Below are 61,642 nucleotides of genomic sequence, written 5' to 3'. Positions count from 1 at the left end.
TATTATTAGCTATTTAGAAAAATATACAAATTTGTTCTCTGGATTAGTTAATATAGTAATCCGATTAATAATATCCTCCGGGATATTTATAGACCTTTTATTAGTTTATAAAAGTCTAGTCTATAGATTAAAAACTAATAGCTTATAAGATAGTTTATATTTTATAACTATATATAGGCTTTATATACTATCTGCCTCCTTATATATATAAATCTAATTAGTATTTTACGGCTTTAGATTCGAGCCTAAGTTATATTTTTTACTTAAGATATAGAGATCTTATAGATTTTACTAGACCTTTTTATTACTATTACTAAGGATATTAGTATAGTTCTCGAAAATAATACCTTTGCCCAGATTAAATATATAATAAGCCTTATCTATTTATTAAAAATAAGAGATAATATGAATTATTAATTACTTAATAGCTAGGTACTAATATATTTCCAAATCCTTTTTATTTACTAATAGTTAGTTATAGATATCCTGCCCAAGCTTTATAAAGTATTAGATAAAGCTAAAAAGTTCTATATTTTATAGGATATATTAGTAAATTCTTTTAAAGAGCTACTATTATAGTACTAGAAAATTTATTTAAGATTTTAATAAAATCGGGTAAGGCTTATTCTTGGGACTAGTAATAGAATCCTATATATTAAAACTCTTATTTATTTAGATAAAAAGTGGTTTTAAAAGAAGTATATAGTAGATATATATATATTCTTTAAATAATATAGGTTTTATCTTTTATTACTTATTCTTTATATATCTTTTTTCCCGTTTTATATATTTATTAGTTTCTTTTATTTGCTTATATGTTTTTTAAAGTAGTTATTTAAGATATTTAAAGTCTAATTTCCTCTTTAAGAATATTCTAGTAGGAATAAGTTATTATTATTATATATTATTATTATACTTGAATAATAACCTTAAAGGCTATTAATTCGGTAAGGCGGATTATTATTAAGATAATAGCTTATATCGAGATAATAGAATACTAAGTTATATATATATTTATTATATTTATACTTAGTATATTAAAGCCCAAATATATTAGGGGCTAATTAGTTAGTATTAAATTATTAGGGTAACTCATATAGTACCTTAAGCCCTATTACTTATAAAAGTTCTTATTCTAAATAACCTTAATTTTTCAAATTATAAATAAGAGAAATTAGACTTCTATTTAAGGTTATTTCTTAAGTAATAATAATAATAACTCAGTTATTTTTTCTAATTAGTTCTATTTAGCTTTACTAATAAACTTTATTTTATTTATATTAAAGAATAGCCTAATATACCCTATTTTCCGTTATATTACCTTATAATTTATTTTACTAAAATTCATTTCTTTTTTTACTATTATATTATTATCTTATTTTTTTCTTTTATTATATTTAGTATATTCTATTAAAGATATAAAAGAAGTATTTATAATAGCAGGAATAAAGTAATAGAATAATACTTAAAGATTAATGATTTCTAATATCTTATAGAATCTAAAGCTAAGGAGAAAAAGAGTAAAATATAATAATAGATAAATAAATATAACTAAAACTATTAAAATACCGAGCTTTAAAAACAAGCTTAGTTTAAACTATAGCTTGGAACCTTAGCTAAAACTAATTCCTTTAGCTAAAACTAATTCCTTTAGCTAAAACTAATTCCTTTAGCTAAAACTATATTTATATTAACTATATAATACTAGCTATTATAGTATCTCTAATTCTAAAGAGTTAATATTATTATTAGCCTCTTATATATAATTACCGTTTTGCTTTTAATCTAGTACTATTTTATATATAGTATTAATTATATTTATATTTATAAATATAAGAAAGTTAATTCTTAAAAATAAGTTCTTTTCTATAAATAACTTAGTAATAAAAGAATATATCTTATAGATATAATAAAGGAACTTTCTTTTTATATTAAAATATGGCTTGGAATTTTATAAGCTTAATTTCCTTAATAATATAATTAATAAAGGGGAAAGATATTTCTATAATTACTAATAATTATAATATATCCGATCTATATTTGAGTTCTTTTTCCTAAGGCCTAGTCTTGGATTTTATCTAAAATATAATAATAATTCAGACTATATTTTTTCTTTTAGAAAGAGTAATATAAAGGCTAGTTTATATATTCTAATTATTTAGTTATAGAGTATTAGATTATAAGCTAGATACTAAGGCAATTCGTATTTACTCTTATTATTTATTATAAAGGTAATAAATGGCTTATAAGAAGTTCTTTCTATTATCTTAAAATATACTAGCTATAAAAAAATAAAGATTAAGTTTAAATATAATAGCCTATAAGCTACTATTTATATTTTAGTTATATTCTCTTAATAAATCTTATAGAGCTATTCTTAATACTAGATTTGCTTTTAAAATTAAGAATGAATTTATAATTATATTTATATTTATAATAGAAAATAAAGTTAAGATATAGGCTAAAATACTTCTTCTAAAATTACTAGAGTTAGTAATAAAGGTTACTAAAATAGAGAATATATATATAATAAACTTCGGATTTAAGAACCTAGAACTAAAATAGAAATTTATAATTATTTATAATATTCTTTTATTTTATTATATAAATATTTAAATATATAGCCTTCTTATATTCCTTAGAGTATTATACTATATTTACTAACTTCTAGATCAGAAAATAGATCTATAATACTTATTTAAATTTCTTTACTAAATTACTATATTATATAGTTTAAAGAATATATAATAGCCCAGAATATTAGAGTATTATATTTATCTAATATTTAGATTAGAACTAATACTTCTATAGAATTAGAATATAGTACTAATACTAATACTAGCTATAGAGAAGCTTTATTAGATAAGAGAGAATTAATATTAGTAAAACTAGAGAAATATAATAGTAATAAGCTTATAACTATATTATTAATATCTAGCTTTTCCTTAATCCTATAAGTATCTAGTATTTTTACTAGCTCTTTTATTTTTTTCTTAGTCTCGACTTTTAATTAATATTTATTAAGCTTCTTACTAGTAATTTCCCTTAGTAAATTATATATCTAATATATAAATAAATTCTTTATAATATCTATATTTTTATAGGTATTAGTATATATAATATATTAGTTTACTATTTTAAAAACCTTAAAATAATATATATATATTTCTTTATATTAAATATTTATAGTTAAGGTATTATTAGTAATCTATATATCTAATAATTAATAGTAATTTATATAATATAAAGTATTATATAAGTCTTATTTATTTAAGAAATAGTTTATTTCGGTTATATTTTTTATATAAGTAGTAAAGCTAGTTAGTAGGTTTATTATTTCTTCTTAAAAATATAGAATTATAGATATTACTATTTATATAGCTATTATTATAATTATAGATATTATAGAATATATTATATTTATTATTAAATAGGCTTAAATAAGTATAATATTACTCGAGTTTTATAGATAGAAGATATTTCTAAGACTAGATAAACGAATTAGAACTAGAATTAGAGGGCTATAAAGTACTAATTTGGTATTTATTAAGATAGTTATATAACTTATTATTTATTAGAAAATAGACTAAATAAGTTTAGTATTATTATTACTAATTAATCTCATCTAATATATTACTAAATTAAGGTAATTATTAAGAAAATATAGGCAAGAATAAGCTAAAGAACGGGAGGAATTAGTTATTATATAAGGCCTAGCAAGTATAGGTAATTACTTTTAAATCTAGAATACTATTTTATTACTATTATAAATAATTAAAGCTATCCTGAAATTGTATTTACCTTTCTACTTTTTTTTTATAAACCTTTATAAGCCCTTATACTTCTAGATATTATTCTATTAGTATATAGTATAATTAGTATTTATTTACTTAGTTCTCTATTTTATTTCTTTATTTCCTTTAACCTATATAAAATAATCTAATTAAAGTACTATTATCCTATTATATATATTTTTTTTCTATTATTTTTTTATTCTCTTATTATAAAAGAAATAATAGATAATAATATATAAAATAGTAATCTATTAGATTATTATTAAAAATTAAGATAGAAATACAGGTTCTAGATATATTTATTCAAGTTTATTAAATAGTATTTAGCTTACTAATTATATATATTTCTATATATTATTTCTCTATTTTATTACTACTATAAATAGGCAAATAATTTCTTTTATAATACTTTTACTATTATAAGTTAAATATTTAGTTATATTTTGTTTTAAAAGAGATTTTAATAAAGTAAAAAGTAGTTAGAAAATTAATTAACTTTAGAAAGGTCAGGTTATTCTTAATAATTACTAAAGAAACTTTCGGGTATTTAGTTCAAATACTTATATAATTTGGTTAGTAATCTAATACTAACCGAGAAGACCCTAGTTAGTTAGGCTCTAATTCCTTTTTAGGCTATATCTAAGCTTTAGTAGGTAGTTATATTTCTCTGACTTAGTATTATTACGGGACTAGTATATTTACTTATTTATAAGAAAAGTAGCTATAAAAGCCATATATCTAGTTATATAAGATAGGATTTAAAAGCTATTTCTTTTTCCTTATTAATATTAGTAATAGAGGAAAAAGGTTTTCTTTTTTATAAATAAATAATAAAGGAAGTTTCGTATTTAATACTACCTGCTATATATATATCTAGTCTTATATATCTAAATATAGCCAAAATATAAATAAAGAAATAATACTTAGTTTTTTACTTAATATATATATATAAAACTAACCCTGACTATATAGCTCAAAATCTCTATTTATTAGTATATAATTATTTACTAACTTAGTATATTAAAGACTAGAGTTAGCTATATTAGTTAATTTATTTTTATTATCTTTACTTATAGTTAATAGATAGACTTTGGAGCCTTATATATTCTATTTGAGATTAGAGTTAGTATTATCTATTTCTATTATTTCAAAATTATAAGTTATTAGGGAAATTAAAAGTATATTAGATATAAAGGAAACGAAAGTTTGCCCCTAGATATATTAGTAGTATTTAATAAAAAGTAATTATAATACTTATTAAGAGAACTTCCGTAATTCCTGGAAATAGTAGGGTTACTATTAAGGCAGGTAATATAGCTAGATTTAAGCTAAAAAGAAAAATTAAAATATTAGATATAAGGGCTATTTTTTTATAAAACTAATAAAGCGAGAAGCAAGCGAGAAAGTAATAAGTAATAATAGCTATAATAGCTATAAAGATAAGACTTCTTTTCTCATCCTTATTATATAAGATAAAGGCAAAGGCTAACTAGAATAAGGCTAATATAGCGAAATTTATAAAAAAGAATACTTATAGGAAATATCTCCGAGAGTTTAAGAAGGGTTTAAGACTAAGCTATAGCCTCGAAAATATTATAGCCTATATCTATAATTAGTATACGAGAGTTTACTTCTAGGAAAATACATATATTAATTATAAGGCTTAGTAAAAGAGATAGGGCTTATAAACTATATAGTATTACTAGCTTAATCTCCTTTTCGTTATAAATAACAAGTATAACCTCTTCTATAAAGATATATATAATAAGAATTCCTTGGATATAGAAGTATTTCTAAGGCTCTTTTCGAGAATTATACTATTAGATAATAGTATTTATAGTATAAATAATAAGTATGAGAAATACGAATGAGTATACTATAATAGTAAATAGAGCAGCTATAAGTATAAGGCAATAATTGGTAAGAAGGTAAGCTAGTATAAGTAGGGAACGAGGAGGGCATATATAGATTGCCTCGTTCTATAAGTTCTTCTTATATATTGAATTGGATCCCCACATTTATTCGCTATTATGGCTTGATATTATTACCATAGGATGCCTAGCCAAATGGGATCAGAAGCCTCAATTTCTGCAGGGACCATGGCTTCGTGGTCCCTACTCCGTACCTTATTCTTTCTAGGATCATGAGTCTATAGTCCCTGGCGATTCCCTTTACCTTCCGGGACTAGCGGGACCATGAGTCCATGGTCCCTGCGATTCCAGTCTCGCTTTATTTTCAGACTCCATAGTACCCTCCCGATTTGCCATCGTCGTGGCCTATTTTCACAATTCAGCCTCGTGGCAGGCATGGCATTATCGTCCAATATGTCTACGTGGGATACCTTGATTGTCCCCCAATGGCCAGTGGAACATGCGGAACTGGTGTATGCTGATCTGGCAAATACTCTAGTTCAAAGCATCGTCTCCCCCAATCCATCTATGATTGCTCATGGGCCACACTGAATCGTATATCTCCAGCTTCTTTGGGGATAAGAATCCTGTATAACTTAACTGCAGAATGTGTTTGCCTCCCCCACATCGCTGCGTCGACGAAGCCGTCTTGATTAATCCTCTATACCATATCTCTGGCATTGCCTCAACTGAATTGGGTTCTCGAAAAAGTAAGGTCCTACCGGGTGGTTGAAATTGCATACTGCGGTACTAATACTCCACTTCAAACTGTCCATCCCTCCCTACCTGTCCGCATGAAAAGTCAGGGGCCAATGCACCGTGTCTCAATTGTGTGCCTCCAGCTGCTTTGGCGATGAGGATCTTGCATACAAGCCCCAGTGCCTCCCCCGTATTGCAGCATGATGAGTTGACGAAGCCATCTTGATTATTCAAGACGCCAGTATACCGTGCTACAAGCATGAGCTGCAGGTTCGATGAGCCACATCGATTGGTGAAGATACCAATTGCTGTAATCATGGCAGATGAGGAGATCGGCGTTATGGTCCTCTTATGAACTAAGAATTTCCCCCCAAATTTGATCATCTCCTTCCGAATCAAAACTCTTCGAGCAATTTGTAGAGCCTTTCACTTCTGTATACCTTGTCTGTTACTTATATAAAGCCTATTACCCATCTAAATCCTGCTGCCACCTCACAGAACAAGACAATGGCAGGACACTTTGAGAATGGTTCTCTACTAGTTCAACCCCTCTCAGACGCTCAAGCCTCGATCCTGGACTTCTTATTCCCAGGCTTCACCCGCATGTCTACCGCTGTCCAATGGTATCTCACTATTGACTTGAGCGTCTATGCTCCTCTGCTCTGTTTCTTTGGGTTGTTTGTGTTCGCTTGCGGACGTATTTGCAAGTACTTGTTAGGATTGCTTGAGACTTATTATAGTAACTCCCTCTATCCGAATAATAGAACGCACTTTCTAATAATTAGTAGCTTTAACTATTCATCTTCAATATCGTAAAGATACATATGATATGCTTATATTGTGGATATCTTCTCAGAGCTTCGCCCAGAATGCTCGCTCCTCCCTTGTTACTACCGACTTGGCCTCGTTATTGAACTACTCAAGAAATAATCCTTTAAACGGCGGAGATACAAATAAAAAGACTCTATATTATATACCCTGGAATAGACGCTTTTTCATGCGATATAAGGGCCGTCTGCTTGTATTCCGGCGTTAATATAAAGCTGGAGAGTTTAGTAGCCGAGAAGAGGCCTCCATTTCCTGCTTTGGCAGATCTTTGCAAATTCTTAGAGTACTGCTCTCTGAGTACCGTACCGAGTATGCAAACCTTATTCGGGACAAAACCTGTCTCTATAAGAACCAAGATAGCAAGTAGATAAGATCTGCTGTATCTAAAACAAGACGCACCTCGACCGTTATTCTTGATCAGGAGAAGAAAAAAGAGCTACTGGAAGATATTAGGGAGTTCCTTTACCCAGTATCCTAATAGTGGTATACCGATCGTAATATCCCCTACCGACGGGGTTACTTGTTATACGGACCTCCTGGAACTAGAAAATCGAGTTTGAGCTCGTCTATCGCTAGTAAATTTCGTTTGAATATCTATATCCTCAACCTTCCTACTATTAACGAAGCCTACCTGAAGAGCTTATTTAATAGGCTTCCAAGTCGCTGTATTATTCTTTTAGAAGATATTAATACGGTTAGTTCGAACCGAGACGTTAAAACCGAGGACTCTCGCCAAATCGTAACTGGCTCCCCCTCCCGAATAAGTAAATCTGTTAGTAGAAAGGTATCTTTATTCTCTCTCTTGAATATTATCGATGGTATAGGGTCACAAGAAGGTCGGATCTTGATAATGACTACTAATTATATTATATGCCTTGACAAAGCACTCATATGACCTAGCCATATAAACAAGAAGATCGAGCTCGGGCTTGCTAATAATAAAATAACGGCTGACCTCTTCTGTCTCGTCTTTAAGCCCGTAGAAGGCGACGTCGCTTTTCTAAAGAACGTTTAATCAGGAGAGAATAGAAAAGTCTATAAAGCTATAGTGAGTCAGAAGGAAAAGACTAGGAGAGTTGAGCGGTTGGCAAAAAGGTTTACTGGCAAGATACCGGAGTTAAAATTTAGTCTAGCTGAAATTTTCTCGTTTCTTCTGGAATACAGGAAATTACCAGAGCAAGCTATTAATAATGTAAAGCAACTTATCTCGAAGCCCATTGGAGCAAAGTCGAAGCCACCGAGGATATCCGAGGCCGCCAAGCCTAAAGATACTTAGTTAGTATATATCTAACGAAGTATAAACAAAACTTTGCTAACTATCTATTTAGGTAGGATAAGGAATCTTTAATAACGAAAGTCTTAACCGAGCCTTGTTTGCTAGCTCCAAGTCATATATTTCCGGTAAACCAAATATTAGTATAGATTATAACTAGTAAGTATATTTAATAGTTCTTGGAAATTCTCAAGTCCTTTAGTACCTAGCAGGGGCCTCTACCAAAATCGCCAGGTGCGAAACCTGGTACTCCAGAAGGTATCTAGCCTGAGATAGCTCCAGCTTCTAAGCTAGAGTTCAAGATAGTAAATAAAGTATATATCCCTAATAGTAATTAAACTCTGGCTAATAATCTATCCAGATAGGACAAGGAAAATTCTGAATATAAAATCCAGGAACCTTTAATAGCAAAAGTAAATACGCTAGATGGCTATGTATTTGTTATATGCATACGGATTAGTAAGTGGAATTACCTTTAAAGACGCTTCTATATTAATAAGCTTTTAGATAGGAATATAAAAGACCTAACCTTTTATGTTAATATTAAATCGGAAAACCTCCGAGATATTTTGAGGGAGGTATTAAAGGACGTTTATGGGATAAGTTTATTAGAAGAAAAGCCCAGGGTGAGTCCGATCTCGAATTAGAGGGATAGATAGCCACTAATCGGGTATAGGTTAAGTAATATCTCCTGTACTATTACCTTCCCGAACTCGAATTGCATTAAAGTACCCTTTAGGCGGATATAACGCCCAATAAGCATCTCGATTTATTAATCGACTATATAAAGAAGATCTATGCTCCCATGACCGAGCATCTCCGCCCGCTCTTCTAGTATGGCGAGATTACGTGGGATCTACTTTGGGCCCTCTTTAAGCCAAATACCTCGGTTTATATTACTTGTTTCGGTACCAAAAAGCTGCAATATATTATATATAATTCTTTTAAAGAGAAGATTAATAAGGCGAAAAAGAAGTATTTTAGTATAGACTGCCAATTTTTCGACTTTAATAGTAAAATATTTAGTAAGGCCTCTATTAAACTAGTTATTCCAAAATTCCGGGGGCCAAAGCAGATTAATACCTTACTAGCTTTCCCTCTCAAATACTATCTAGACGAGAAACAGGTCAAGTTTGACCTCATTAAATGTGGTCGAAAGTTTGTCTGCCTAATCGAGACTTACTATATTTATTATTATGGTAAAGCATTTCTGATATACCGAGGAGAACCGGCAAGGTTTTCCGTTAATAGTCGGGTTATAATTAATACCGATTTTTTCTGGAAGATAAATCCAAACTACTCTCGGCTATATACCGACCTAGCTAGGACGAGGCCACCCGGGAATAGCCTATTAGTAATATACGTCGGCGGGCCGCCGCCGCCGCCCCCAGGAAGTCGCGAGCAAGTCAAGAGTAATAGTATTAAACTGAATAATCTAATAGAGGGGGATTTCCTTATTTGCTATCTAATGGTATTCGGTTTTAGTTTTAGTAATAAGCTATAGGGTAAATCCCGCCCCCTTCTATTAAATATATATATCCTAACTAATTTATAATATATAGCGGAATTCGCTATTACCAATATCAAAGATATTAAATAGTTACCCTCGCCTTATACTTATCTATTAATATCTAATAAGTAAAGGGATATTATTATAGCTCTTATCGAGGCTCGCCTTAACCTAAGCCTAGAGTTTAATAACTTTGTTAAAGAAAAGGGGAAGGGTCTTAATATACTCTTATAGTACGGCTTCCTTTATACTAATTCTCTTTATAATAAACTAATATATAAAAGTGGCCTACCAGGAGTCGGGAAAACCTTTATAGCAGAAGCGGTATCTGAGTACCTAAAAAGGCCCCTCTATTCGGTAGGTTTTTCTTTCTTGTACCCTGCAAAGCATAAGCCTAATCGACCAGATCTCTATTAGGGAATTACTTCGTAATATAACGGAACTTGAAGACCGACTCTCTCGAATCTTCCAGATTACTAGCTATTGGAACGCCATTTTTCTTCTAGACGAAGCGGATATCTTTCTTAAGAGTTATTCGCTTAATAATTTAACTCGTAATGGCCTTGTCTCTATATTCCTCTGCAAATTGGAATACTATAAGGGAATACTATTCCTAACGACAAACCGGGTAGGGCAGTTTAATAAAGCGATTCTGAGCCGAATCTATCTCCTGTTAAGATATAAAGGCTTAACTCAAGTTATAAGGAGGCAAGTCTGGAGGAACTTCCTTTCTCGGGCAGCCACTTCTTCTGGAGATATAGATATTAAAGATGAGGAGCTAGAAGAATTAACTATACCCAAGTTAAACGGCCGGCAGGTAAGCTATCTTACCGGATCCCTAGCCTTCGTCTTACTAATATCCTTTTTAGATAAAGAATATCATGTCCGTAGCTCAGGCTTTCGCAAGAAAGGAGAGGAGCAAGATAGAATTTCTATATACAAAGAAGGCTTTAGAGGCGAATGAGAAGTTTTTCACGGAGTTTTATAGGAAAGAGGCTCTCAGGTCTATGTATTAATGTAAAGGATATATAGAGTTTGAAAATAGGCTCGGAAAGTCCGCTAAGTTGCAAATATGGGTCATTTCGTTCCACTGGGTCTCGATTACTTTCAGGTAACAAGGAATTGGAGTATGTACTGAATCCAATAACGTATTTCTTACCTTTCTGTCCTATATCTGGGTCTTGGTCATCTCCTGCGAGCTCGCGCCTCGTGGTTTGACCCATGCTTAAAAGTATGCGAGGGGTCTGGTTTGGTTGTAGCCGTGTTCCGATAGGAAGGGTGTGTACAGGCTCAGGGAAGTATGCCAGATTGCAAATATAGGCCATCTTTCGTTTCTCTGGGTTTTGTATTTGGTGATATTTCGGGAGGAATATATAGGCAGGCATTATACTATCCCTAATCAATTTTCTGCTTTGAGAAGACTGCAGGCCGTATAGGTGCAATATTAACCCGTATGTGACTTCCTAGGAATATTGAGGTCTCTGTCCTATTATATATATGAGTCTTCCTCCCTGAGTAAAATCTTTAAACGAGAGTCCTGCCTCTGCTCTGGTTCTAGCTGGCTTCTTCATCATGTGGTCTACCGGTTTCGGAGGTGATTATCTAGATTTGATAGGGTATTAGTACTTCAGACCGCTTACCCAGCCAAAATAGCGGTTTATTATCCTATTATAAGTGCCGTCTAAGTTTCGGGAAGAAGAATACTAATATATTATTAAAGTATTATATGCTACTTGGGGCTCGTTATTAATACTATTACTTACTAGTAATACAAATCAAAACCTATCCTAAAAATCCCGACTCTTTCTTATAAAGATATTACGATTATTTTTCTAATTATTTCTACTAATATTAAAGAGCTTTAATAAAGGATATAAAGTATATTAGATTATAATTTATCTTAGATCTTACTTGTAACTATAATAAGTTAATATAATATTTTTCGGAAGTTTTCCAAATTAATAAATACAAGAAAACTCAAAGTCCTCGAAAGTCCGGTTATTAATAAACGTCTTTAAGTCTGTATAGCTATTTCTTTGGTTAAGACTCCTATTACTATTATGGCTAATAATAATATTATATAGCCGAGTATTATCCTTCCTTGGCTTTTAGTACCCTTTAAGGATAAGAAGATAGATATAGTCGGGATATGCCAATGAGCAAAACGTCTCAAAACCGGAATAGTTACGGAACTATATTATAATTAGCTAGGTGCTATATATATCGAGCGGCGTAACTTCGAAATATTAGTAATATACTATATTAACGGAGGTACTTTATATATATCCGGAAGAATATATACTTTCTAAACTGAGATCTTATAAGATAAAGGTTTCTTGTCGGGATTCGTAATAGAGATATAGAGAGAATATCTTCTCAAGGCTAATAATAACAACTTTATTATACGTTAGCTAGTTATAAAGGGATAGAAGACCTGGGTTTAGTATAACCGGGAATACGAGATTAAGATAACTCTTGAGAATAATATTAAATTTCTCTATTAATATAATAGATAGGCGAGAAGTAATTAGAGAAGTAATTATACAAGTCTATTTATAGAAAGGCATATCTGGCAGTAAGTTAAAACTTTATAGGAATAATATAGTAAACTGACTATTATATAGGCAGTAACCTTGGTTTACTTATGTTTTATATCTCTCTATATTTACAAATTTTGCTATTATCCGTAACCCTTTGCTTCTTTAGTTATACTTTAATAGTACTTTATCCTTTAAAGATCGCATAAAGATATCTTTATATATTGCTTTCTTAATCTAGTAGCTAGTTACTAAAAATATTAAATTAATCGGGCTTTATAAGTATAATATTCGGGATCTCCGGTTTATACTAGTATCTATTTTCTTTACCTATTTCCATAATTATATTAAGGCCCAAGTACTTTTTACTCTGAGCGAGATATAATCTATCCTATTAATTAGGATATCTAGAATCTAATCTGTATTATAGATAAGCTAGGGAAGTCGATAGGATCTGCTAATGTTGCAATTTCGATAGAGGCAGAGAGCAAAGACTAAAGATTTAAGGTATTATAATTATTAATAAAGGAACGGAAAAGGTAGTAAATATTAGTTATTATTTTTGTATCTTTGATAGTATTATAGCTTTCACGGACTTTCTAATTTCTAGTATATGGTCAGAGGAATTGCGGAAAAGAGATATCTCAGTCCTCAAAAGTATTTTATCTGTACGTCTTCTGTGGCTATGGGTTCTTCGTATGGTTTGAGCAAGGCGGTTTGTTGGAAATTGGTGCCTAAGGCTACCAGTGGCAATTCAGCTATGCAGGGGCATTCAGCTATGCAGGGGCATTCAGCTGTGCAAGGGTGTTTAGCTATGCAGGGCATTTAGCTAAACATGGGTTTTCAGTGGTAATAGGGGCCATTTGGACATGTATAAGTATAGGCCTTAGATTACTGCAAAATGGACAGTCGTCTGAGAAGCATTGCACGTGACGTTTGCTTTGAATTCTCAACACGGTTGCCATGCGTACAAAGTCACGTGACAAAACAATCGCGTAAATTTGAAAAGGGGTAATTAGTTCAATTGTTCACTAGAACGATGCCCTAAGCGAGTACTAACAATTACGCTCTTTTGGCGTAAAAACCGTCACAGTTGGCTTCTCACACCCACGTTCCTCTCAGTAGACCCAAAAAAGGTCCCGCAAGTTGAGTGATAATTAATCGGTTTGCTGAGTCATGGCTCGCTTAGTCAATAGCTTATGCGCCTCACTGTGGCTGAGACGCACAATGTCCTCGTCAATCTAGCCGCAGCCTCAGCTAAAACTACATTAAGATCTATCGGTTCTATCCTCTTTATAATCTTTATGGCTCTCGAGCTTTACATCCCGCCTTGCATTAGCAGTTCTGCTCACCCTCTCCATCCCCCACCACTGGAGCAGCCCCTGAGAATCCAGATCGAAGGTCCACTAGCATCCATCCAAAAACTCCTTCCAGAGGTATCATGGCATACTGATACCGCATCCCTAGTGTTTCCGCAGCCGGCCGGCCCGGGGCTTGCAAGATTGGCGTATCAGAAAATATATGGGCAGGAAGTTCGTCTAGAGGTCGCTGGTGATATGGTTGTGCGGGATGAGTACTTGGGATGGGTGACAGGGGAAACACCACCATTGAGGCAAGTACGTATTTGTTGAGAATAGCCCTTTTACTCTACGGCTGACCATTTCTCTAACTAGGCACATTGACTACTATGGCGTCACATTCGACCACCTCGTCCCTGCCGACGATCCCGATCCAAAGGTATTACAGATCAATATTATCGAGATAGATAACGATGGGGGAGCATATACAAACGAGTACTTACCATTTGCAGTAGATCCGGCGGAATATATAGGGAAGAAGGTACTAGCCGTGCCAAGATACTGTTAGAAGAGGAAGGGGACACAAGATTGTAAAAGGGTAAATGGCTTAGTGGCTGAGAGGGATAGGGAAATGAAAGAGACCTAATGCTAGTAAGGAGGAGAAATTGGAACGGCAAATCAGGAGAGGGAAATTATCGCCTGTCTACCCTCTCCGCAGATACAATATGGGTCCATAATCCCCGGGACTCGGAATTACGATTTAGCCAGCTTAATAGGATTGAGTTCTCTTCGCAGGTCAAGATTCCTTAACGGGGTCCGAAATGGAGACCTTATATATGCTGAATATTAAAGGCATAATATATAGCCCTTGCCTCGAGAAGTGTAAGTGGAGTGATTATTATCTCTATCTTGCCCCGTGTGGTTTGGGCCAGTTCCCTGCAAGTTGAAAGTCATATTTGGTATATGTTTAGAGTGAAAAGAGGATGGGAATAGCTGAATATTGCAAAGGTAATACATATTGATAATAGTGAAGAAACTCTGTCCGCTCAGATTGGTCTCTAACTAGCCTAGTAGCCAGTATGTTCCAACTACTCTCCTTCTATACATGGTATATCTCAATAGAAAACAACTTTCTAGATCTGCCTTATTAAGATCGTCGGCGAGTTGATAGATTTTGTCGGTGGAGGCGTACAAGTACCCGTATTAGGGTAACCTTGGATTCTAGTCTGATGGCGGCGTATTGCAGGCCGTGGCGCCGCAGTTCCTGTTGATCGTATCCCCATCTCGGTAAGTTGGTATACAAGAACCCTTGTTTATGCAAGGTGAGGGGTTTCGAGTTCCCTTGACGTGACCGCAGCTGTAGTAGTCGGTATAGATGGTATACATCTTCTAATTTTTATTAGAGGAACTGCGTACCCATTATTTAGAGAAGGCTGGTTGCGGTAACTCACAATGTTTAGTCAGGAATGTTGAGGGGTCGGATATATCTTGCTGGTTGTCAGGTGACGTTTTTGAATTGTCCCTGATGCTTAAGCGACTTGAGAGTTAGGATTTTTTTTCAGGCTTTGAACAAAGAGGTGGGATATTCATAGCAAAAGATAGATTAAGAAAACTGAATAGGCAGGTGTTTGGATGAGCGGGGGATCTAAAAGGGTCCCAGGGTGATTCTTATCTTCTGTCGAAATGAGGCTCTCAAATCCTCCAAGAGACCCAATGCCTTTCACGTGTTTCTTTCTCGGCTGCGAGCCAATGGTGGTCGCGAGTGCTTGGCTGGCCGCCCAACCCAGAACTTATTCGAGCCGCATGCCGCCCTGAAAGACTGTATAGTATGCGGGTGCAACGCTCTCTGACTCATTCAATTCTCTCCTGAGAAAGTATGACCAGGGCTAGGAAGACTAGCAGTGTCCCACCACAACATTATTCACAGAATTGATTGGCAGCGATACACTATGCAATATAAGAAATGTGGGCCAACGCCCCGCATCAATACCATGCGTTTATCGTACATGGCGATGTATCCTGTCTGATCCAATCGTAATGATAACAAAACCTCAAAGTCCTGATTTAATCTTGGCACGCCTTACTTTACTCCGTGTTAGAGCCGCAGTTTACACAAAAAAGGGAAGAAGGATGAACTAACCCCTCCTAAAAAGGCAGCCTCTGCCCAGCTGACGTATAGGAACCGTTAAACTTGCACGGCGAGAGAGAGATACCGGCCAGGTCGCTGGTTGCACCTACCTGCGCCTTGGGCTGGTTTGTTGGCTACGAAGTACCCTTCAACTCGCCCCAAGAAGCCAAGAGCCACCCTTGCAAGGCGGTGAGACGCTTGGACTAACCAAAAATACAGGATAAGTCGTCGCCCCATAAATTTCCTCTATAATAGAGATGGCAGAACGCTTCTCTTTATCCAAACCATCCAGTCCTAACTCTATACTCCAATGGCACCCTGTCCCTCTAATCGTGAACTACCTCTGTACGCTAGATCTTGCGGCCCATAACGTAGCTTAGTAATCGTAGGGGGCTTTCATCCCGTACCCGCGCTAGCTCCGATCGCTGCTGCTGAACGGGCCAGCCTGGAACTATTATCAGTTTCTAGAGGGCCGTTTTAGACCCCTAGAGGTAATTAGCCAGTTGCCAGCATTCGTTGGATCGCTGGCCTCTAGGGGGCCAATTTTGACCACCCATACAAAATACAGTATAACTCCTTTATCGGTCCACCGGTAACGCGTAGCACCGTTACGTAAGTCATGGAATGCTAATTGCGTAAAGTGGTGGTTGATTAAGGAGAGGAGAGGTTAATAATACCGTAGTATTATCGACCAACCCCAAGAACTAACTAAGCCTAATCAGGATTAGCAATAAGGGGTCTGAGCGCGCTTACTCACTCTGTTACATAATAAATCACGTAACCACTGCAACTATAGTACAGTTATACTAGTATCGTTATTAGTTACACATATGATCTCTGTCTTATTACATAATGTTGCATTAAATGCGGTTGTATTGTAATATAATCAGATATGGTAGGAAGAGAGGTGTGGCGTGGGTAGCCGGAGCTAAATACAGTGGGTATAGTCACGTGAGTGACTAGCCTGCAGTTGCTATGCAACACATAACTACTTGTTGCGCAATGTCCTGTTACATAACTACTTGTTATACAACGTCCTGTTGCATAACTACTTATTGCACAACGCCCTGTTGCATAACTACTTGTTATATAACAATCCGTTGCACAACGCCCTGTTCCATAACGTCTATCCCTGCGTAATGCCGAAATAACTCCGTATACCCGCGGAATTATTACAGTGTATTATACGCTGTCCTGATCCAAGCTTGTGGCTGGTGATACTGTGGCTGTGCGTTGTCTCTGCGTGCCGAGAGAACTCGGCTGAATGTCCCCGCCGTCGTCCTCAGATGGATTACGACCCACCCCGGACAAAGCGCTCTGCTTATTACTAACGGCATTCTGATCTTTACGCCAGCTGCTCTTACGGGCCCACTACTCGCAACGATGGGCTTTGGGGCTTCAGGCCCTGTTGCTGGCGAGTGATCATAGTTGCATTTCACGGAAGGATCAAGACTGATTTTTTGAATTACATCAGGCTCCGTCGCCGCTTGGCTTCAGTCGATACTAGGGAATGTCGGGGCACATAGTGTGTTTGCATATTTGCAGAGTGCAGCAATGGGAGGATATGGGGTTGCTGCTGTTAATGGGATAGTGCAGGCTTGTGCCATGATTTCGGAGGTTGCTATTACGTATTCTGGCCTAGCAAGACGTACCAAGTATAGTAGAGTTCGAAATCGGCTTCAGTCGGAACACTCAATGATTTTATTTTGACCCACATTTTATGCGGAACTAGAAGCACTCACTAGTCCAACCGCCTAGGCTATACAGCCGCCCGAAAATTTGATTTTACCATAACAACAGCATAAAATCAAAATTTCAAGTAGATATTCGTGATTAGCACCTTTAATATAGTAAATATAGAGATTTTTAGAATTTGCCAAGCACTTTGAAAAAATTCGAAATATTGGTGTTCCGACAGGGGTAAAAGTGGGCGGTTGAGTAGACTGGGCGGTTGGCCAGTAAGTTCTTCTAACTCTGTTATGTAAGCGATCCCTTGCCTTAATACTAAAATAGATTCCAGCCTAAGAATTAAGAGCTGAAGTACGAACGGCACATTCCATCTTGCTGATAATACCTATGTGAAGTCAGAAGTCTATAGCGTCTGATACATGAATACCAAAGCGCATTGCCTTCGCGTCGAAGATTCTTTCTACTACAAATGGCATATCATAACGCACCACAGATCGTGCCTACCGATAATCCTCCTCAAGTGTCGTTCAGCGATGCCCCTGAGGTTGCGCAGCCTGAGAAAGAAGTCAAGATTGGAGATTATCAATACTATCAAGGGGTAGAGGCTGACCCTGAGAAGCCAAGTATCTGTGGCTTGAGGAGATTGACTTTCTTTCTCGCGATATTAGTTGCTTTGTTGGTCGTAGGTGGTGCGGTAGGTGGAGGGGTTGGTGGATCCATGGCAGCAAAGTCGCGCAAGGACTCAACCTTGCAGAGTCTTTCAAGTACAGCGGGGTACGTACCGGAATATGTCCTATTCTCCTCCAAGGTGTCAATTACGTCGATCATTCTAATTGAGACTAGCACCATGCATCTCTCAACTGGAACGACCCAACCCTCAGCAACCACAACCGTAATCATCCCCGTCGCTACCGACAAGGCCGGCTGCCCCCTAGTTAATAACACAGTTTTCACCGCGCCGTCTGGCTCGCGGTTCCAGAAAATCTGCTACGATGACATCCTATCGATCAACATCGACTTTCAGATGCACGTCGTAACGTCGTTTGATTCGTGCATCGGGCTGTGCGATTCCGCGAATGTAGAGAACGGTACGCCGATTTGCAAGAGTGTGGTGTGGGATTTGGGTGGGAGTGATAATCAGGATTGCTGGTTAAAAAATGCGTCGGCGGTTTTGACGCCGAACTCGCAGACGGGGAATGTTAATGGGACGGCAGCGGCGATTTTGTTGTAGCCTTTTAGGGAGTGAATTGATTGCTTGTAAACGCAAGATTTGACAAAGGTTGAGCTGTGACAACACGAGAAAAGTGTGACGGCGCTGGCTGGGGGCCAAAGGGGGGTGGCTATCACATGACTGGTTTCACCTAGCTAGCCGGCGTTTCAGTGGTTTTAGCTAGTATTTCCCTCCTTTTATCCCCTTTCCTTCTCTCTCTCCTTCTTCTCCTTAGCTTAGTATTCTCAATACATGGGATTTTCCTGGATCTTTGAGCCTTTGTACCATTGCCTCGATCCCGCCGTCACAAAAAGAGGCCTCAGGGGAGAAGCATAATGTCGATTTGTAACTTAGAATACAAAGCTAAGGAGAGAAGTTCGGGTTGAGGCAAGTAGAGGTAGTTGATATCCCGCGGCGAAAAACAAATACTGATATGAGTAGGGTATAAAGTGCTCGGCCACTCGTATTCTTTCTGAAGCTGTTGGCTGTCGCCGCTTTCTTGCAGCGCAATGGCGACACTACCGAACTTCACGTATCCGGACCCTATATCCCAGGCTGAGGCCCCGCTATACACCTATAGGATAGACGATGATGTGAATATCACATGGGAGTACCCTTGGGCGTAAATAGTATGGATGTACGTGGCTTGCAATAACCGGAGTGCAAGTGGTGCCATTCCAAGTAAGTTATAGCTTTGGGCCGGGCGAGTCGTCCCTCTTTATACCAACTTTCAATGAAGAGCATAGGTGCTCAAACACCCTGTGCTAACTTGTAATAAATAAAGCTACCTGGTCCTGGGGTTCCTTTGGTGGTATCAATATTTCTTTCGGATATTATGTGACACAAATGGGAGAGAGCGAGGTAACGACCGGCACGCTCTGTTTTTTCCTGCTTGGCGCGACAGTGCCAGGACCGCAACCTGGCGAGCCAGAAAGTGGTGTCTTTACAGTCTTACCGAGCAGTGGGAATCCAACAGTTTGGCGCTTGTCCGCGACAACTACAGCTTCGACTACAGCTTCGAGTACTGCTTCAAGTACAGTACTGCTTCAATGAGCCACACAACAAGTTCCACAACTTCGATGAGTACTTCGCCGACATCAACTCCGAAACCACCAGGTCCTTTGCCGGTCTCTGTAACTGAGAGTGCAAGCATTGGTGTCGGCGTCTCGCTCTTTGTTTTACTTCTTATCGCGGCATTCATCTTCTACCTCCGGTGGCGGCATCGCCAAAATTCGGGGACGAACACTAATGCAGGAGCACAGTTTGAGAAGCCAGAGTTAGAGGCTGCCCAGGCAAGACAGAAAGAAATCGTTGAGGCTGAAGCAGGGGAAGCTGGCGGTCTTCGTCACGTGATTATACAGAGTCATGAGCTTGAGGGCACCGAGTTTCAAGTGAATTGTGATTGGCACTTGACCTTGCTGAAAGTTGCAGAGTATGGCTAGATATAATGGAATCTTAATGTCGAGCGTATGCTGCGTTCAGGTTTTGCAAGAAGCCATATTTAAAATGACAACAATTCACGTGCATCGCTGTGGAGCAGGGGAGGAATGCTAATGCAGGGGTAAATATTCGGACTACACCGATTTCGACTTTGATTGTATGGGGAGTATTATTGGAAAGTGATCGATTTATTGATGGAAAATCGATATATTGGAGGTTGACAATCTGTAAAATGACTAGATACAGGAGAGTGAAGAGTAAAAAAGGAGAGGAGGGAATCTAAAGTACAGTTCTTATATACCCACTAGTGGGTGGCGATTTCCTCCAGTATATTATAAATCAGATGACTCATATATATTAGTGAGCGTTCCCTGAGCTTCCATAGTGAGCTATTCCATAGGCTTCCATAGTAAACCATTATAAATGAGAGTGGCGAAGCTAATATTAGTAGTTGAACCTGGTACTGGAAGGACTAGTAAGCTAGTACCAATTCAACAAGTATCAGCCAGTAATCTTAGGGTGTTGCAGCCGTACATTGAAGTAAAGCACAAAGTGGATTAACATAAATGTTGTCAGCAAATGGCACGCGCCATTAGTGTTTGAGCTCCCAAATTCAGGCAGGAATACAACGTCGTTGTAAAACCCACCTCCGCCGATATCAGCTAATCGTCAGGAAAATACCACGTGACATCTGGAACAGAGACTTAAGAGAGTGCAGGGGGCCCAAAAATAGGCTAGCTATAAAGGGTTAGTGCGCATAAAGGATGGGTATGGGTCAAAATAAAAATCATTAAGTGTTCCGAACTGAAGCCGATTTCGAACTCTACTATAGTACTGTGTAGACTAAGAAATGATTGAGGGCGTGCTGCGATTAGTAGAGCTCGGTGGACCGGGGCCTCGCTTAAGTGGGAGACGTCTCCCAAGACTAACTAATCGCGTAGTTCAGGAAGGCGCCAGAATTCCTTGTCTCGACAATTCCCCTCTTTCTTATCCACCACGCGATGAATGCGGAGCCACTACCTGTAGATAATGCTTCAACATTCTATGACGATGCGTCGTACGGAATGTACAATGATATGGTCCATGAACTCTTTCCCGATTCACCAGACGTGGATGCCGAATCTTCGGATGCCTTGGTGCCCGTGGTGAGGCCATCAAGCCCGAAAGAGGAGGATGACTCCCTTAGCAGAACGGCTTATGGGGATCTGCTAAGTAAAGCCGTGGAGGCTTTGCGATGCCAAGTTACCAATACAACTAATAAGCTACATGCTGAACAGGGTCCAGATTCGTCGAGAGCCTTCCTTTCTACCGTCACCGCCCTGTCCACGTTGCCGACCGAGGATTTCGCCCGCATCTGTACTGGCATTTATCGTGCTTCGACCTCCTTCTACCCCGACACCCCTCCTGCCAGCGACGCAGGGCCTGGGTCTCCCTTAGCAGACTCGACCAAAGAAGATAGGACTCCACAACCAGTCAAGAGGATACAGATTCAAGAGAAGCTTGAGAAATTCATTGCGAATGCCAGAGTCGCTCTCATCCAGCTCGTTAATAATCATTGGGAACGACTTGCTAGTGGCCTGAAGGTGCAAGAGCTCCAAGGCGACCCTTTCAGTAACGACAAGCGGCTGCGGCGAGTATACCATCACCACGAGCTCCGGAGGCTGAGAGTGGAGACAGAGCTGCACTGGTTGCGGCGGGCACTGTCGCTGATCAGGAACCTCCGCGACTTCCAGGAATATTTGGAAGAGAACGACCACCGTCCTTCGGACACCTCGAATCATCGACTCCGTCATGCCTACTTAGTATATATCTATACTGCTGGCTTCAGCTCATCCGCATTAAACATATATGATATCAAGATAGCTCTCAAGGAAGATCTCCGATACGCTATCCGCTGGATAATCTTTATTAACGCCTTAGGCCTCGGTACTATCCTTATTAGCGGAGAAGCTATTGCGAAACTCGTATAGGCAAGCCAAGTAGCGAACAGCTCTCCTTATTAACTCTGTTTAGGTATAAGACGTCGGGAAACAATAATGATGATCTCCACTGGCTCGCCACTCAGATTAAGCAGTGCCCCACAACTGATTTCCGGGCTCTCTGTGGCATCTTTAATATAGCAATGGCTGATCTCTTGCAGCACTACCAAGTAAAGGATCCTCTTAACAAGCTCGAACCCATGGCAAAGATCCAGGCCGTCGCTAGCGCGTCTGGGCAGGAAGGCTATATTATGACCCGAAAGGCTATGCAGTGAAATCGGAACAAGCAAGATATGTTACGAGGGGAGAGGTTAGCTTTCATTTCTTATAGTAGCTCTGCATTAGAATCCACTATAATTTTGACCTCTTCGCAGCTCACTCTCATCTTACTGTGATCGGTCTTTTTTTTTTTTTTTTTGGCTTAGGTATGGATTCCAGGAACCTATATGCTCCCAAGAGTAGCAGGTTTCCTGAAAGGAAGGCTTCCAGGAACGTGCTGGCTTCCAGGAGTTTTACTCCCGGGAGCCCGTGGGCTCTTGGAATCGTTACGACTCCCAGGAGAAAAGATTCCGGGAGTAATCTAGCTCTCGGGATAACCATACGCTAAGCATCAGGTGCTAACACCGACCCCTTGAAAATCTTTCCTTCTATCCTTATTCTTCCGAGCCAAATTTTTCTCTGCTTTTTTGAAAAGGCGCTTCTCGATATCCTCTGGTATCATGTTCTTTGGGAGAGGATAGTATTGAAATTGGTACGCTACCATAGCTAGCTTACCAGTCCTTCCAGCACCAGGTTCAACCACTAATTTAGGGTTCTCCACTCTCATTTATCATGCGTCACTCGCCGAGCTTACGAAGCTTACTAGTATATCGTCATTTTGATTACCTTTGATTTATCAGCTGATTAATAATGTATCGGAGAAAGCGGGCTCGGCATTACCGGTATTGCCGAAGGGTAATGGGAATAAATCCCTTACTTTGGACATTTTTCCTCTGTTTCCAGAACTCACTCTCCTGTATCTAGTCATTTTGCAGATTGTCAACCTCCAATATATCAATTTTCCATCAATATATCGATCATTTTCCAATAGGTTCTGAGCCCGGCTAGTGCTTTACTAAGCGATCCAAGCGTCACTTGACCTTAGTACTCGCTTGTCCATTCCAAAACCATTTCCAAAAATCATCAAAATCGTCAATTTTGGTGAATTTCACCCATCAGTTCGGCTTCGCGTCAGCAGAATTCGCCAAAAACACAGCCATTTTCGGTCAGAAATTCTCCGCAAAATCCAACATGCCGGATTCCAAAAAATCAACCCATGTCACCTACAAAGGTACCAAAATTGAGCCTCTCTCGGACGACAACATCTACTCCTGGATGGACGATACTATGAACCTCTTTATCATCGAAGATCTATGGCAATTTATCAATCCTGATCAAGCTCCTGCTCTCATAGAAGCAGTCCCAAAGGACAATAAATCGACTACTCGTCAAGTTACAATTACCAGAGCGGTACTAAGCCTACTTATTACCCATAATACCTGGTAATAATTCAAGGAAATCAAGCTCGCATACCAAATTTGGAGCCGGATTCAAGCTAAAGCTAAATAGCTAAAAGCTCAAAAAGAAGCCCTATACCTTTAATAAATAGAAACTATTACGTTTAATAGTACTATGGGAATAGATAACTTCATTAACCGCATTAGTTATAAAGTAGCTAAAATTAAAAAAGTAAACGGGTTAATTTCGGACGTTTCTATATCCGGATACCTGATTCGTGGCCTCCCAAAGAAATATGACTTATATAAGCCCCTCCTGAATTCCATTAGAGCTAATATTAATAAATTAAAGCTAGAATTACTTAAAGCAAACGCTTTTACTAAGGAAAAGAAGCTCAGGACTAAACCTCCCGCTTTTAACCCAGATATTACTCTAAAGGCACTAGCTATTTAAGGAAGTAAAGAAATTTAGTTAAATAAGCCAAAGCAGGAAAGAAATCCAAATACCTATTACTCGTTCTATAAATTTAAAGAGCATAATATTAAAGACTATACTATATATAAATTAGCCCAGAATTACTTTAATTCTAATAGGAAGAACTCTAATTTCACTAATTAGGAAGCACTATTAGCTCTACTAACTATCTATAAAAAGGCTTATACTACGAAAAAATTAACTACTAGAAAATCAATATTTAGTACCCTATTTAGTAGCTAATTATTTAATAATAATTTTACTAATATCTAATATATTAATTCGGGTATTACGAACTATTTTACGGGAAATAAAACCTCCTTTATTACCTATAAAAATGTAAAACTATTCCCTATTACTCTTAATAATAAATCTATAATTCTTATTAAAAGTAAAGGAACTATTATTTTATTAATTACCTCTGAGCTAAAAGTATAGCTAAATAATATACTATATAGTCCCTAATTCCGAAATACATTATTATTATTAATTCCAAAAATTACTTAAGCTAAAGAAACTATTAATTTCTTTACCGGAAATATCTATATTATTAATAATAAAATAATTATTATAACCGGTATATATAAATTCTCTATTAAACTATATTAGCTTAATTAATTTAGTTTAGGGCATGCCCTAAAATTATTAAAATCAAATATACTAGCTTCTCTAGAAACCTAGTACTAGAGATATAGTTACCTAAATATAAAATATATCCTGGAATTAGTAAATTATATTAATAGACTTTAATTTAAAAATTAAAACATATTTAATTATAATTCCTATAATATAAATAAAATTACTAGGGCTAATATAAGTAATTTATATCCTAAAAAACTACTTCTAGGGAAATATATTATAATTAATATATAGGGTCTATTAAAAGTAGTATCCCTTAGCAAAAATACTTATATACTATTTATTACTTATAAGAGATTCAAATATTATATAGTAATATATAATTCGGATAAAAAGAGCTATTTTACTAATCTTTAAGATTAGGTTATATTTTCCAAAACCCAAACTAAAAATAAAGTCAAATACCTATATCTTAATAATACTCCGGAATTTATATTAGGCTAATTTAAGAAATAATATAAATTAAAGGATATTTACTTAGAACTAACTACTATTTATATACCTAAATAAAATAGTATTTCTAAATATAATATATATATAATTATTAAATTAGAATATATAGAACTAGAATAATTAAACTTATTATATAAGTTTTAGAAAAAAGCTATTATATATGAAATTTATACCTATAATTAGTATTATTTACCTAAAATTAATATGACTTTATATAAAGCATTTTATAAGGCTAAACCGGATATTTCTAATTTATAAATATTTGGTTTCTTAATATATATTTATATATCTAAAAAAATAGCTTTATAATATAAGTATATAGCTAAAGTCTTTAAAGGCATTTTTACTAGATATAATAGTTTTAGATACCAAATTTAGAACTTATATAAGTAAATATTTATTATTTCTAATTATTATATTATTAAAGAATATATTAAGAGAGTTTTATTCCTAAACCTAATATCCTAGCTATATAAAAGAATAATAGGAACTACTATAGAATCTAATAATAGTTTTACTAGTAATTCGGATAACTCTAATTTAAACTATAGAAATACTATTATTATTAATACTAGAAATTAATAGCTTAATAATTTATTAGAAAATAATAGAGAAAATTACTCTAATATAAAAGGAAATACTACTAAAAACGTATTATATAATATAATTTCGGGTACTTCTAACCTAAATAAGCCCTCTAAACTACTTTCTAAAAAGAACTAAGAACCTATAATACTTATAAGTAATTCTAAATAAGGCTCTATAAATTAGGAAATACCCGAAATAATTAGTTTTAGGAATAAACTATTTCTTAGATATCCGAAATTAACTAGAATTACTAGGGAATTAGTGAATTATTATATTTTACTAGTTACTAACTAGAATATAGAAGCTTCTAAAATTCTATTATTAATTAAAGAAGCTTTTTCTAGTTCAGATACTTATCTCTAGAAATCTTTAATTAAGAAAAAGCTAGATTTCTATTTATAGAACTATATCTAAAATCTAGTAATATAAAAATACTAAAAAACTATTAAATATTACTAGATCTTTAAAATTAAGTCTAATAAATACTATAAATCTAGGCTCGTAATATAGAGCTATATATAAGAACATAATATAGATTATTTTAAAACCTTTATTTCTATAACTAGACTTTCTATTATTTGAATTATATTAGCCCTAGTAACTAAATATAGGCTTTATATCTAATAAATAGATATCTAAATAGTATTTCTATATAAAGAATTAGAAAAGAAATACTATATGAAATAATTCCCTGGTTTTATTAAAGAAATAAACCTTATTTACTAATTATAAAAAAGTATTTATAGCCTAAAACAAGTCTCTAGAGTTTAATATTAGGTAATTAATTATTTTTTCTATTTTATTAGTTTCTAGTAATTATTTAGTAATCTAGTACTTTATATTTACTAGAAATATAAGGTTAATTAGCTACTAATTCTAATTACTATTTATATAGATAATATAATTATTATTAGAAAAAACATAAATTATATTAATAGAATTAAAGCTTAATTATATTAGAAATTTAATATAACTAATATAAGAGAAATTAAAATGCTTTTAAATATAGAAATTATATATTTATAAGATAGTTTAGTATTTTTATATTAAAATTAATATTTTATAAATATATTTCTAAGATATTAAATAAAAGGTTATATGTTTATTATTACTCTAATAGCTAAACTTATAATATCTAATAGAATTAATATTAATATTACGAAATATTAAAGTTAAACTAGATTACTTATATAGCTTTCTTTAGCTTTATATCCCGATTTCTGCTTTATTATAAATTATTTAGGATATTCTAATTCGTGTCCTAAAGCTTTATATAATACTATATAAAAGTATATAATATAATATATTAAGGGATTACCTAATATAGGCATTTTATATAATACTTTATCTAATAAAAGGCTTATTAAATACTTAAATACTAATTATAGAAGCAATTTATAGAATTATAAATTAATCTCTAGTATGGTTTTTACTATATTTAGTAATTCTATTAGCTAGGCTAGTACTAAGTAAAAAACTATTACTATAGCTACTATTATAGCTAAATATATTACCTTAATACTAGTAATTAAAGAAGTTTTATAGCTAAAGTAATTATTTAAGGAAATATTAATTCCTATAAGATTAATTAAGGTAAAAACAGATATTTAGGAAGCTATAGATCTAGTTATAAATGCCTGCTTTTTATAAAAAATCAAGTATATTAATATTAGATATTATTTTATTAGGAATTATATTAATATTAAGGAAATTAATGTCAAGTATATTCTTACTAGAGAAATAATAATAAATATTCTTACTAAATTACTTCCTAGACCGGCTTTTAAACTACTATAATTAAAATTAAGGCTTATTAGCCTTACTAATATTAAACCTTAATTATAAGAAAAAGGCATATTAAAATTAGTATATTATTATAACTAGCTTACTAGTTCTTCTAATATTAGGTTTAATTACTAATTTAGGGTTCTTTACTCTTATTTATTATATATTACTTACCAAGTTTATAAAACTTATTAGTATATTATTATTTTAATTACCTTTAATTTATTAGCTAATTAATAATATATTAGAAAAAGCGAACTTAATATTACTAATATTACTAAAGAATAATAGAAATAAATTCCTTACTTTAGACATTTTTCTTCTATTTCCAGAACTTACTTTCTTATATCTAGTTATTTTATAGATTATTAACCTCTAATATATTAATTTTCTATTAATATATTAATTATTTTCTAATAAATAAATAGTTTACTAGAAGTAAAATATTAGTAATAATTATATATTTAAAGTAAACTATTATTTTACTTACTATCTTTATTATAAATAATAGCTATAATATATAAATCTTAAACTTATATATAATATATTAACTATACTTATAAATAATTAAAACTATATTAATATTATTAAATTTCTTTATTTTATAAGCTTTTATAATTAAAGTTTCTATTTTCCTATTTATTTCCTTATTCTTTTTCTTTCTTCTTTTCCCTTTATTATTTCGTTTAATCTTTAGAATATCTATTAATACTAAAAGGTAATCTGCCTAGGGTAGTTTTAATATACTTCGAATATTAAACCTAAGGTATTTAAGTATTATTTATTATTTAGATTTTTTATTTAAATAGATATCTTTAAGGACTTTTATATAATAGCTAATAGAAGTATAGGAACTAATTTTGAGCCTATAGTTATATAGTAAGGGGCTTAAATCAATTCCCTCTAAACCAAAATAGTAGAGAGCTATATTTGAACCCTTAATTCTCTAAAATCTTAGCTAAAGAAAAGGCTTAATTAGGTAATAGAGAGCCTAAATCGGCCCCTTGAATCCAAGTAATAGAGAGCCAGATTTGGACCCCTTTAGATCTAAAAATAGACTAAGCTCTATAAGCCCCTTTATAGTACTACTTGTCCTTATAATATGCGATTCTACTTAGTTCTTATTCTTTTTATAAGACTAGATAGGAGTTTTATAATTCCAGGAATTATAAAACCCTTACTAGCTCTTAATTATTATTTATTTTCATATCTTTACCTTTAGAATAAAGAGCTAGTAATAGTACTTAAATAGTTAATGTTTATTCTATAACCTTTAAATCTAATAATAACAAGTAATTACTATTAACTAGATTTGAAAAATCATTATTTATAAGAATAACTCTAGCCCTACTCTTTTAATAATATTAGTTCGTTACCTATAGTCCCATATATTAATTCAAGTATGGATTCTACCACATTAAAAAGCGTATCCCACTCACTTAAACCGGTTATAGCCAGACGAGCCACTAGAATAATACTATTAGAAAGAGGACATGGCATCCATTTAGTTACCACGTGCTTACTAAATACACCTACCTCGCGAATAAGCGTCTCTGAAATTTACGAATAGCTTACTAAAAAGTATTTACGCTACCAATTTACGAAATACAAGGTCCGCAAGGTTCTCTTACATGATTCTAAGAGGAAGAATTCTAGATTTATTATTACTAACGAATATCGCATAGCGGAGTGCCGCTTCAATGGACTATTTGGCCTGGAACAGAGCCTTAACTCCGCCGACTATTTAGTGGCCCTCCCCCCGCTAAGTCCCAATTTCCCTAGTTCTATAGTGGCCTTTCTCAACAAATTTACTACGTCCTTTGCAACCTAAGCTTTGATTACTACGAGACTTTTGTAAGATACCAATAGCAGGTTCATTCCAACCACGCAACTGTGTCCCCCTCTATCGGCGAAGCCCCTCCTGCAGAAGACAGAAGTGAGGCCGTTCAAAACCCCGGTATAGTAATCAGGGAAAATGGCCCGCTTTAACAGAGGCTTCGAGACCGTCCCAGGAGGGAGTTATCTGTCGGTGGCAGCACGAATCATAAGTTGTATACGAAGGCCGCGATCGTATTAGCAAGAGGGGTAGTGGAGCTGCCACGAATAAAGATTAATGGAACTAGCCTGTATAACCTTCTTCCTCGATTAATAGCCCGGAAGCTCGGATTACCTCTATATTTCGGCGGCCGTATTAGAGTAAGACTCGCTAACCGCACAGTTCTGACTGATTAATATTGCCAATTGACTATTAAAGTAGCTGGCATTAAAACGGCAACCGATACTTACGTGGTTTCCGGACTATCCTCCTTTCTGCTCGGTTGGGGATAGACTCAAGAGGTCAATTTGTTAAGTGACCTTGGAAATTATACGTATTATATCCCAGGGCCCTACGGGAGCCTGAGCAAGCTTCCTGTTCCTGTTATGACCGAAGCCGAAGCCGAGACGGAGTATGTAATGGAAGGGGAGATTATAATAGAAGCTGCTATGATAAGAGAAGAGACTTTACCGGCTAGAGAGACGCCAACCCCTCTTGGGGGTAATAAAGATCATAGCGATAAGGAGTGCAGGCTTAATGAATTAGCAAGCGTTAATATGTCTGTAACGGAAGATGAGACAATAAGTGATGCTGAATTTTTCGCAGATACTGTCTCTTGTCAGAGCTCAGATGACGAACTTTTCTATATTGATCGAAGGGAACTAGGAATGGATAGGAGCAAGGACTGAAAAGTAAGGAGAGGGTAAGGGGGAAGGTCTGGCACATTACTTGCAAGAGAATACTCCATGTATTATCAATCTTTATTAGCAAGACAGGCCTGATTAGATTGGCATAAAAGCAGCGAAGTCGTTTAATTAATGTGAGAAGAATTGTAACTGTAATATTATATAACGCGGTCGACCATGTTGAAGAGAGGTTCTGGATCTCGGGGAGGTTCTGGATCTCGTTAAGCACATTAACGTTCAGGAACAAGTTAGCATATAATATGAAATGAGAAGGTGAATTGAGATGTTGTGCTAACGTCCGTCCCTGCGTCCCGAGACGCACCCTGTCACGAGACGAATCTATAGTTTTGGAATCGCAAATTTTTTCTTAGTAAGTCTAAGTTATGAAGTTGTTATTAATATATTACTTTCTTTAACTATTTCCCCCTAAGGAGACCACTTAGTAATAAGAAAAAGAGTACGGTTAATTATACTGTCAATTGTTTTAATCACGCTACTGATCGCTGCTTTTGCTGTCCCCCCCTATTTAATCGCGATTATTAAAGTCTTTTTAAAATTCGGAGTACTTGAGGAAAGGTCCTATTACGAAATAATATAGCTCCAAATTTTAAAGACAATTAGTGAGGAAAAGAATGCAGTCCGGGAGTTACGCCGGTGTGATGAGAGGGTCCATATGTTTTAGTGCTTAGTAATGTATATTAGCCTAGATAAAATTTACTATTGTGGTACGGCAGGCCGTACTCGTCGAAAATCATGTTGTTTTGGCGGTTTTGAGGTTTAGGTCATATGATAAAGGCCGCGGCCTTTTACACGTGACTTGCGGAAATCACATAAGAAAGCTGGTTTTTCTGTAGACTTAGAAAACAATCCTTTATGAGTATTTAATCAATTGAGCTTTTGCACACTACATACTGTTTATGCTTTACTATTTACGCTTTTGATTTATTATTTTGCTATCAAGTCACGTTTTGCGCTCTGGTATACTTTATATGGGTTTTTGTCTTGTCGCAGTTTCCCTCCCACACTATGTTCACGCCCGGGCTCGCTATATTTAACTTAGCCACGATTCTAAGGCTTAGTTATGTGTGTAGTATAGGAGTAGGTTTCTTTATTATAGAATTCGTTAGTGATCTATCTACCTCTATAAGAGCGGATTCTCCCTTGGATGCTAGGGCTGAATATCGAAGAGGGTTATTATTCTATAGTAAAGTAATAAGCTGCGAGAACATTATTGAGACACAAGCAAAAGCATGATGCAAAAGATGCTGTCCCTATATAGCAGGATTCGATTATAGCTTCCTCCTTAACTCTCTTGAAATTTCGGATGAGTCACTATGCCAAGACGCTAGAGTCAGCGCCACTGGCACGGGCCAAGCCCCTATCTGGCATAGTCTCAACTTTCGGATCTTAGCCTTATCTAATAATCCCCTAAATTAGTCCTCTAAACCCTAATTCCGCGACTTTACTCTCTCGTGACGCTAGCAGATATCCCACCAAGAAGTGCCAGGCCGCGGAAGGACAATGGAAGTCTATCTGGGTACAAGTACCAGGATATACATATTAGTGAAGGCGCGCGTAGCTTTGCCTTTTTCGGTAAGGCCCAGTGCAAGGGCAATATTCCGATATACCTCCTTACGAGCGTGTCATTCTTATTAATAGATCTCTTTCCACTATACCATCTTTTGTGTGATAGGGAGCCCATTAGATAAAAATGATCTACTATTCCTGCACGGCGGGCTAAACGATCGTGGGCGATGGTGAGCCTCGTAAGAGTAACCCTTGTAGAACTTCTCTTGGCACGACCTAACGCGCCGCTCTATGCCAGGGACCACCCTAGCCGGCAGGGCAGCGGGAATTGCTATCGTACTTTCGTATAAGGGTCGCTTTCATTAGATATCAACTCCTCTCCGCTCCTTTGCTCGTCTTTAACATGTGTTCCTGCGAATTAATCCCACTATTGCTCTTGCGACATTCTTTGCAAAGCATTAGGAAATCTTTCATGGCGCCACTATGCACCCTTGTAAAGTCTTATTAGCAGGCTAAGCGAGCTAACTAAGCCCTACCCGCCTCGCCCTTGCCACTGGGAAAATCGTCCGATCATAACGGTTCTCGCCATACTATTGTCTACGCCTATTATGTGTATCTATAAAAAAAATGGCTCCAAAACCCTTTAAGCTATTCAAACGCGTTATTAGAGGCTATTGATCAAAAGCCTCCGAAACATCTAACAGCAAACATGATAACGACTAGCAAGGTAGCCCTGCTATTTTATTTACCTTATTGCCAACACCACCAATAGGTATAAAAGCCCTCCCTAAGTCACAAAAGGATTTTTACCCACAATCTCTAGCGAAAGTCAAACATTCGCCTCTTAAACAAACCATATACTCAACTACACAGCCAGCATCTTCGCCTCAACAAGTAACGTCGGCTAGGAGTCCTTCTCCCACAGCGTCTTCTAACCAACCTGCCCTGCACGGAACACACACCTCGCCAACCCTGCCAGAACAATCGAGGACTATAGCAGTGCCATCGCTTTGGGACCGCGCGTATGAGGCCCTCAGAAAGGAAGATAGACAGTTAGTAGATAATTACGAGAAGCTGCTTTCGAGAGAGTTAGAGAAGACAAGTATGTATTAATAGCGGGGCCTTAGTTACTGCCGCTAACCCAGGCGCAGCCTTAGATTCGAATACATCGAATAGCGGACCACTTAATAAGACTGAATAAAGCTTGGACGAGACCAATAACCGGATTGACACGAACTTTCAGGAATATCGAGCATAACTAGACGGTATAATTAAGAGTGGCCTATAGCGAATGGAAGAGAAGAAGATCAAATACACTATTACTGGCCATGAATTTGTCCTGTAGGATCAGATTGCGCAAACTATAAGGCTAGTGCAAGGGATAAAAGATTTTGTTGGTACTGCCGTCGCGGTGTCTCTATTAGCTTCTTTAGCCTGGGCCGGCGTCTGTGTCATTCTCCTAATCCTCACGAACCCTAGCGCCGCAGAACAAGCCAATAGTGATGGATTCACATATGTTACCTCCCGCATGCGCCTCTACGTTATGCTTGAGCCCCTGCTATTGCCGAAGGATCAGGACCAAAATGTTACTATTCCCAAAGATTTAAAGGCTTAATTTGAGTCCGATATAATAGAGCTATATTAGCATATCCTCGACTTCTAACTTAAAAGTGTTTTGCGATTCTATGGGACGTGGCTTGCAAAACTTGGACGAGATATGATCTAATATAAAGACTGGAAAGGGATGCTGTCCGAGGTCCAAAAACGCGAAAAGATTGTGGACATCGACTTCATGAAAATAAATGATTCAGCTTCCAGAAAAGAGCTGGTGGAACTTAACAAGAACGCAAGTAGATCCCTCGAAACCATGCAACAGATCCTGTTGGTGGCTGCAAGGCAGCTCCGCGTCGCTAGAGAACAGCGGGACATTGCGCAGGAATCCCTCCAGCTCCAAAAGTATAACCTTCCCATAGAGGACAGCGCCCTTTATGGCAGTGCCAAGGACCAGCACATTCCGCCATGCCAGGAAGGTACCAGGGAGGGTACAGTCGCTTGCAAAATCGGCTTCGTCCTTTTCGCCTAAAAAAATTGTGAGCACAGACCACCTCATCCGTTTTTGGCGCAAGCTTGTCCTGCACCATAGCTCTTTGTCATCCCTTGTACTCCGAAGTACAGTAAGGAAAGGTGCCTGCCGAGTTTATCCGGACAGGATGGGAGGCACGCAAAACGGTAAGCAAATCTTTTGCGCTTATACAGTAGAAGGCGAATTAGGTGTCGCTGGTTTTTTAGTTAATTATTTTTAGCGGGGTCCATTTCCAGACACTTGTGGCTGTGCACCCCTGCCCGGTTGTACTTCCAAAGTACAGTCACTTAATTGTAACCGCATTAGCCATTTTTGGCGCTGACACTGCGAGCGTTTGTAGTACCTGGTCACTAGCTTGATCTTGGCACATTGGATTACAGTACCGCCGCTTGCAAAATCGGCTTCGTCCCCTTTCGCTTCAAAATACTCTGAGCACAGGCCACATTGGCCACTTTTGGCACTGGCACCGTACGTATTTGTAGTCTATAGTATCGCATTGTAACTTTATTTCACGAGCTGCCCGGCCTCGCGCTGCGCGCTCCGCTTGAGGTTTTTGAATTTGGAGGCTTTTCTTGTAAAAGCTATGAACTAAGCTACATAATTTCCTGTGTGGCACGGGAGCTTAAGGAAACATCCACTGCCCTCCCATCTTGAACCATTCGCCTGACCGTCTTATGTGCTTCATCCAGACATTGGGCCCCCATTCCAATACACTCTTCGCAAATGTTGAAGTCCCCATCAATGCAGATTCGGCAGTTGTGATGAGAGACGGAATCGGAAATTCTGAATGAGCACACATCGCAAAGGATAAGGCCTGTATCATCCGCTGGGGAGGATATTGCAATGTTTGATTCTCCGTCGCGAATAAAAACACCTCTGGCTTTATACTGCTCGAGCAAAAGCTCAACGATAGTGGAAAATCCTTTTCTTGCAGCCCAGGTTAAGGGGGTCTGGCCGAATTTGTCCCGGCAGCCGATATCGACATTGTTATTTTCTAGGAGCAGCTTCACCGTCTTCTCGCGACCGCTTCTTGCTGCTACTAATAAGGGAGTCGACTTGAAAATATCTCTAGAGTTGGGGTTGATGCTACGTATGCCTAGAAGAAGCTTGGTTGTCGACTCATGACCTTTCCATGATGCGATATGGAGGGGCGTCCGACCGAATTTGTCTGTACAGTCTAGATTAACCCCATTGGAAAGTAGGACCTCTATCGCTAGGTCGTGATTGTTCTTTGCTGCCCAAAATAACGGTGATCGGCTGTATTTACTTTCCTTAGTTTCTAGGTTAACTTTACCCGTGGCAAGTAGCAGATGCATCACTTTGACATTGCCATTTGATGCCGCCAACATTAATGCAGTCCATCCTGTCTCCCCTTTGGCATCTGGGTTAACGCCGTTCTCGAGTAGGAGCCGTACAACGGCCTCGTTCCCGTCCTCGGCATTTTCCCAGTTCATGGCAGCCCGCAACAGCGGCGTCTGACCGTCATTATCCTTCGACTCGATCTCGGCACCGTTCTCGAGTAAGAGCCGTACCACAACGTCATTCCCGTTTTCCGCAACATACGATAGCGGCGTCCGACCGCTATTATCCTTCGACTCGATCTCGGCACCGTTCTCGAGCAAGAGCCATACCACAACGTCATTCCCGTGCTTCGCAGCCCACGACAGCGGCGTCTGACCGTGATTATCCTTCGACTCGATCTCGGCACCGTTCTCGAGCAGTAACCGTACCACAACCTCGTTCCCGTTCTCCGCAGCCCACGACAGCGGCGTCCGATCACCGGGGCTCAACATTGACAGCAATCCGTAACCCTGTTTATCCCTCGAGTTAACAGAGACTTTGCCAGTAGCGAGTAGCAGCCGTACTACAACCTCGTTTCCGTTCGCCGCAGCCCACGACAGCGGTGTCCGACCGTGACTGTCTTTCAAATCAAGATTATTGTTACTGATTAAGAATTGTACCGTATCATCGATTCCGAAGTATGCTGCTAAGTGTAGGCCTGTTATTTGCTTTGGAATATGTTGACTATATTTCCTGTTCCATGACCTTTTGACAGCCATTAATGCTTGACTTAATGCCTCGACTTGAGCTTTCTTCTTGAGAAAGCTAATGACTTCTGGGATTAACATAGAAGCCTCTCGAGCATGATGACCCCAGTTTTGTGCTGCGTAGTTATATAGCTTGTTTGATTAAAGCCGTTGTTCGAACTCTTTATCATTTGGGCAGATTCCACTCTCGAACTCGTTAAATGAGAGGTACGTAACATACATTGTCGTAATATTAATTTGCGCATCAGGAAACCATTGCCTTTGTATTCGCTCGAAGTATTCCTGCGTTATATAGTGGACTAATCGAATAATCCCGCTTTCCTCATCGATTGTAACTAACCCAGTACATACAGAGACTATGTCTTCAAGTTGTGGTAGATTCTCTTCGTCGAGCTTAGAGTCGCTAACCTCTATAGCAAGGGCATATTGGAGTTCCGTTATAGTCAATGGTCTCTTTGCACACATAATCCAGGATAGGACTTGTTTTGCTAGCTCTTCTTGATCTTGTAGTTGCCCTTCGATACGGCCCATTACGTCATTATATATATAATCATATATATTTATTCCCGTAGGTAGCTTCGCAATAGCGGTTCGAATAGCTTTAGCTAATCTCTTTCTAATTAGAGAATCAAGATAGAGCTGTATAAGGAGGAACCTTTAAATACGTTAGTGCTTCGTCTTGCTTATAGAGGATATAGGGAACCAACATTCCCTTTACTAATAGCACAATCCCAGTCTTGATCTTCTCTTGTAGGTCCGGGCTACGACTAACGAAGGCTGGGAATCGAAATATATAGCCATTGAGATATCGTCACACGTCTTCTTTACTAGTACGAATCTCTAGTGAAATACTCCCTTCAAACCTCTCCATAACCTCGGGCAAGAATCTTGAGGTCGCAAAAACATTTGCTCTTAACTTAGCTTGAGCTAGGAAGATCTCTATCAAGAGTCTCATTCGGCAGCCATTAGTCGTTCGATATTCGTCGAGTGTATTAATAATAATAAAGACTTTCGAAAACATTGCAGTTATAGACTGAAACGTTTTCAATATTTCATCAAATAATGGTCGTATTCGTTTGTTCTTATGTTTTTTTATAGAGGGCCTTTATACTATCTAGTAAAGACGCCCTCTCTTGGCTCAACTGCTTTAACAAGCTTGCAAGCAAGTCATCGGCCTTCTGCTCGTCTTGCCGGCGGAAGTTGCAATAGAGGTATGCAATACCAATGTCTGCCTCACTCCGGAACCGCATAGTCAAGTCGTTAATAGTGATCGCAGTAAGGATTGTCTTTCCCGCTCCAGGAATCCCCGGACAAAACAACGTCTTCTTCGGCGTTTACACCCATGTTTGATATTTCTCCGAATTAATAAGCCATTGTCCAGTCCCCGCTTCTCGCCGATTAATGAAATCGCTTTGTTATAGAGCATAATCGATAGTAGTAAGCCAATCGAGAATAATTTGTTATTCTTGATCGTTTTGTTTCTGATTTAATTGATCTATGCCACGTTTTGCCTCAGTTATTATTTGACTATATAAAACCAGTTACCAGATATTGGATATATAGAGGTCGGATATAGTTGCCTTGATATTTCTCCAAGGAATGTACTGAGCAATAGGACATTCGATGTAATCCGATCTCGAAGCTTGCGAATGTCCTCTGGCTCCAAATTGAGTCGCTTCCAAACCCTCTTTGCCTTTATACTCAAACTCCCACCCTTGTATTCCAATACTTGATATTTCCTCGCTGTTTCCTCTAGTTCGTTGAGGACATTTCGGCAGCTACTAGAAATTTCCTGTAGGCGTATCTGTTGCTGATCGTTGAGTTCGTGGTCCGATAGGTTAATATCAATATCTTGGAGGGTGATTGACAGGCCTCTGACCCTGTTCCATTAACGAAGTCAGCATTGTTCACTCAAAAGGTAGCCAGGGCGACGTCCTCGTCAGAAATAGCTTTGAATTGGCCTGGCGCGTTGACGAATTCCTTCCGGATCCTGTTCGCAAGCTCGATCGCTGCGATGAAATTGCCACTGCTAAAACCAAAACTCATCGTGATGTCAAGCACAGCTCTGTTATTGGCATATGAGGAGGTAGGTCAAAAGAGAGCAGAAGGATAGAATAGGGAGTGAAAGAAGATTGCCTTCGGTTTCGTAGACACGTCGTCTGCACTCAGCCTCACGAGGCTGGACTGCGCTCGCTAGGCAGACTTGGGCTTACTGTGGTATACGTTGGCAACGTCGATCTTGCATGGGAGGTTGAGATTGGCTATCCGGGCCTCATGAAGGCGGGCTGAGGAGTTAGAAGTATGTCAAACTGCTACTCTATGAAATGCCCTGGTTGAAGAAGTCCCACAGTCGTCCGCAAAGATTTAGGAGGCACGGTCCGCCGCATAGATCGTGCGCAGGCCAAAGGTATCAACACGTGCAATCGTCTACAGAATGCGGCGTTACGACTAACCCGACACATTCTTGCCGCAACGCGAGTATCTGGAGTCTTACAGAGCGTCTACCATGGAATCTGCCTATTCTGCATACTTAGGAGCGACTTTGATCGGTACAGGTATCACAACTCGTCGAAATTTTTTGATGGGGTCGCACGGCCCTTAGACGGTCACGTTACTGCAGATTTTGTATCGAATGAGAGCTCTTTTAGAGGATTAGGTTAGACGAGTACCTTGCATCGCGCTGTGCGCTGCGCAACCTCTGACAGAGCAACTTTAACAGAGGTTGCCCAGGTACTTCCTCCGGAGTACATGGAATGACAGAGGAGCTACGGCGCCAGCGCCAAAAAGGGATGAGGTGGTCTGTGCTCACAATTTTTTTAGGCGAAAGCGGACGAAGCCGATTTTGCAAGTGACTGTATCCTGGGTGAGATCACTGTATGGGCAAACCTGACGAAAGCGAGACTATCTTTTGGCTCCACGGCCCTGCTGGAACCGGCAAATCAGCCATCTCTCGAACTATCGCGCGTAACTTCGCGAAGACTGGACAGCTCGGAGCTAGCTATTTCTTCAAGAGACCTGGTACGGGCTGATTTAGCGACGATACTGCAACTATATTTTTTTTTCGCAAAATCAAAATTATGAATCGCGGTTTTTTTAATGGCCACATTTTATATGGAAAACACACCTAATTATGGCCAAATACGCAATTCCCATGCATTACAGTCCACTGCGCCCAGTAATATTACTCTATTCTCGCTTTTTTGAACTTCCCCCAATTATCCCTCTGCCTATTCCCCGGCCTATAATCACCATCCCCTGGTAATTCCTTCTCTCCATCGTCAAGATCTGAATTATCGTCGTCATCGCTTGATATAATCACCTCCCGCTTCCTCTTTAATATAGACTTCAGTGGAGGTTTAGTGGGTGGAGCGGGAGCGAAGCCTAGTAAAAACGTCAGATCTACTAGTATATTTAAATCTATTAACTTACTAGGTATAGAAGCAGGAGCAGGAGCAGGAGCAGGAGAAACCGTAATTCTAGCTTCTAGCATAGGCATATCGTCGTCTGAATTAAAATCGTCAGAATTCAGGTCGTCACCTGACCAATTCTTTGAAGGAGCAACCTTCTCCCATATAGCTTCGATCTGTTGATTAGGAGTCGAAGCAGGTAAAGAAGATACCGTAGATGATACCGTAGATGTAACTGTAGATATAGATACTATATTAGGGGTGGTATCAGGAGAGTCTCCTAATGGAGGGCTAAAATCTAGGAGGTAAGGCATCTCTCTATCCCTTCTTTCACGCTTATCCTGAATCTCGTCGTCTCTTGCCTGAATTTTATTAATATCTTAATTAAATATAAGATAAATATGCTTTGGTATTCTCTTATTTAATTAGCTAAAGTGGGATAATAAGTCATTAATAGTATTTTCAGCTTCATATATTAGATTAGTCACGTAGTCGATTCTCTTGTTTTTGTTCTTTGGCTATACCTGATTATATTAATACTAATTATATTAGGATACTAATAAATAATAGCTTACTTTAGTAGTAAAAGACACCCTATTTATACGTTTTAAAATTATAATCTATTAATTAAGCTCCTAGTCTTCAAGTAACGGAATTAATAATAAAAAAGCCTTGGCTAAATATATAGCAAACTTCTTATATAATAGTTCTTGACTATAATAAAGTATTATATTAGTAAAGAGGTATATATTTCTATAAATAAGCTTTATATATATATTAAACTATTCTATTATCCATAGCTTAATTTGAATATTTTGAGCCTCCCGATACTCTTCTAAGCTAAGGAACTTCTTTATAGTTAAAATAGGTATACTTCTCCTAGTAAAGCTACTCTCTAGTTCTTCTATTTTATATATATATAATATAATAGAAATAAGAATCTTATATTATTTTTTAATAATAAAAGTAAGAGGAATTAGCGATTTACTTTTACTAAAAGCCCTTATACGTGTTCCCTGGCCGAGAATAAGGGAACTAAGGGCTTTACTTCTTTTAAAAGCTAAACCTAATAAAATTAGTATTAATATAGGAATTAAATAGATAAATACGCACTTTTGCCCTGAGCTTCCTAATAGAAATTACTATATAATTACTCTAAATACTCGAGCTTAGCCTACTATTTCCTCTCACGTATTTCTAATTTAAGGACCTTTTTTAAGAGATTTATACCCGGGAAGTAGTAAAAAGAATAGGAATTAGCTAAGATATTAATTCCTTAATCTCTTAATAGCTAGGTAATAGTATTCTAAAGTTGAGTTTAACTAGAAAATAGTATACTATCTAATATAATAGTTAGTATAGCTAAAGTAGGAATAATAAAAGCAGGAAAAGAAATAGCTAGGTTAATTATACTATATAGTAAATACTTTATTATAGAGGAAAGATATAATACCTCTCGTATAAAACAAGAGTTTTATAGATTAAGATTATTTATTAAAAACATTTAGAGATAATATAATAAGGATCTGATTTATAATTAAATATTAGAAGAAAAATATAGCTAATAAATCTATAATTTAGTAAATAGTAATATAAAGTTAAGTAATAAGATAGAACTATAATATATTAATATTATTTTAATTCTTTAGCCTATATTCCTATAACTTTTTCTCTAGGGAATTATATATTAGAGACTTATTTTAGAGGTTATTAATAATAGTATATTACTAATATATAAAAAGAAGTAAATAGAAGAACTATAAGAAATATCCCTTAGTATAAGTTAAATTCGGATATATTTTATTTATTTCTAGTATTATTTCTATATAAACTATAGTTTCCTATATTAGAGGCTATAGAATATTAAGTAAGGGGCTATAGAAATTAAGGAAAAGAAACTAAATTTCATATAAAAAAAGACATTTTTACTAAATATATCTTATAATTACTTTAAAAGTTCTTAAGAACTATTAATTTAATAAAGCTAGTATTAATAGAGAATTTAATCTATATTATGAATTTCTTATTACTAAAATAATAAGTTAATAAAATAATTATAAAAAATATAGAGAATAAAGAAATAAAAATTAATTTTCTAATAAGATAAATTATATAACCTTTTAATATTAAACTACCTATAATTATATAAATTTAACTAATTAAGCAAATTACTATTAGCTTCTATAATTAATTACTTTAGTAAAAATTAATGTTTTTAGCTAGTTCTTTCTTTAGAATATATATTAATATATTTCTATTTAGTTTCTCTAAGGCCGGGTAAACTAATTAATATTTATAGGAGAAATTTCTAGATTATTTTTCTTTTTTACTTTAGGCTTAGATATATATTTATTATTTATAAACTATTTATACTCTTAATTATTTATAACCCAATTATTATTTGCCTTATTAAAAGTAATACTATTTATAGTAAATCTAGTATTCTCTATATTATCTTTAATCTTTGCTTTATTATTAGAGCTAATATAAGTGAGATTTTTATCTCTATAACTAGTATTTCTTCTTTTATTAATAAACTAAATATTATCTTAATTATTATAATTTTTTAGCCTTATCTTTTCTAGTTCTATAGCTATTTCTAGTAATGAATTTCAATTATATATATTTTTAGATATTAATAAAAGCCCTAGCTTTAAATAAGTATTCTTTATATTAATTAGGTAATTACTAATTAATTCCCTTAGATATATATTATAGTATAGTAGGCTATACTTATTAAAAATTATATTATTTTAGCGGTTTTAAGGTTTAGGTTATATAATAAAGGCCGCGGCCTTTTATATATAACTTGCGGAAATTATATAAGAAAGCTAGTTTTTCTATAGACTTAGAGAATAATCCTTTATAAGTATTTAATTAATTAATCTTTTATATACTATATACTATTTATACTTTATTATTTATACTTTTAATTTATTATTTTACTATTAAGTTACGTTTTATATTCTAGTATATTTTATATGGGTTTTTGTCTTATTATAGTTTCTCTCTTATATATTTTATAGTAAGTAATATAGGGAGGATAAAAACTTTATAATTAAGGTAATACTTTTATAAAGTTCTAAGAAATGTCTATAAGGCGAATTATTAGCTTAGTAAGTTAGAGGAAAAAAAAGCTATTATAATATCTTAAGCCTAAAGCTAAAATATTAAGAATATATAAGTATTAATTTTAGTATCTTATATTAATTTCTAATATATCTAGTAACTTAGATACGGGTTAGCTATAAAATATAGTTACTAGTATAGTATATAGAAGTAATAGAAATAGAGGCTAATTATAAAAGGAAAAGAAGTAAAGAAAATAAAATAAGAAGAATTATACTAAGATAATATAAGTTAGATCTTAGTTAGAATTAGACTTTAGTACTCGGAAATAAGATTATATTATTAATTTATATATTATTTTTAGTTATAATAAAAGTCGGAATTAAAATAGCTTTAATCTTAGTAATAAAGCTTATTCTTAAGTCTAAAAAGAATACCTAAAATAAAAAATACCCTTAATTTTAAATAAGATAGTAAATAGAAATTAGAAAGAATTAAAAGAAAATTAGAAATAAGAAATTATATAAATAAATTAAAGAAGCCTCTAGAGAAAGGAAAGGTTACTAAATAAAGATAATAAGGAGAATTTAGAGAAATTAGGAAAAATAATAAAATTAGAAAAATCATTTTTATTATTATTGTTTTTATTATATTTATTAATAATATTATAAAATATACCTAGTTTAGTAAAAACAAGAAGAAATACTATAAGTATTAAGCTAATAAAATAGAAAAGAAAGTATAAGTAATAGAAATAAGACTAGAAAAGCTATTACCTTATTATTACTAATACTAAAACTCGAACCTTAATTATATCTATTATTATTAACTGGTTTTTTTCTAATTCCGGTTCCTAAACTAAAAGATATACTTAAACGGGAAGTTAGTTCTTTAGGAACCTTATTAGTAGAAGTCTCAGGTACGGAAACTCTATAATTAATTATAGAAGAAATTATTAAGATTAATATAGCTAAGAATAAGTATATACTAGTACTAGATTTAAACTTACTATTTATAGAAGCTCCTAAAGTACTATAATTTTAGGGAAATAAGAACTATTATATTTCTAATAATACTAAAAAAAAGAGAATTATTTATTATATTTCTTTTATTTATAAAAATTAAATTAAGATTATACAAAAGTACTATACTAATAATTCAGGAAATTACTAGGAAACCAAGTTTTTTAAGGCCTTATTAAAGGAATTCCGAGAATATAATTAGGAAATATTTAAAATTAGCTATAATTTTCTTAATTAGATTATTATATAAGCCTAGAATAAAGGAATTTCTTCTAAGTTTTATATTAATATATTTAATAGAATATTAAAGGAATTATTAAAGAGAAAAGAGATAAATAAAATTACTTAGTATCGAGAATTTATAAGGGAATTATTTATTTTAATAAGGAATTATATTTTTAAAAATACGAATTTCGAGTTTATAAATATTTCTATTTATAAATATAATAAAATATATAAAAAGGTAATAATATCTTATTAGTATAAAAAAAAAATACTACTTTAATATTACTAATAATCTAGATATATTTAGATTTAGATAAGAATACTTAGATATAGTAATTTATAATATAATTCCTAAACCAGAAAATAATTATTTTTTACTAGTTTCTCTTATTATATTTCCTAAAGTTATTATAAGTATAAATAAGAAAAGAATCTAGCCTATAGCTAATTATATAAAACTTACTAAAAGTAGTAAACCTAAAAGAAATAATATTAACTAGCTAGTAAGAAATCTAGAAAAACTATTTATTACTACTATAATTTAAGAGAACCTATAGAAATAACTTAATATAGCTATTATTATAATTTAGAAAGATATCTATAGCCTACTTATATAGCCTAGCTAATTATAATAAGTATAATAGTATTAATAGCCTAGTAAGTATAATTCGAGTCTTTAGGATAAATATACTAGAAATTATAGTAAAAGTTATAAAAAATACTATAATAGCTATAATAATTAAGCTAGAATAAGTAAAGGGTCTAGATAATTATATTCTAAAGGAAGTTAGTCTTAAATATAATTAGAAAACATTATTTAATTAATATAGCCTATAATATAGATCTAGAACTAAGAGAATAAATTTATTATAGGTATTATAATAGAAATAAGAATAATAATATTAATCTAGAATATATTTATATCTCTTAGTTCTATTATTTACTAATAAAAGAATTTATAAACTATAAATATATTTACTAATTTAATAGAAGATAATATAAAGGGCTATTTAAGCCTAGATAAGAAAATATTTTCTTTTTTCTTACTAGTAAGTACTAGTAGTTTAACTAAATTATTTCTTAAGTTTAAGGAAAAGAATTTAATTATAACTTAAATATTTAACCTAAAAATATCTAGAAATTAATAGGAAATATCTAGTTTACTAGGTAAGAAAAAGAAAAGAAAACTAGCTAACCAGAATCTATATATAGAAGTAAATAAGTTATATTTAGGGAATCTAAATAGCCGCTTTGCTTTAGAAGAAATTATATTAGAATTATTAATATTTTAGGTTCTGAAATTAATAAATAGTATTAAGATTTAGCTATAAATAGTATTTCTATTAATATTATAATAGGTTTCTTATTAAGGAAAAAGGAAAAAGACATAGAAATAGCTAAAGAAGTTTTCCGAAAATAAGCTAGAATAAAAGAAAAGCTATCTTATATAAGAGGCCAGAAAAATACTATTTTAAGAAGTAATAAATAAGGAAATAGCCTAGCTAAGAATATAAATATTAATATTTCCGGAAATAAACTAGATAAATTAAAAACTTAATATATTCTTAATTATAATAAGTATAAGATTCCTGAAATTAATAATATTCTAATAAGGCTACTAAAGAAAGTAATTATTTTATTCCTAAAAACTTAGAAAGAAATAAGAATACTTATTAATATCTTAAAAATACCGGATCTAGCTATTATACTTTAGAATTAATAAATTAAGAATAATGCTTTCTATCTTATTATCTTATAAATAGGAAATGCTATTATATTAAATATAATTAAATATACTAGAAGATTTACGAAACTAGTAGCTGTAGCTTATATAATAAATAAAATATTTAAGAAATTAGAAATACTAGCTCAGGTATCTAATACTAATAGAATTATTTAATTTAAAAATAATAGTATTAATATTCGGATATTACTAGTTTATAAATATATTATATAAACTTTATATCTCTAATTCGTATTTTAAGGACCTTAAAGAAGTATTAAATATAAAGAAATAATTAATACTAGAATTAAAATTAATATTTTCTCTAAAAAGATTTCTAGAAATATTAGTAAAATAATATATAATACTATAAATTATTAAATATTTACTATTACTAGGGCTAAATTTGAATTTATAAAAATAATAAAGCTTAGAGCTAAGATTATAAATAAAATAGGATATAAAGATATATTTTTCCTAATTAAAGAAGCTCTAAAAATCCTGCTTAGTTAATTATTCTTAGTAAAAATAAAAATAAAAATTATATATAGAAGTAATAATTTATAAAATAGAAAATTTATTAATTCTAAAAATAATTAGAATACTTATATTATTATAATTATTTTATTTTTAAAAAATATCGGGAAATAGAAAAAAGTAATAGTTTAAAAATACTAAGCTTCTAGAGTTAAGGAATTAAGTAATATAAAGCAAGAAACTAAAAATAAAAAGGAAAAATAGAGCCTAATATTATAACTAGTAATAATATTAAGAGAAATAGGAAAATACCGGGATTTCTTATAGATTCTTTTATTTTAGGTTTAGGAATTTAGGAAATTAATAATATTTTTAGAGAAACTAAAGTAAAAAAGGCTTTAATTAGAGTATTATTAAGAGTAGTTCCGGATTTAATAGAAAAGGAAATAAAAAGAATATTAAGTAAAAATATTTCTAAAAAAGAAATAAAGTAGTATTTCCTAATAATAAAGAAATATATTCCTAAAACTAAGAAATATTAAACTTAAGACTAGAAAGAATTCTGGAATATATAAGAGCTTAAGAAAGATATATTAAAACTTTAAATAAAAAGGCATTTTCTATACCTAATTAGGAAAAAGCTAAGTAAAAAGATTATAAATTCCGGAAATTAGATAAAAAGAATACTAGAGAAAATAGCTATAGCTCTTAAAGAAAAGAATAATAACTATAGTTTATTTCTAGTTATAGAAATATATAAAATAAAGAATAAGAAAATTTAACTAGTAAATACTAATAATAGAACTAGAGAAGGCTTTAATAAATATCCGGACTAGTTTAAGAGATCTAAAGCTAAAAAATATTTATAAAAGTATATTAGGAAATATAAGAACTATTTTTTACTAAGAATATTAGTTATTTTAAGAAGTTTATAACTTATTCTAGAATACCTGAAATAATTAGATATTAGTAACTAGCTCTAGAAAAAAGAACTAGCTATATTTCGAGAATTAATAATTAATTAAGAAAGTATAATTATATTTAATTAGAAAGAAATAGGAAAAGTTTATAAGAATATTAGTCTATCTATTCTAATTAAGACTATTAAATATAAAGCCTAGTAAGAGAAGAATTTCTTATATTCTAAAGCTCTAGTACTAGTAATAGTAAAAATATTATTAGAATACCTAGATTATAGAGTTCTTAAGAAATATAATAGATCTTATTAAAATTTATAATTCTTAGTTATAAAGAAAATTACTAGAACTTATAAACTAATTAATATTATTATAAAAATGAATTTAGTAATCTTATAAGATATTAATTTATTTCTATTTACTAATAAGATTTCGAAGAAATTTACTAGATATACTTATATTTCTCTAATTAATTTCTTTTCTAGATATAATTAACTTATACTAGATACTTATAATAGAGATTTAACTATATTTATAATATCTTTAGAACTATTAAGAATAATTATATTATTTTAGGAAGCTACTAATTCTATTATATAGTTTATATAAGTTATTATAATTATTCTAGAGAATTTATTTCCCAAAATTACTATATTATTTATTAATAATATTAGAGTTAAGAAACCTTATATAGATTATAATAGGTAGCTTATTTTATCTGAAATTTGGCGTTTTATATTTAAATATTTTTAAAACCTAAATATAATCTTAGATAAAATTAAATAAGCTAGAGCTAGTATTAGAAAAAAATCATAGTTCTATTATAATAATATAGTTATTATTAGCTTTATTTATAGAATACTTAAAAGAAGCCTTTTAAGCTTAGGAATTACTAAGATCTTAAAATAGAAATATTATAATAGTATAACTAAAAATAAGACATTTATTAGAATTATTATTTACTATTATATTTGAATTAAAGGCTTTATAATTATTACTAAACCTATTTATTACTTAATAAGGAAAAGTATAATATAGAACTAGGATAATAAATAAAAGCAAGCTATATAAATTCTTTAGAAAAAGCTTATTACTACTCTAATACTTTATAAGTTATACTATAATCTATTAAAAGATTAGGGAATAATTATATTAGTAATAAATACTAGCCTAAATAGATAAGATAGAACTCTTAGTTAATATAATAATAAAGGAAAAAAGAAAGTTATATAATATAAATCTAAAATCTAAAATAATATTAAATAAAGATATAATATTACTAAAAGAAAATACTAAGAGCTAGTAAAATATTTATAGAAAGTATAATTCTGGCTATATGAAGTTTACTTTATTCTTGAACTAGATACTAATACGCTTATTATATAGCTAAGTAAAGCGGCTATAAATTTTCCTAGAGCTCTAGTTATTTATTAGCTAGTATAGATTTAATTATTTAATTTTAAAATTAAGTATATTAAGGAAACCAAGTATATTATTACTAATAAATTATTAAGATACCTATAATAAGAAAGTAATACCGAAAATAGTAAGAATATTAATAAATAGTTAATAATAGAGCTTAATATTATTAAAATAATACTTATTAGACAGAAAGTTTAGTTAAAGAAAGCAGTTCTGGTTTAATTATATAATATTATTTTGAGAAATCTAATTTCTAAGCCCTTTATTAAATATTTGAATAGTAATATCTGGTTACTAGAGACTAATAATTAAAGCCTTATTATATCTAGAAGCAAATTAGTAATATTAAAAAATAATAAAATCCGGAAGTTATATAATAAAGCCTATAGCCTTTTATATATAACCTTTAATAAAATAGTAAATAATAATACTAATTCTTATACTTTACTTAATAACCCGATTATTTTACTAGATTTCTTAAATAATAGCTATTTCGAATAATACTAGAATATTATATAATATCTTATAATATTTTCTAGACTAGAAAAAATATCTAGAATCAAGTTTTAAAAGTTAAGTAAAGAAGCTTTGAATTATAATATAAGAAATTAATTACTATAAAAAATAATATCTAAAGTATACTTGCCTTAATTTATTATTAATAATTAAGAGTAAAGAGAAATTATTATTAAAAAGCTATATAATAAGATTAGATATATTAAAAGAAAAAGTACTTTTTATTTAGTAGCTAGCTATTATTATTAGAAAAATTACTATAACTATATACGGAAATATATTAATATTTATAAGATTTATTAGTATAAAAATAAAAGAAAATAAGAAAAAGCTTTATATCTAATAAAAGCTATATTTCTTTTCTATTACCTTGAGATTAATATAATTAAATTACTAGATTATAAAAAATATAACTCGTTAGTTATTACTAGAGATAATTTCTTAAAATAAATTAAGGCTAGATCTTTAAAGAACCTAAATAGTAAGAAAGTTACTAAGTTTATTTAGGAAGAAATTATTTATAAATATAATTTATTTAAATAGCTTAAGGTAAATAGTAGATTAGAATTTAAAGAAATAGTAATTTAGGAACTTAATAAGCTAGGAATTAATAAAATTATTATTTTGGCCTATAATTCTAAAAGAAATAATATAATTAAAAAAAGGTATTAACTAATTATTTAAGTACTTATTATATTTATAATAAGTAAAAAGAAGCCTTAGGTAGATTTACTATTATATATTCTATTTACTAACTAAATTACTATATATAAACTAATTAGATTTATTTTCTTTTATATAATTTATAATAAAGAAGCTATATTACTTATAGAAATATATTTTCTAATCTAGAAAATACTTAGATAAAATAAAGTCTATAATAGAAAAATGCTTCTAAAAATATATATAAAGTAAATATAAATAAGAAATAAAAATATTAAAGAAACTAGAATAAAAAACAATAAATAATACTAAGAAAGAAAGAAGTAATTTAATATTATTTATTAGATTTATTTAAAGCCTATTTCCGAGAAGAATCTAGTTCTTATATATAATATTAAATTAATAAATTAAAATAAGTTAAGAAATATAAAGCTATTATATTACTAGCTTGGCTTATATAAAGTAAGGTATACGAATTAACTAAAAGAATACTATATACTAGAAAAGCTTAATAGTATTATATTTTAAAAAATATATACCGGGAATTAATTTAAGTAATTTATTAAAAGAAATAGATTCTAGTATTTCCTTAAAAACAAAGTTAATAATAAGTATATACTTATAAATAAGTATTTTAAAATAGATATAAAACTAGAAAAGAAAGTAGTTATAGAATATTATAAGTAAAATAGTATTTAGGAAATCGAGAAAGCTATTAATATTATTATATATATTCTAGAGTTATTAGAATTAGAGAAAGTAAAATATATTTCTTTTATAAAAAACTAGAAAAAAGTATCTAGTAATAAAAACTTTTCTTAATCTGGAATAAAGCTTATTATTTTTAATTCTTTATATATTTTTTGAATTTTTTTTCTAATTATTATTTATAATTTTTAGAAAATATTATTATTAGACTATTATTCTAGAAGTTAGATAAACTTTACTATTATTTATTTCTTATTATTATTTAATTATTATTACTAAATAATATTCTTAATATATAAGATTTTATTACTAGATCTTGGGAATTAAATATAAAGGATTTTTTTTAGTATAAAAATAAATAGGAAATTAAAAAATCACCTTATAAACTCTTAATTCTAAACTATAGTAATAAATAGTAATTATATTTAGAATTAGAGAAAAAAAAGAAAAAGGAAAAGAATCTTTTATATATATCTTACTAAGATAGGAATTTTTTAGAAGCTTTACTTGTTTTTTTAACTAGTTATTCTTATGGCTTATACTAGTCTAAAGCTTAATTATAATAATTATAAATCTCGACTTTAACTTAAATTATTATCTCAAGTTTCCTTATAATATTTAAATAAACTTCCTAATTAGGAATTATATATAGACGAAATAGCCGAACTAGAAGCTTTATAAAAGAAAAGGGAAACCTTATTAAACCTAATAATTATTTCTAAAAGTATTTAATAATATATAATTCTAGAAATCTATTAAATATTAGATAAACTAGATCTATTTATTTAAAGCTTACCTTATACTAGAAAACCTACTTTCTTTTTAATATAACTATAATTACTTTTAAAACTAATACTAAGGCTTAGTTAGTATATTATATATCTTTATTTTTATATAAAAAGAACTTCTTTTATATAGAATTCATTTCCTAATTAAAATACTATTTTATTACTAGAAACTAATTACTTCTTTAAAAAGCTAATATAATTTACTAATTCTTATTATTAATTTATTTCTTATTATTAAATATTATCTAAATAATTCCTATATTCTTAATACTAATTCGGAATACTTAATCTTTTTATATTTTATATTAACTATTTCAAACTTAATAATAATATTATAAATCTCATTTATATTATTTTATAATTTTCTTTTCTATATATTCTAATGTTTTTAGTATTATTTTTATTAATATAAATATTATTTTAAAGTCCTAAATAACTAAATAGTTTAATATTATTTAAAGTTAATTCTAATAAGTACTAAATAAATATAATTAGCTTTTAGAAAAGATATGAATTAGTTTTAGAAAAAGTAATATCTTATTCTAAATTATTTTTTAATTCTATTATTCTGATTTTTTTTTTATTAATATTTATTTTATGTTTTTTCTAATATTTTTAATATACTTATATATCTTATCTTTTATATATTTCCTATATTATTTTCTTTCTTTTATACTATTTTTTAAATTAATAGAGACGTCTCTAAATAAATAGGAAGTCGGGATATATTTATATTATAAAATTTTTATTATTTTTTTCTATATTCTAATACTTTAGATATTATTATTATATTTATATTTCTATTATATTATTTTCTTATTTCCTTATTATTATTATTTAGTTTAATTTACCTTAATTATTTCCTTAATTATATTTCTTTAGGTATATATATTTATATTCTTTTTTATAATAGAAGCCTAATTCTATATTTTATCTTTTATAATTATTTCTAATTTATAATTATATTACTTTAAATATACCTAATTATTATACCTATTTTCCTTATTATAAGTATTACTATTTTAGCTTTATTTTCTTATTAGAAAAAAAGAAAAACTCGAATATATATAATATCTTTATATAATCTAAGATTATTTTAATTTATTTTTTATTTTAGAATATACTTAAAAGAAATCCTTATAATCTCGAGAACTTTTAATTTTATAACTTATAATTATTATACTAATAATATTTTTATAATTAATTAAGAATAATAAAATAACTAAAATATAGATTTCTTAAGCTAGTAAAGTATAATAGCTAGTTCTTATAAGCCATAATATTATTAAAAGCCTATAGATTAATAGTATTAAAGTTTAGAGTATTAAAGAAGCTTAAGTAATTATAAAAGACTTACTAATACTAGAAAAAATAATTATAATTACTGAATTTAATACAAATGTCCTAGATAAGCTAAGTAATATATATAATAAGCTCTTAAAGTAAAAAACCTTTATTAGAGACGGAACTAGACTAGGATTAATTAAGGAGGAATTAAAGAATTATTAAGCTAATAATAAGGAATTTAAGAATATTATTAAAAATATTTCTAAAAATAAATAAGAGAAGCTTAATAAGATTAAGACTATAATAAATAGTCTAGAAACTAAGAATTAGAATGGAATTATATTATATAATAAAGCCTTTAGCTAATATATTAATAATATTTATAATAATCTTAGTAAAAATATTTATAAGAAGTTATACTTTTTTTTTAAGATAAAAGCTTTAGTATATAAAGCTATTTAGTTAATTAATAAAGCTATTTTAGAATATATTAAAAATAAGAAATATTGAAATACTAGTATATTTACTAAATTAGATATTACTAAGGTACTTAAATATATAGAAGTTATTTTGGAACCTAAAGAATTAGAGTTTAAGCTATTATTAGCTAATAATTTTAAAGCTAGATAATATATTTTTAATACTTCTGGAATCCTAATTAAGAAAGCTTATAGTAATAAGCCTTTTCCTGTTTTCTGAGATAAGCCTAGAAAATAGGCCCTTATTATAATTTTAGCTTTAACTTAACTAGATCTAGTTAAAAAAAATAGAGCTAATTTAATAAAGTCTAATAAGAAAGCTACTAGTAAAGCTAGTAGAACTAGTAAGACTAATAGAACTAATATAACTAGATAAGAAAAACCTAGTAAGAATAAAAAGTAAGCTAAGCCTAAAACTTCTAATAAATAATAGAAATCTAAGTACTAGATTAAGTATAAGGTTAGTAAAAATAAAGAAAAGTAAAGAGAAATCTTTTATTTTAAAAAGAAAAATACTATCTAGAAAGATTTCCTTAATTATATCTAGAACTAAGAAATAAAAAACTAAGGTTATTAAGTCCGGAGAACTTAATAATAATATTAAGTATACTTATAAAATACTAGCTAAATAGAAATTAATACTTGCTTAGTAAGATAAATATATTTTTAAAAAAGTATATAGCGGCGTTTTAGGACCTATTTATAAGCGAGAATATTATGGAATTAATAATAAATTCCTTAAAGCTTTTTATATAGGATATATTTAGTAATTTACTAATATTTTCTCTATTAATATATGAGATATTAAGGATATTTTAAAGCTAATTACTAAGATTTATAAAGTTACTAAAAATAAGAAATATATTTCTATTACTTAAGTAAATAAGAAAATACGGGATTTCTTTTTTAAAATATAGGAAATTAAATAATATAAATATAAATATTATATTTCTAATTAATTTTGCCCTAATTTATAACTCTAATTTAATACTATAATTCCTGTTCCTAAGTTTAGTATTTCTAATCTAGATATAAATAGCTATATTTATAAGAAGAATTACCTAAAGTAAATTAAGAAGCTTAATATTTAAGAACTCTTAATAGTAGAAATAGAAATATTATAATTCTATTTCCGAAAAAATAATATATTAATATATAGAAATCTAGATAATAGTTACTTTATCTTAGCCTCTTAATTTTTAATACTAGATCTATTAATATAGCTCGGATTTTATAAGATATTAAATAAGTATTTTATTTATCTAATTACTTATTTTTAGCTAGCCTAATACTTTATTTCTAGAAATATTAATTATAATTAGTATAAAAGTAATACTAAAAATCTAGCTATTACTAAAGCTTTAAATAGTAAATTTTACCTTAATGAAAAGTATTAAAATATTAGCTATATTTTTCTTATAAACTATAAAAAGGTTATTATCTTTAATAAGAAATTTTTTAAAGACATTAATTATTTCTTTATTTCTAATAAATTTGAGCTAGAAATAGCTAAGGAATTAAGTAAGTATTTACTAAAAATAATAGAAAAGAAAACTCTAAATATAGTTTATATAACTAGATAAATAAATGCCTTTAGCTAGATAATTTATAAGTCTGGAATTATGAGAAAGTATTAATTCTCGGATAATATATAAGTTAAAAGATAATTTAATAATAATTTATTATTTAATAGGCCTTTTATTATAATTTTAATAAGTCTAGTTATTATTAAGGATAAAATATACGAAAATAGAGTTTCTTATAAGATTATTAAAGCCTCCTATCTAGAGCTTTCCTTACTTACTAAAGATTAATTTAAAAATATAATAAATAATACGAAATTTAAAAGAGCTATTTATTTAAAATATATTAGTATAATTTATAATATAATTTACTATAATAAGCCTCTTTAATATCCTATAATAAAGGCAGAAATTAAGTAATAGTTAAAGGCAAATACTAATTAATATAGAGAATTATATTAGATTTAGTATAAGAATATGGCTTAGCGAGTTCGGATTACTTTTAAGTAAGTTTAGAAATATGAAATAAGATTATTTAAGGATAATAAGTCTTATTTTAGATATATAAAAAAGAAATTAAATTAACTAATAGAAAAGAATTCTAAATATTTTATTATTTTAGACTTTAAGTAGGATTTTTTTATTATTTTTAGTATTTAGGAAATAAATATAAATAAATAGGGAATTAGATATAATATAGCAGGCTATACTTATTAAAAATTATATTATTTTAGCGGTTTTGAGATTTAGGTTATATAATAAAAGCCATGGCCTTTTATATATAACTTGCGGAAATTATATAAAAAAGCTAGTTTTTCTATAGATTTAGAGAATAATTCTTTATAAGTATTTAATTAATTAAGCTTTTATATACTATATACTATTTATACTTTACTATTTATATTTTTAATTTATTATTTTATTATTAAGTTATATTTTGTACTCTAGTATACTTTATATAGGTTTTTGTCTTATTATAATTTCTTTTTTATAATATATATACTCAAGTAATTCAGATTTATATTTAAGTTATATATAGACTTTATAATTAGAAGTATAAAGCTAGTATTTTTAAGCTTTTACTTATATTATTTAAGTATAATTTCTAGTAAATATATATTTTTATTATAGCTAGTATATTTTTTATATAGCTCATTTAGTTTATTAATATTAATAAAAATCCTATAGTTCCTAATTTTTATTTATTCTAAAAATATATAGTTCTAGAATAATTAACTAGGAATAATATATAAATAATTAGGCTATTTCCTAATTAAATAGATATTTTAAATCCGGATAAATTTCTTAGTTTATTCTTATATAATAAATAAATAAATAAAAAGTATAATAATATAATTAAAGAGAAGTTTGCGGAAATAAAACCTTTAAAAGTATAATTACTTAAAAAATATCTTTTATTTATTTAGTATATCCTATATAATATTAGCTAATTAAATAAGTTTATATAAGATTAGTATAAATAAATTATTTTTATAACTTGCTCCTATTATACCTTAATTCATTAATTAGCTATACTAGTTCCGAACTAATAGAGATCTAAGAATTAATATAGATTAATATTCCTTATTTAATATATTGTTTTATAGAGAATATAATAGGTATTAGTAATTATAAGTATTTTATATCCTTTATTTAATTAAATATAGAGCGGAATAATCTTTATTTTATTTATTGAATTAAGATATTATACTAGAATAATAATCTAGAAAGTAATATAAATAAGTATATATTAATATAATATTAATTAGCCTAAAAAAGAATATAATATAGAGATTTAGGGGATTTATTATTTAAATTAAGGGTTTTTTAAATAACTAGTTCTCTATAATACTATAGAATTATATAGCCGGAATTATAACTAAGTAAATTTTAGTATTTTTAAGGGAATATATTTATACTAAATTAGGAAATACTATTACTTATAATATAATTATTTGAGATTCTAATATAAATCTAAGATATAAATTATAAGTAAGTATTAATACTAGTATATATCTTAATTTCATAAAATTATAGCTAAGTAAATAAATTAGTAATTATTAAGATAATAATTTTTAAAGTTAAGTATATATTATATTTATTTTATAATAGCTATTAATAAATTAAATAAAGTTTAGCTTATAAATATTATATTTTTTTCTAGCTACTTTTATTTCTTTTAAGTAATATTATATATTTTCTAGACTAATTTCCTATATTATAGAAACTATTTTATTTCTAGAAAACTTCTAGCTATTTTCTAGGAAGTTAAGATAAGTATATAGAAGCCAGTAGTTATAACTTCTAGTATTGCCTTATAGGCTTTTATTTATTATATATTACTTGAAAATATAGTAAAGTTATTTCTTTTCTAGCTTAACTTATAAATTAAGTATTTAATATTAAAGGCCTATAGCCTAGCGAGCTTATTATAATAGTTATAGATTAGGAATATTATATTCTAAGTTCCGGAGATTAGTAAGTATATTAATATTAGTTATATAAATATTATAAAAGAATTAGGTAATAAGATTTTTTATTTATAATAAAGAATTAAATATTAAATATTTAAAGAGCGTTTTTTATTTAGAAAGCCTATTATATAGTATTTTTAGGGAAATATTAATATTAAAGTTATGCTTTAATTTCTTTATAATAGTCTTATATAATAGCTATTACTTAATTAAATAAAGAATATGGGCTTAATAATATATAATATTAATCTTGAAATAACTTATTATAAAAAGTTTAATAATAATAGATTAATAGTATTAGAAATAATAATATAGGAATAAAAGTATAAATAAAGTATATTAGATAGCTAGTAGGCTAAGAGGCATATTACGTGTATTTTATTAATTTTTCTTATCCTATTATATTTTTATTATGAAATATAATAAAATACTATATAGATTAATTATTTTAATTATATTTTACTATAGAAATTAGCTAGACTATTAATAATAGTATATTTTTAAAATATTGTAATTTTAATTTAATGAAAAAAATTATAGTTATAGTATTATCCTTAAAAGAGTTCGTATCTAGCTAGTTTGCCTCAAATCGATTTTTTCTAATAATTATTACTTAATTAGTTAATTTCATTTTTTCTCTCAAGGACTATATTTACAAGTCTTTAGATAAGTTCAGTAAGCTAGGTAAGACTAAGATAAAAGAAAAGGCTCTTAAATAATAGTTCTAGGCCCTAATTCTAACTCCTCTCTAAAACTTCTCTAAGTAATACTCAGATATATAAATAAAGATTATTATTATTAATGCTTTTAATAAATATAAAAATAATAAGAATATCTGCAGGATTTATAATTTATTACTAAAGCTTTATAGACTCAGAATAATATACTTACATGTGTTTTTAATTAGTAAATATATCTATTCTATTTTTAGTATTTTTAAGAGTATCTAAAAATAGTATTATATATATTACAAATTATTGCTTCTTAAAAACTTTATTTATAAAACTAAAGATAATATATTTACTTACTTAAGAGAGAGATTTCATATTATTAAGGATAATAGCAAGATTATAGAAGATCTTTAGCTAATTCCTGAGAACTTATATTATTTTCTTACTTTAGCTATAATTTTTTTATTATTATTTATTTACGTATTAACTCTTTATTTATTTATTAAAGATAGGAAGAAAGAGCTAACTAAGTAGTTGAAACTATAGTTATAAAATATTAATAGTAATATATTATAGTTTAATTAGATTTACTTGCCTATTATCTAGTAGGTTTTATTTAATAATAAAAATCCTATATCTCTTAATAGTAATAAAAAATTACAAGTATTATAGATTCTTAGCTCTATTATTTTTCTTGCTATTTCGCTTTTAGCCCCGTATTTAGTAGCTTTTCTTAAGATAAAACTATACTATATTAGTAATTAGCTTAAAAATTTCCGAGTAGTTCTTAATATTTCTAATAATAATAAAGTTCTAGTAAAGATACTTTATAAGTCATTTAGTGATTTCTTGCTTAGAGATAAGGGAATAGGCATAGTTAATTTTCGAGTAAATACTATAGAAATATATATAATACTTGTATTAAAATGTATCTAGTATATAATAAGTAATAATAGACTTTAGAAAAATATTTATAATATTTGAGAACCTAGAAAATTGAGGGCAGAACTTAATAAGGCAGTTATTACTTATAATATATTTCCTAATCTCAATTATTCTTGCCTTTACTAGGTATATTACCTATAATATAGTAAATAATATATTATAAATAGAAACGAGGTCTATATTTTTCTTTACTTCTTCTTTCTTTACTAGCTTAAAGTCTTAAGCCTTACTAGGAGAATATTATAAGCTATAAGTATAATTAATAACTTACTTACTATAATAATTATATATTATATACTAGTCTCGTGCCCGTATATATATTAATAATTATTAGCCTATAATAAGTACCGAACTTTTAGGATTTCTTTATAATATAAAATGTTTTATCTTTAATTATTACTTAATAGCAGACTTGTTACTCTTCTAGCTCTACTTTTTTGTATTTATCTTTATTTTAAAGAAAAGCATTATTTGAAATATATTTCAGAATTATATCTTGTTTTAGATTTAGAAAAAGCCTAGAATAGAAATATATTAGAATATAATATTACTAGTACTTAAGGGCTATAAAAAAGAAGTTATCTTAATAGCCTTCTTTCCTAATAATAAGTAAATTATATCTAGGTCTAGTAATAGAACTATCCGGTACTAGGATATAGCTATGGGATAATAGTTATTACTAGTACTCGAGGGCTATAAAAAAAGAATTAGCTTAGTTATTTTTTCCTTTAATAATAAGTAAATTATATCTGGGTCTTATAATAAGACTATCTAGTACTAGAATATAGCTACGGGATAGTAGTTATTACTAGTACTCGAGAACTATATAAACTAGATTAACTTAGTTATTTTCTTTTCTAATAGTAAATAGATTCTAATCTTATATATATCTAAAAACTAGCTAGTAGAAAGTACTACTAATATTCTTTAGCTACCTCCTGGTTATAGACTTACTTATAAAGCTATATAGGGCGAGGTTATTATTTTGGGATATTAGTTAGGAAAAATATTAATTCTTTAACTTTAATTAAGGCTAAAGCTTATAATATAAAAGTAATACTTATTAATAAATAATATATAAAAGTCTTAATATAATATTTCTTTTTCTTTTTCTTTTATTTTATAAAAAGTCTTAGGGGAACTTAAGAATTTATAGTATTATAATTTAATAATTACTTCTTATTTTTAGAATTTTCTAGAATTAGCTAGCTATATATAATAATTTAATATTATATACTATTACTAGGTTAGCTAACTTTTACTTCCTAAATCTGGCTTATAAAACCCTAGTAATTACTTTCTTTTATAAAAGTATAGTATTATTATCTTATATACTAATATTAGGCTTCTTTTAGTAGTTTTTTAATCTTTATAAACTTTATTATTTATAAAATTATTTTCGAATTCATTAGTAATTTTATAATAAAAGCGGATTTTTATAAAGGCATTAGCTAAAATCTAAAGAAATTTATTCTAGGTACTATATTATAATTCCCTAGAAAGGAAATAGCTAATTTTATTAGCTTTATATAAGGCTACTTTTTTCTCTAATTTAATTAAAGAATATTAAAAATAAGAATTTTCTAATAAGATATATATAGTTATAAATATTATAATTATATATTTAATAGTTATAATTCTATTAAAATTTTATTAAGATTTACTATAATTATACTATTACTAATTATAATTCTTAATTATTTAATTAGAAGAAGTATTAGCCTATATAGTAATATTATATAATATAATATATATTAGTAGCTATAATTATAATAATAGCTTTTAATTTTTATAATAAGATCTAAATATTATATCTAATTATTTTATATATTTAAAAGATAGAAAAAGCTTAATAATAATATTATAAGTTAAGGAATCTTATTATAATATAAAAAGAGGCCTTTTATAAATTTAAGAAAATAGTAATAAAATAATAATAAGTCTCGGAATTAATAAGTTAGAAATATTTAAAAGAGGTATATAAATTACTAAAATAAAAATAAATAGAAAATTTAATATATTTATAGATTTGAAATTATTTAAACTTAAAATACCTAAGATTTGTCTTATTATAAGATATGTTTTAGTATATAGAAATAGATATTACTTATCTTAAAAAGCCTATAAAATTAAATATAAATAAAGAAAGCTTTTTTATTTTTCTTATTAAGCTAGATAAAGATATTATAAAAAATAATATAAAGTAAAGTAATAAATTATTTACCTAGTTAGCTAATAAAATATAAAGAAATTTTACTTATTATTTAAGGCTATTCTATAAGTTTTTGAGCTTTATTATAATCTATAATTACTAGAAAATATATATTTCTAAATTTTAAGTTTAAGAAGAAATATAATAGCTAATATAAAAATATAATCTATTAAGGATAGGATATTAGAAATAAATATAAAATAAAGCTAAGCCAGAATTACTTAAATGAAATAATACTAAAGATTAAGGTATTTTTCTTATTTTATTTTATAACTTAGTATTTTCTAATATATAAGATTCTTTAAACTTTAAGCCTTTAATTATTATATTAATCCCGCTATTATATAATACTAAGCTTACTTAATTTGACCTATAGAAGTAATATAATACTATTAGTAAAGAACTTATATTTGTTTTTAGAAAGCAAAAATAAAATACTACTTTTAATATTTAATAATTTTCTCAAATTATAAAAAACTAAAAAATTTAACTAGAAATATAATATTTTCTATAATCTAGTTAATTTTAGAGCCTAATCCTTAACTAAAGCAAATAATATTTCTTTTCTAGTAATTAGTTCTTTACTAATATAAAAGAAAAAAGATATTATTCTTTATAACCCGATTAACTTTAGAGCCTAACCCTTAACTAAAGTAGATAATATTTCCTTAATACTAATAAAAGTAAAAGAACCGGCCCCCTTTCCTAATATAGGAAGAATTAGTAATAGTTTACTAATTTAAAACAAAAAAAAACAATAATTAGTTTTAGTTTACTAACTTAAAACTAAATAAAATAATAATTAGTTATAGTTTACTAATATTAAATAAGAAGAACTTATTTAGTATTTATTTCTATAACTAATATTTCTTCTAAAGCTATTATAAATAGCCCGAAACCAAGTACTATTATTATAAGTATATTAGATAAGAAATTCTAGTATAATAAAATAAAAGAGCCAGACTTTAATATTATAATACTATTTCAGAAAAAGATATTAAGAA

General features: G+C 30.5%; 13 protein-coding genes across 13 annotated transcripts; 9 read left to right on the top strand and 4 right to left on the bottom strand.

The window, feature by feature from the left end:
• Positions 1-6,910: 6,910 nt before the first annotated feature.
• On the top strand, positions 6,911-7,292 carry K444DRAFT_513049 (uncharacterized protein; the record flags this gene model as incomplete). The annotated part of the gene is made up of 2 exons (XM_024873504.1): positions 6,911-7,142; positions 7,192-7,292. Coding segments are annotated over 2 exons (333 nt in total), but the record flags the coding sequence as incomplete, so codon positions are not given.
• Positions 7,293-10,332: 3,040 nt separating this feature from the next.
• On the top strand, positions 10,333-11,006 carry K444DRAFT_503323 (uncharacterized protein; the record flags this gene model as incomplete). The annotated part of the gene is made up of 3 exons (XM_024873370.1): positions 10,333-10,371; positions 10,421-10,831; positions 10,884-11,006. Coding segments are annotated over 3 exons (573 nt in total), but the record flags the coding sequence as incomplete, so codon positions are not given.
• Positions 11,007-13,855: 2,849 nt separating this feature from the next.
• On the top strand, positions 13,856-14,417 carry K444DRAFT_643133 (uncharacterized protein; the record flags this gene model as incomplete). Its single annotated transcript, XM_024884826.1, has 2 exons — positions 13,856-14,124; positions 14,225-14,417. The coding sequence occupies 2 exons, from the start codon at positions 13,856-13,858 to the stop codon at positions 14,415-14,417; spliced, it is 462 nt and encodes a 153-aa protein (XP_024737096.1).
• Positions 14,418-17,205: 2,788 nt separating this feature from the next.
• On the top strand, positions 17,206-17,591 carry K444DRAFT_722122 (uncharacterized protein; the record flags this gene model as incomplete). Its single annotated transcript, XM_024888548.1, has 2 exons — positions 17,206-17,395; positions 17,452-17,591. Coding segments are annotated over 2 exons (242 nt in total), but the record flags the coding sequence as incomplete, so codon positions are not given.
• Positions 17,592-17,915: 324 nt separating this feature from the next.
• On the top strand, positions 17,916-19,068 carry K444DRAFT_398550 (uncharacterized protein). Its single transcript, XM_024872502.1, has one exon. It carries the CDS (start codon positions 18,136-18,138, stop codon positions 18,895-18,897), a length of 762 nt encoding a protein of 253 aa, XP_024737094.1. The 5' UTR covers positions 17,916-18,135; the 3' UTR covers positions 18,898-19,068.
• Positions 19,069-19,480: 412 nt separating this feature from the next.
• K444DRAFT_663386 (uncharacterized protein) lies at positions 19,481-20,551 on the top strand (the record flags this gene model as incomplete). The annotated part of the gene is made up of 3 exons (XM_024886825.1): positions 19,481-19,513; positions 19,544-19,557; positions 19,661-20,551. The coding sequence occupies 3 exons, from the start codon at positions 19,481-19,483 to the stop codon at positions 20,316-20,318; spliced, it is 705 nt and encodes a 234-aa protein (XP_024737093.1). The 3' UTR covers positions 20,319-20,551.
• Positions 20,552-21,317: 766 nt separating this feature from the next.
• On the top strand, positions 21,318-22,286 carry K444DRAFT_629600 (uncharacterized protein; the record flags this gene model as incomplete). The annotated part of the gene is made up of 1 exon (XM_024883081.1): positions 21,318-22,286. One exon carries the CDS (start codon positions 21,318-21,320, stop codon positions 22,284-22,286), a length of 969 nt encoding a protein of 322 aa, XP_024737092.1.
• A 10,402-nt stretch (positions 22,287-32,688) lies between these two features.
• Positions 32,689-33,594, top strand: K444DRAFT_629598 (uncharacterized protein; the record flags this gene model as incomplete). The annotated part of the gene is made up of 3 exons (XM_024883080.1): positions 32,689-32,706; positions 32,853-33,081; positions 33,353-33,594. 3 exons carry the CDS (start codon positions 32,689-32,691, stop codon positions 33,592-33,594), a joined length of 489 nt encoding a protein of 162 aa, XP_024737091.1.
• Positions 33,595-34,952: 1,358 nt separating this feature from the next.
• On the bottom strand, positions 34,953-35,420 carry K444DRAFT_504618 (ankyrin; the record flags this gene model as incomplete). Its single annotated transcript, XM_024873381.1, has 1 exon — positions 34,953-35,420. A coding segment is annotated over one exon (468 nt), but the record flags the coding sequence as incomplete, so codon positions are not given.
• Positions 35,421-35,519: 99 nt separating this feature from the next.
• On the bottom strand, positions 35,520-35,795 carry K444DRAFT_513858 (ankyrin; the record flags this gene model as incomplete). Its single annotated transcript, XM_024873521.1, has 1 exon — positions 35,520-35,795. A coding segment is annotated over one exon (276 nt), but the record flags the coding sequence as incomplete, so codon positions are not given.
• A 456-nt stretch (positions 35,796-36,251) lies between these two features.
• K444DRAFT_528788 (ankyrin repeat protein) lies at positions 36,252-36,743 on the bottom strand (the record flags this gene model as incomplete). The annotated part of the gene is made up of 1 exon (XM_024874754.1): positions 36,252-36,743. A coding segment is annotated over one exon (492 nt), but the record flags the coding sequence as incomplete, so codon positions are not given.
• A 722-nt stretch (positions 36,744-37,465) lies between these two features.
• Positions 37,466-38,289, bottom strand: K444DRAFT_398526 (uncharacterized protein). The gene is made up of 3 exons (XM_024872501.1): positions 38,047-38,289; positions 37,691-37,990; positions 37,466-37,637 (listed from the first exon to the last, which is right to left on the bottom strand). Exons 1-3 carry the CDS (start codon positions 38,154-38,156, stop codon positions 37,571-37,573), a joined length of 477 nt encoding a protein of 158 aa, XP_024737087.1. The 5' UTR covers positions 38,157-38,289; the 3' UTR covers positions 37,466-37,570.
• A 697-nt stretch (positions 38,290-38,986) lies between these two features.
• On the top strand, positions 38,987-39,139 carry K444DRAFT_528610 (uncharacterized protein; the record flags this gene model as incomplete). Its single annotated transcript, XM_024874739.1, has 1 exon — positions 38,987-39,139. The coding sequence occupies one exon, from the start codon at positions 38,987-38,989 to the stop codon at positions 39,137-39,139; it is 153 nt and encodes a 50-aa protein (XP_024737086.1).
• Positions 39,140-61,642: the final 22,503 nt, after the last annotated feature.

This window comes from Hyaloscypha bicolor, assembly GCF_002865645.1.
Source record: "Hyaloscypha bicolor E unplaced genomic scaffold K444scaffold_61, whole genome shotgun sequence".
NCBI classification, from domain to species: Eukaryota; Fungi; Ascomycota; class Leotiomycetes; order Helotiales; family Hyaloscyphaceae; genus Hyaloscypha; species Hyaloscypha bicolor.
This window is presented reverse-complemented; position numbering and strand designations above follow the sequence as displayed.

What these genes read in the sequence shown, in the direction of transcription:
- K444DRAFT_398526 (XM_024872501.1), bottom strand. Translation starts at nt 38,156, where the DNA reads ATGAGTTTTGGTTTTAGCAGTGGCAATTTCATCGCAGCGATCGAGCTT. An exon ending in TTCAAAGCTATTTCTGACGA is followed by an intron (nt 37,991 to 38,046) that starts GGACGTCGCCCT and finishes TTAATGGAACAG; the next exon opens with GGTCAGAGGCCTGTCAATCA. An exon ending in TTCCTTGGAGAAATATCAAG is followed by an intron (nt 37,638 to 37,690) that starts GCAACTATATCC and finishes GGTTTTATATAG; the next exon opens with TCAAATAATAACTGAGGCAA.
- K444DRAFT_398550 (XM_024872502.1), top strand. Translation starts at nt 18,136, where the DNA reads ATGGCATATCATAACGCACCACAGATCGTGCCTACCGATAATCCTCCT.